Consider the following 72,089-nt stretch of genomic DNA (forward strand, 5'->3'; position numbering starts at 1 on the left):
CTTTTGGGCTTCTTGTTTTCTCCTCCTGGATTTCTGGGGTGTTGTGATGGTTTTATTCCTTCTCTGGTTCAATGTTTATGTTGGTTGGGCTTTATGTGATGTGGATGTTCCTTTACATCTTGGTTTAGATTTCTTGATGTCCTTTTCTACTTCTTGATGGAGGTTTGTTGACCCTTGATGGTGGAATGGACTGCTGGTCTGGTATTTTTCTGTATACGACTGAGTTTTTTTCACAGTTATGGGGTTTTGCGTGCAGGATCAATCTTGGTAGTTGTATCTGGTTTTTCTTTTTTCATTTAATTACTTTCTACTGTTGCCATTATTCAGAGATCTCTTGTTTAGATATTATCATGGTTATTTTAGACTTGAGCCATGATTTCTCGGGTTATAGTGATGATGGTCTGTCCCATTGTTGCTCTCCTACCTTCAGTATTTGGAGTGCTGGAGGTAACCGTGGGGTTAAGGCTGGGTGTTATGATGGTGCTACTGCTAGTTTGGTTGTTATTGTTGTATCCTGCTGTTGGTGTGGATGTTGATTGTAGGCACTGGTTGTGTGTCACTTGTTTGATGTTTTCTAGTCGGCTTATCTGGTTTTAGGGGTCTGGTGTGGATTCTTTTGTTAGGATTATGGTGAATCTGTACTAATTTTTGGGAGTATTATGGTTTGCTTGATGAGTTTTGCCAAGATGGTTTTGGGTGATCCTGAAGGTAGAATTGAGTGGCTCGTGGATTTTCTGAATGATGCTTATTATATTTTGTGTATTCGGAGCTCTTTAACACTTAATTCCAGGATTGGCTTTATTTGGAGCAGTTTTTGCTTCTACTTATGTCTCCCTTCCTGTCATTTATATTACTGTTACTGTTTAACTTATCTTTTTTGTTGGTGTAGCATTCCTTTTTGTTTCCCTCTGCAGGTGAAGATTCTGTTGGCTGCCTTCAAGATTTTTTGTAGAATGATTGGGCATTATCCCATTTATATTATCTTTCTTTTTTGGATACTTTTCTATAGCATCGTCAGAATGTTACTAGGGAGATCTGTATTTTTTTTAGCGGAGAAAATCGACTCGTAGAGTTTATTTTAATTTGTTTTGTAGCTCGTAAGAGCATTACTGAACTAATGATCTCCAGTAAGGACTCTCTAATTGCTTTTTCGATATTAATGCTTAGGCCCCTTTGTGGGTTTTAATATATATATATATATATATATATATATATATATGTGTGTGGTTATATCATATCAATATTAATATCAATATGATTGTAGTTTTATCTATCAATTAATTAAATGCACTTGCATTTAAATATCTTAATTATGAAAAGCAAGACAGTATATATAGCTTTAATGTGATTTTTTAATCCTTTCATGTATTATCTATCATATATATTCATCTGTTAATCTTATTTAGTCTTTCATTTATTTATATTAATCTTTATTTTCATAGGTGTCATTCTATTTCATTTAAGATTCATCACCCTCTGCCCTTCTGAGCAATTCAATTATTCGTTTATATGCTATAACTATGATTACACCATCAATATTTTATTTAAAGGAAAACCCGTCAGCCAAGACTCCTATATAAGATATTATGTTTTAAAAGTCAATACATATTAGTTATAGTGTTAATAGATAGCTTTCCCTTTTTTTTCAACAAAAATAACATTTCATTTCATGAAAAAGGGGGCTAATACACGCTCAAAAAAGAAATTGCAAAAACAGTAGGAAAAGAACAACCTTGAGGGCTCAGTAGAAGGCCGAGACTACCAGCTCTCCAGAAGACAAGCTTGAACTGTCCAATTGGCGAAACATAAACCAAGGTTGCCACGAACCTAGCTGGAGGAAAGTGAGCCCCAGCCACATCATAGCCCAGCGATAAAAGAACTAGAATGAAAATTAGAACATAGATCACCAACGAGCACAAGATGACCAAAATTCTAGCCAACCAAAATGCCATCCAACAAGAAATCATCACCGACCATGCCGGCCTCTACCACGATGCTTACACGAGAAGAAACTGAAACAAGGGGTTTTTCTCGCAATAAGGCAAACCATTGCACGAATCCTCATCACCAGAGGATTCTAAAGACTCAGAATCAGAATAAGTCGATTCTTTTAACCAATCCAACTGCACACGAACGTCCATTCCCGAATTATCATCCAAACGATACATTAAACTAGGAGGATCAATTAGCTTAACAGGAACATCAACACAAGTATTGTTAACTAAACCGTCAACCAAAACTGGATGAGCACAGGAATTAGCAGGAAACACACTAACTCCCGCATCCAATTCATCAGATGGAGGAGGTAGAACAATAGCTTCAACAGTGCAATCTAAAGCAACAGGCTTAACAGAATTTTTACCCAAAGCACCCGGGGCAGACATCACCGACACCAAACGTTCAGCATCACCAATCAAATCAGCACTCATACAAGTTCTAGGTGAAACAACATAAGAATCAACATTACTCAAATTGGTTTGAAGAGGAAGAAAGGGTGAACATCTGGATTCAACACAGCACCCGAAACAGCAGCTATCACATTATTTTCTACCTCATTCTCCACATTAGCAATAGCTAAAGTATCCAAACCACCCAAAACAGTAAGACTGGGTTCGACAGAAACATCCTCAGAGACAACACCAAGAGCAATGGGATTAGAATCCATATCCACCGACACAAGAGCCACTAACTCACACCCTTCCATACTTAACGATTCATTCACTGCATTGGAAACAGGAACAGAAGTAGTAGGGGGAGAGATAACAAGAGAGGAAGAAGAGCACACACCCTTAAGATGACCAAGGCGCTTACACGACACACAGAAATCAGGAAACGCTTCAAATTGCACCTGTTGTATGTACCCCGAATTCTCAGGCCTAAGCTAGATATGAGAAGGAAAGTTTTTAGTGATATCTAACTCCACCATAACACGAGCAACAGACGGTCGAGACCCTATAGAAGTGGCGGAATCCACTTTTAGCGGCCTCCCGAACAAAGAGCCCACAACGTGAAGGATCTGAGGGGTGAACAAATGTGGTCTAACCTTTGGGAGAGAAATCCAAATCGGGATAACAAGGAAATCAAAACCCACATCTAGTAAATGAGACCATTTTGAAAGCTTCATGAAACAATTAAAAACTAAATATGAACGGTGACAAAAAACTCTACTATAATCCAGCTCATTAGACAGTTTAATCAAGACATGCATCTGATCCAGAACAGTTACAGAAAACTCTGAGTTAAGCTTAAGAGAAAAGAAAAATTTACGAATCGAGTCGAGAGATGGTCGCTTAGTCGGAAAAGAACCAAGTAAAGCAAATTGAAAGGGCTTGGCAAGAGCATCAATTTCATCTTCCGAAATCCACAGAGCAGGTAACCCACGGACGATGGTGGGACGGAGATCTGGGAAACTAGCATTAGACGATACACCAGATAAAGTTTCCGCAAAAGACCATGATTTGAAAGCATCAACCAAAACCCAGGGTCAGCCACCCGGCCAACCACCATGCCGGCAACAGCCGGATGAAAAACCCCATGGTACAGCCAAAACCGAAAAAAGAAGCAACAAAACTAGAAAAGAAGAGAGAGACTTCCCGACAACCAAGCGGAGATCCACCCAATCGCACGGAGGGGGACCTAGGGCAAAAGCCCTAGCAGAGCGAAAAGACGAGAGCGAGAGGTCGTAGAGCTTACTGTTAATAGATAGCTTTCCTTACCTACACACAAATGTTACCTTTTTACTAACATGCAAATGCCACATTTTTTATGTAATGTAAGTCAATATTATATATGAAATATAATAATTCATAAAACTAGAGAAAAATCCACCAAATTTATCGACAATACATTTACTCAAAAAAATTAGTGCTTTCAATTTAACCTGTGAAAATTCAATAAATTCTTGTTGACAAAATGCTCATATTGATGATATTTATTATATACCAAAAGATATGCTATGAAAGTTTTCAATAGATATTGCAATTTTTATAGGTTTTGATCAAATTAAAATATATAAAATATAAAATACACAAAATTATTGAAATTAGAGATTTGTTCCTTACAATGATACTGAGCAACTTTAGCAATTAAACAGACTAGCAAAATCAGCTATAAGACCTCAAAATCCTAACTTCCCTTTTCCTCTTCCTCTCTTTTCCCTTTAAATTTTGTTTTTGTTTCTCAGGCATGTGCAAAATGAAGAAAGAAATTGTGATATAAAAGTTGTGTAGTGCCTTTAGATATTTTATATATAAAATAAGAAAAATATAATAATATAATTTATTCAATTTTAAATATTAAATTCATATAGTTATATATATTTGGGGATTAAAAAATTATTAAAAAATATTCTAAAATAGCCATAATTTTTAGAAATTTTGGTTGTATTGGTTTGTAAAACATACATCTGTCAGTCTTAAAATATTCACTTGTATTGAATTGTATTAATTTCTTAACAATTTGCTCCAATGACTAAAAATTATGAATAAATTATTATAAGTAAAACACTATAATATCTATGCTATGACAAATATGATATGTAACTTGAACTTATAATAATTCCTAAGAAGTTATTTATCTGGGTCAAAATATGAGTTGTTACAAATGATATCCTAATTATCCTTATTTGACCATCATCACTTGACTATTATCTCATTATCACTATCATCCAAATATAATATCTTAAATATTATTGTGCAACTACTTTTGTCCACCTTCAATACATAGTAATCTCATTAAAACTATTGTATGACTAAGATATCTTGACCAAGATTTTAAAATTGGACTAGACCACCTTGTTCAATCTGTTAAATCGAGAGTCGGCCAAGCGATCTATGTAATTCTATCCTATAATTAAAACCATATGATTATGCACTCAAAAAAGGAAAAAAAATATGTTAAATCATGTTAAGTTAATATTATGTAGTGTTTTTTTGTTAATTCTAGTAATGATGTGAGTTTTAGTTCATGTTGTGTATGAATGCCGAAAAAAGAGAGCAAAATTACAAAGTTTAGAATAAGCATCGTAGTTTCTTCAGCACCCTAACATTTGATTAGAACATTGCTACACTAGAGCCTTAGAAAGCTTTTATTTAATTCAACACCTCTACGGAGAAAAAGCCAATGCCATATAATGTAAAAGCGTTAACATTACATTGCTAAAATCTAAAAAATTATTAATCATTCAATTTTGATTGGCCAACATCGAGAGCACCATGGTGTGGATGATGTAAGTTAATGCTACAGCTCTCATTTTTAGCAATACCGCATGGGATAGTTAAGGAAAAGAAGCATCATGCATGCTGACTTAGCAAAAAGTCACACTGATTCAGTCAACAACCACACTGAGTTAGTCCAGCACCACAACGGAGTACATTTACTAGTGTTGAGGCTCTAATTCATATTGTAATGCTTCAAAGTTGTCTTGTCGAGAGTCATGGTGCCTGAGTCTTTTTATGTATTAAGTATTAATAATTTTATATCTTTTTTTAAGAGAGGTCATTTAGAGCTTATTTAGAGAATTCTGTAAGAGACCTGTGAATAGTGAGATACATCATTTAGAGTTACTGGTCAACATTGTAGTGAGCAACAATCAAACGGAGAGGAAAGGAGAGTGAAGAGTGAAGTTGTAAGGGGAGATTCACTTTGTGAAGGATCCATCTACAGGATTTATTTGGGAATCTTCATTTTCGGTGATATTTCTTTCATCTTCTCTATTTATACTTTCTTTCTTGAGCAAGTAATAAAATCAATGTTGTTCCATTTTAATTCCATGGCTGGCCAAACTCTTAGTTTTAGACTGATATCATGAAAACCTTTATAATTCCTAATGTAGACTCTTGTGTTTAAAAGTATGAATGGTTATTTTTACTATCTTACACTCTTCATTTAATTTATACATATAGTGGCCATGTATAAAATTTAACATCTAGTGTGATGTATTGCTATGATAGAGGAATGTTGAAATAATTATGAGATTTGAAGTACAATTCTTGCATTTCTAGACATAGGATATTTAGTATTCTATGGTCTATGAAAATAGATTAATTATAGTAAATCCATAATTTTTGTTAACATCATTACAAGCTCAAAAGAGATCTAAAGTTGCATATACTTTAATTTACAACTAGTGTAAATGAGTTTGAACAGGAAAAACGAAAGATATTTAATATCATTAGTCCAAAAACTTCAATTATTGATATCTTCACTATTTTTAACATTTCCCATTATACATAGATATTATCCCTAATTTCATTTGTTAGGATAAATACCATAGCTTGAGTAGATAGTACTAGAAATATTTATGCATATCACATAATTTTCTCAAGGGATCGATACTCTTTCATTCACTTTATTACTTAATTGACACTTACACTTGCTTTTTCATTGGGGTTATATCCAAACAATCATAAAATCAAACACAGCATATTCCCTATCAAGTTTTTGGACCGTTGCCAAGGAAATTTTATTTTGCTTTTACAAATATTCCATATTATCGCAAAAGCTGCATATTTAATTCTACTTGTTTCTTGGTTTCTTGTAATTGTTAGTGAACGGTGAAAGGGTTATTATTTGCAAAATTATATTCTTTATATTTTTCTTATAATTTAATTTCTATCATTATTGGTGTATGTATAGTAGAGCTAGTAAGGAGCTTTATTATTTGATTTAAAAAACTAAAAGACTTTATAAAAATTAGAAAATCTAAAAGAATTTAGCACTAGGAATGGCTGAACTAAATCAAGATCAAGACCTTCCTAGACCTCTTAGAGATTATGAAAATCCCTTAATGGATGTAATTCATCAAAGTATCTAAAGACATGTTATTCTAGCCAATAATTTTAAGGGGAAACCTATCGTTATCCAAATGGTATAGAATTCTCAGTTTTTTAGAACCTCTATTGAGGATCCCAATCTATATTTAGCTAATTTCTTAGAAATCTATATAATATTCAAGTATAATGAAGTCAATGATGACATCATTAGACTTTATTTTTTATTTATATAAGGGACAAAGCTAAATTATAGTTAAATTTCTTACCCCAAGGTTTCATAACCATTTGGAATGAGTTAGCACATATGTCCTAGGAAAATATTTTGCACCATCTAAAATTATTAAGCTTAAGAATGATATAACATCAATTTACTAATTTAATGGAGAGTCAAATTATGAGAGTTGAGAAAGATTTTTAAGGATATACTTAGAAAATGTCCTCATCATGTTTTATCTGATTGATTGGTGATTCAAACTTTTTATAATGGGCTTATAGAATCCATTAGGTCAATAGTTAATGCAAAAGACAGAGATTCTTTGATGTTAGAGACTTTTGATGAGGTTTATGCCTTGATAGATGAGATGGTAATAAATAATTTCTAGTGGCCTTCTGATATGATGAATCTTAAGAGAGTAGCCAATGTTTATGAGTTAAAAGATTTATCAATTTTGACTACATAGGTATTTACTATGTCTAAGAAATTAGAAAACTTTGAAGTTAGTTAAATTTCAAGATCACCTATGGATTTGGAGGAGAATGTTGTGAATTCTATTGGCTAGGCTGTACTAAAGTGATTGAGAATGTGAATTTGATTGGAAGACCTAACACCCTACTCTAATACAACCTAATGCAACCTAGTAAGTTCAACAATAATTTCTATATATATTTATTATATATCAATCACCTTTAAACTAATTAATATTTAGCTTTTTATAGATGAATAGTGGAAGATGTTTGGCTCAAGTGCACCAAATTTTTAGAAATTGGCTATTAGGATTCTTAGTTAAGCTTCTTCATCTTTAGGATGTGAAAGAAACTGAAGTGTATTTGTGCAAATTCACACATAAAGATGAAATCATCTCTAGCATCAAAGGCTCCATAATCTTATATTTGTTTAGTACAACCTCAATTTGAGGCCTCGTTATGATCCTTAATTATATTTAAATATTTTTTTTGAAGGAAGAAGCGTAATATATTTATCGTGATTCATATTAACTTCATAGTTTCCAAAATAAAAAAAGAAGCTATGATCCTTTGGACTAATAAGTATTGAAATGGTTGATTTTTGGATTTTTTATGATGAACTAGTTTTAGAGCTTATTTTGGAGGATTTATAGACAAAAAATTTTTGTAGAAGATGCCACTCCTACTGGCGAAGAACTGAATATTAGTTGTACTAGAAAAACTTAAAGTAAGTAGTCAATTTGACTAAAATATATAATTTGGATGAAAGACTAATAAAGATATAATATTTTATTTTTGTTTTACAGATGATGATGTATTAAATAATATTAGAGATGCCTATGAAATACTTTGAAGTGATGATATCGATGTATTTGGGGGTGGAGGGGAGAGCGGGAAGGTTTTGATTAAGGAGGACTAGATGCTTAACTATTGATTATGCAAATCTATGAGATAACTTCTAGATTTATTTAGGCATTGTTAATTCTTTTTTATGTCTAAAATTTGAATGTGTGTTCTCGTTGTCTTCAAAAATTTTATTGTGTATAGAGTCTTTATAATTTTGTTATTTTTTTTAAATTGTTAATGTTAATCCTTTAATTCAACTTATGTTGTTTACTTATTTGTGTTTCATGACATTTAGTTGATATTAATTTCTAATTATTCATCATTTTAAGAATGCCACCCATTGAAGGAAGAGACTACAACATTTGATGGAAAAGTTATATTTAATATTATGAAGAAAAAGTCCGTTACTTAAACCCTTCATATAATTAACTGTGTATATTTTATGAATCATAATTTTGTCTTCTGTTTAATTTTTAGTCATATATTTAGAATGATAGCATCATTATTATATTAATTTTTTATTTTTTATTTAAATAAAAACAGTGTTTATTACATCATCTAGTTTAACGGTGGTTCCACCCAATTAAGTTGAACCATTAAACCATGAACCTCTTTGTCTTATAGTTTGTTGTTCGATCGGGTTTTCACAACCTTGCTTTTGATTATCATAACTTAGCTATTATTACAAAATTAAACATTATCAACCATCTATAATCCCTTAATAGTAATCACATAGTTATTATTATTAGGGCTGTCAAAATCTGGTCACGAATTTGGTTCTAGTCTAACCCGGAATTGACACGACATAAGTTAACTACACCCTAACCTAACTTGTTTTTACAAAAGTGTCACTTTTTCAGACCTGAACTCAACCTGCCTCTGACCCGGGTCAATCCGACACGACCCGCCAGCTGGGGTCAATGATAGTAGAGTGTAGTTGGCAGATAATAGCACATGGACGGTAGAAGACGGAGGGCGGAGGGTAGACGACTGAGGGAGGACGACTGAGGGATGACTGAGGAGGCTAGAGAGCAGACGGTATAGCAACACATGGACAACAAATAGAGGAGGGCAGATGATAGGAGGCGGTACGTGAATGGAGGAGTGATGCCACAAAACAACATGACGTGATGTGATGCAATGAGCTAACACGACACAACATGACCCATTTTTTCGGGTCAGTCTGGGTTAAGTCTGGGTGGCCGAGTTAAACCAAACATGGCTTATTTTTTCTGTGAACCCAAACCCGACCCATTTTGAAATTAAGTCGGGTCAAACCCAAAATTTTCAGGCTGAGTTTGAGTCGGGTTTTTATGACGTGTTAAATATTGACACCCTTAGTTATTATCTCTCGAGCATCACCATCAGATTATGATCTCCTCCTAATCATTGCCAGGCAATAGTATCTCAAACACCATTTACCCACTATGTTTTTTGAACACTTTCATCTAACTGCATATTGCCCACTACCAGCACTTACTTCGGTCTACTAAATGTTGCTACTTATCCATTAATTCTGACTTCAGTGTAATCTACAAACCATCTTTATAAGACTACCATCGGTGAACCACACTTCCCTAATTGCTACTATGCAACTATAATTTCCTGACCACCATCGCTTAGCTAGTCTCTAGATTGCTACCTCCTAATTAAGATCACCCAACAACACTAATACCCATTGATTTCTATGGGAAAGTAAATTATTAATTTGAAAACTTCAATTTTTTATTGTACCAAAGGGAATAATTTATAATCTTAGATGTTAGAAATGATATTCTCTAATGGATTTAAAGATTAAAATTTTTTAAAATAATATTTACATTTTTAGATATTTTTTTCCTAATGTGGGTAAGATAGGATTTAGTTTATTTTTTGGGTTTATGTTCTTAGTCAAGGCAATCTATCATGACCAATTATATACCAAAAAAAGTGCTCTCCCAAGAAAGCTCTTGATAAAAAAAGATATAAATATTTTTATAATTTTAAAGATTAGAAAACAACCACTTTTGAAATTTTGTAAGGAATTATTTCAAATAAGGAATTTTTGTAGTAAGCTAGAGAAAGAAGATTATGGCATATTAGATTTTGAGAAGCTCAAAAGTACTCCAAACAATCCTATATTTGGCTTTACAGTTTTGAAGTTTTAAGTTTTTATTTTATTATAAATTGAGGCTTACATTTTATTAACACAGGCTTAAAAAAAAAAGACAAAGAGATTAGAACTAATCATCTAAGAAACTATTAGCCTCATATCCTACAACAAAGTCAAAAATCACTACAAAGGCAGTAGCTCAAGAATAATCGAATATACTTAACTTTTAACACCACTGAAGGATAATTAAGTTGAACTATACTTAACTTATAGATCTTGAAAAGGATTTCTAGTTAAACCCTTGTAATCACTTTAAAATATCAGTTCTATCTTTAAATGTTTCCAAATATTGCCGCCTTTACCATCGCTCTACTACGCCTTCCAACACAAAGATAGTTAGGGATACTCATATGTCATGAGGACATTTCATCCCATTCAAGATCTTTTCAATCATAATTATCCAATCCTTTGTAGTTATCGCATCTACTCCTTTAAATAAAGGTGGCTTTAAACTTTGAAAGAACTTTAAATTCTTGTCTACTTCTACACTAACATATGCGCATGCACCTATGTACTATTACTAAGAGCTATAAGGATGTCTAGAATAGCTGCTGGTGGAACACTAGGTGCTATGGGTTCTACAAAAGACTACCTCATTTCCATCATTTGTATCATCATGATCATCATTTGAATTTGCATCATAGTCCCATACATCACACTTGTAGGATCAAGCACCACTTGTACATTATCTATTCTTAGCGTAATACCCTCAACTAGTACAATATTTTTAGGACTCTTAAATGTTTTTTTCATGTTGAGTTGATTGACCATTAGTTCCCTCAGGTATCCTTTATATTATAAATGTAGTATATTATCTACCTTTATATAATCATGCACACATTTCAAAATGTTGATTTTAAATGCTAAATGCAGGTGAGATCTAGAGTTAGTCTCATTACTAACTTAAGGACATTGCTCCCACCTAAGCTCTATAATACTCATCACTGATGAATTGTTTGTAGAGGGATGTTAAGGATAGATCTAATGACCTAGTTGGGTAGGGAAGAAATAGAGAAGCATTAAAGTTTTGTTTGAGATAGATATTTTATTATTTTTTACATCAATTTATTAGTTAAAATTTTTTTAAAGCAATAAAAAAGTAATGATCAAAAGTCGTTCCAAACGAAACCTAAACATATAGATTGGCTCATGCCAATTTGGACTTTTTTGTACTCTAAGTTAAAAGATGTGCTATAGTTGAGTCTAATGATATTGACTTAATGCGAATGTTGAGAACTCATGAATCTTGTATGTAACTATTATCTATAATTTATGAGCTTATTAGTAAGGCTTTGTTTGTGACAACTTTCTTATTATTTTTAAACAGTTTTCTAGTGCAGAAATTTTTGAACTAAATACTTTTTTTCTAAAAATTTGATGTAGAAAGTCTAAAGACCTGTTTGGGGTGCTTACAACTTTTTAAAAAGATAACTCTAATCTACTAAGGAGAAAACAACTTTTTTAAAAGATGTACGTAGCAAGCAATTTTTTAGCATAAAAATTTAGTAAAAGTTGATAAAATAATGATCAAATAAAAATTATAATTGTTTCTAAAAAATAAAATAATAAAAAAAGGTCTAAAATGAAGTCTAAGTTAACAAACAAATTGATATATCCAATGCTTTAAAAATCGGATCGGACCGGCCGATTCGACCGGTTCAACCATGAACAGGTCATAAGACCTGTACGGTTCAGCCTTAAAACCGCTTCTGCATCGAACCGGACTGAACTGGTCAGAACCACCGAACCAATCCGATTTTTTTTTTGAACTGGCCGGTTCAAATCCCACAAATTTTAAGTAGTTTTTTAAATAAAAAATTAATATATATTTAAAACATTTGAATAAAGTTATAAAACATTTTTTGTTATAAACATTTTTGTCGTCAAACCATCATGAAACTATTAGTCCATAAATCAATGTAAATAAATAAATATATCAGAAATAAATAACTGGTGTTCACATGTGATTGGTGGCAGGTCCTATGCTTTGTATAGATGCCTATATAAGGACACTTGTTGTACTGAGATGAGATGGATAAAAAAACATTTTCTTTCTTCTGTTTCGTTCTTCCTGTTCTCCCTGTTTAGTTCTTTCTGCTCCTCCGATCATCTAGTTCTTCATGGTATCAGAGCGAGAAAGTTAATCTCTCGTGATGGCCAGATCCTCCACATCTCAGCTCGAGGATCTTCCTGCGTCCACGAATGACGAAGATCCTCACATCTCCACTACTCTCAAGTTCGTAGTATGAAATCTCAAAAATATTATGCCGACGCAGCTCGCCTCTGATAACTACGCTCTATGGAGATCCCAAATCAGCAAAATCTTCAAAGCCAACGGGTTTAGTAAGTTTCTTGATCCAAAGAACCTCCCGCCTCAAGAAACGGAAGATCAACCCGAAGGATTCTCCAATGGCAACTCCACCGTAAATCAGTGGACCGTCACCGACAAAAATCTTGCTGCAGCGCTTTGTTCTACTATATTAGCATCAATCCTTCCATACGTGATAAATCTTGAGACTACAGCTGAAATCTGGACTAGTCTAGAAGCAAGATTCCAGGCGACAAATCGGTCGAAGGTCATACAACTAAAAAACGAATTACACAATGTTTCTATAAAGAACCAAACAATGACGGAGTACCTGTCGGAGATCAAGAAAATTGTCGATCAGATCGCTGCGTCAGGGTCGTCCGTAGACAGCGAGGATGTCATTTTATACATCCTCAAGGGCCTTCCTAATTCTTACCAGTCATTTAAGACTGCAATTCGCACCATGATTCATCCAATAAGCCTGGAAAATCTTTATCCGCTCCTTTTAAGCGAAGAAATCCATGTCGCCACCGATGCCGCGAAGGATCTTGCTTCCGCCGACTCAAAATTCGCACTCTATTCCTCTCGGGGACGTGGACGTCACAACAATGGTCGCAACTCAACATACCCACTCAGCAACTCTTCACGGTCCTCTGAAACCTCCGCTGTCAGCTGCCAGATATGATTAAAGAAGGGTCACTCGGCGCAAAATTGTTGGCACCGATCAAACCTTCAATACGTGCCCAAGAAAGCTCTTCTTGCTGCTAATGACCAATCCTCCTCAAATTGGTTCTTAGATTCCGGTGCTACTGCTCATCTGACCAACTCCATGGACAACTTGTCTATTGCAAGCCGGTACACCGGATCTGATACTGTCACCATTGGCGATGGGCGTTCGGTTAACATAAGTCACTCCGGTGATGGATTGTTACCGACCCCATCTCATAAGTTTCTTCTCTCTCAAATTCTTCACTCACCCTCTTTTAAATTCAATCTTTTATCTATCTCTCAGCTTACTAAAAACAACCATATTTCCATTACATTTGATCAATTCGGTTTTGTGTTTAAGGACCTGAAGACTCAACAGGTTCTGCTTCGCGGGCCCTGTAGCAACGGACTCTACCCTCTACCCAACAACCCAGTGGTCTCCTCTGTTCAGGCGCAGGCGCTCTCAGCCACAACGAATAAGCCCGTGCCGTGGCATCAACGGCTTGGTCATCCAAATGGCCATACTATGAATTTCATTTCTTTAGCTAATCCGCATTTACATATTGTTAAACAGTTATCTCCATGCTCTATTTGTAATGAATCAAAGGCACATAAAGTGGTATTTTCCGATTCTGTTAATCATTACAAATCTATTCTTGAATTGATTCATACAGATGTGTGGGGACCTGCTCCTGTTCAATCTAACCAAGGATATCGCTATTATGTTCTGTTCATTGACGACGCCTCCCGCTTCACATGGATTTTCCCTATGCATTGCAAATCCGACGTAACTAGTATATTTATCTCGTTCAAAAATAAAATTGAAAACTATACTTCCAAGAAAATCAAAACTCTGCAATCTGATGGTGGTACTGAATTTGTCAACAATATTTTTCGCAATTTTCTTCAGGCTCACGGTATTACCCATAGAATTTCGTGTCCCTATACTCCTGAGCAAAACGGGGTCGCTGAACGCAAGCACCGACACATCATTGAAACCACACAAACTCTTCTATCTACGGCTTCCATGCCTTATACCTACTGGCCTGATGCGGTTCTAACCTCGGTCTATCTAATAAACAGAATGCCCTCACCAACAATTAAAAACTTTACACCTTTCGAAATCTTGCACAATATTTCTCCTGATTATAGTCATTTGCGGGTATTCGGTTGCGAAGTCTTTCCTCTTATCCCATCTCAACATCGCCATAAACTTCAACCCAAATCCAAATCAATGGTCTTCCTCGGCTATTCTGACACTTACAAGGGCTACAAGTGTCTTGATCGTGCCACAAACAAAATCATTATCTCGTGTCACACTGTGTTTCATGAAAACTCTTTTCCTTTCTCTACTGTTCAGTCCACCTTGACCAAAAATGTTGAACCGCCTTTATCTGAACTTCTCTTAATTCCAACCTCCCTGCCAGCATCTTGTTCTCTTCCTAGTTCGGATGCTAAGACCTCAGCTAATTTATCCAATACTTCTCTGCCTACTCCTGATACTACCCTCATTACTCACAATTTTGCTTCCACCGATTCACTTCCTACTTCTACTGATCTTCAATATGTTCCTCATCTTGCTCCCAACACTCATCACATGCTTACTAGGAATAAGACTGGCTCTCTTAAACCTCTGCAACGTCTAAATCTTTCTCACATTCATCTTTACAGTAATAATCTAATTGCTCCGCAAAATTACATTGAGGCAAGTAAATTACCTGAATGGCGCAAGGCCATGGCTGATGAGTTTTTTGCCTTACAGCGTCAAGGAACCTGGAGCTTGGTTCCTGCACCACCTACTGCATCTATACTCAGATGCAAATGGACATATCGGATTAAACAGCACGCTGACGGCTCGATTGCCAAATATAAGGCCCGGTTGGTTGCTCTCGACAATCATCAGGAGTTTGGGCTTGACTACACCGAGACATTTAGTCCCGTAGACAAGCTTCCCACTATTCGTATTCTTCTTGCTCTTGCCATTCATCACAACTGGCCTGTTCAGCAACTTGACGTCGCCAACGCTTTCTTACACGGTGATCTTACGGATACAGTCTTCATGTCGCAGCCCAAAGAATTTGAGGACACATCCCATCCGAACTTCGTATGTCGACTTCATAAAGCTCTTTATGGCCTAAAACAGGCCCTTCGACAATGGTATAACACTTTCAGTAACTATCTCATCTCTCTCGGCTTCTCGCACAGTAATGTTGACCCATCACTCTTACTTTACAAATCCAATCATATTCAAATTTTTCTTCTAATATATGTCGACGATATACTTGTAACTGGTAATGATGTGCAGGCTATTTCTTCCATAATCCAGCAGCTCAGCACGCGGTTTGATTTAAAAAAGCTCGGTGAAGTCCACAATTTTCTTGGAATTCAAATCGATCACTCCGAACAGCGCTACTTCTTATCCCAGCCACTATACGCCCACTCAATACTCCAACAGGCTGCCATGACAGGATGCAATGCTATTTCGAATCCAACCACTGCTAAAATTCCTACAGAATTGCCGAATGATCCTATTCTATCGGATCCAACAAACTACCGAAGAATTACCGGCTCATTACAGTATCTGACGTTAACTAGACCTGATATTGCTTTCAGTATCAACCAACTTTCACAGCATATGCACAATCCATTGCCTCAACATGTTTATCTCTTAAAAAGACTACTTCGTTACATAAAAGGTACAATAGACTATGGTATTCCTATAAATAAATCTGATCTTGTTCTTACTTCTTTTTCAGATGCTGATTGGGCTGGGGATCCGAACTCGAGGAAATCCACTTCTGGGTATTGCTCGTTTCTTGGCAGCACACTCATTTCGTGGACAGTTAAAAAGAAACACACCGTTGCTCGATCGTCTACTGAATCTGAGTATCGTTCCCTTGCCGCTCTCACTTCCGATGTCATATGGCTACACCGGCTTCTAGCAGAATTTGGTATATTGCATGATCAACCCACAAACATGTATTGTGACAATATGTCCGCCATAGCTCTTGCCAAAAACCCAGTGTTTCATGCACGGACAAAGCATATTGAGATAGATCAAAAATTTGTCCGTGATCACATCCATCAGAACAATGTTCGTCTCCTTCCTATCAGTACGGTTGATCAAATAGCTGATATCTTCACCAAATACTTATCCACACCTCGTTTCAAACTCTTGCGCGACAAATTGACAGTTACACAGAGACCCATCAATTTGAGGGGGGATATTAGTCCATAAATCAATGTAAATAAATAAATATATCAGTAATTAATAACAGGTGTTCACATGTGATTGGTGGCAGGTCCTATGCTTTGTATAGATGCCTATATAAGGACACTTGTTGTACTGAGATGAGATGGATAAAAAAACATTTTTTTTCTTCTGTTTCGTTCTTCCTGTTCTCCCTGTTTAGTTCTTTCTGCTCCTCCGATCATCTAGTTCTTCAGAAACATCTTCACATGACCACTCCAATGTGAGCTCTTCATGCAATGAAACTCAAAAGATTATATAAACAATAGCAAGAAAGTGTTTCTAGGGGATGTGGGACTAAAGAAAAGAGTTGAGGAGTGTATGAATTCATAGCATATATAATGGGTACAAAACCTATTTTTAAACAGATTTTTTAATTAATTATTTTTTATGTGAATGATAATTATTTATTAGTTAATAAAAAAATTAATTTATTAATACAATATTTTTTTAGTTTAATTTTTTGTCTCATACTTTGAATGATAACATTATTATTATGTTAATTTTATTAAATTTAAATAATGTTTAGTATTTATTATATCATCTGGTTCGATCCCGATTAGAACGGTCAAATCGTGAACCTCTCCTGTCCGATTCGAGTTTGACAACCTTGGATATATCTATTTTTTTGCGTAAATTTATAAATTTCAAAATAATGAAATTATCGACATAGATACGAAGTTGCAGTCCAAATGACCCTCCGGTCACGGTAACGATCTCCAGCTGGATGGTCCGCATGTACTCACCAACTAACGTGTCCCATTACTCGCCAAATTATTGACAGGGAAAAAAAATGATGTTTATCAACGTAGAATTACCAACTCGCACTCGGAATGCAATGTGAAGAGAATTTGTTGTTATCGACATCGGTCACGACTCGAATATCCAGCTGGACGGTCCAGATGTAATTGCAAGCTGACGTGTAGATGATATTTATCAAAGCCGTGGCCCCACCAACGGAATCATGAATCCTTTCTTTCTTATTCCCTTCGAATCTGCACCCTTAATTATTCAGCGGGGCCATTCTTGGTTATGACGAATGCCAAATATACCCTTTTGAAAGTATAACGACATCAATATGACGATATATATATACACCTAGCTTTCTTAGGGCATCTCGAACTCCAAACGATTGAATAACGTCGCTCGCGAGCTCCAGCCGAATGGTAAATTTTTTACTATTTAGTTGCGGGTGATTAGTGGGATGTCAATATTCACGTTACACTATTCATCTTCGCCATTTTTCTATCCCTACCAAATATGTCGAAGAAACGCGTGAAAGAAGAGAACGATCGTTTCCTTGACAAAATGGGGCAAAATGAAGTTCTATTGGAGATGAATCCCGACATTTTTTAGTTTCACGACATTTTGGAGTGAAAAATGAGATTTTCAGTTGGAGAGGCCCTTACCATTCAATTATATATCAACACTGAATTGAATTTTTTTTTATTTAGTAATTTAGGTTAATTTAGGGGTGCAACCGAGTTAAGCCGGCTCGAGCTCGACTCGGTAATAGGCTCGACGAGTCGAGCTTATCGAGCTCGCGAGTCGAGCTCGAACACGATTTCGACCTCGACTGTTAATCGAGCTCGAGCTCGTCGAGCAGCTCGCGAATGAAATGGCAAGCGGGAAATCGCAAGCGAGCGGGAAAAGGAAATGGACAGCGGGAAACTTTCTTCCTTCGGTGCTCTTCTTCACCCCTTTGACGACATTCCCTTCCTTCGACGCGCTTCTTCACCCCTTCGACGACATTCCCTTCATGTCGGATAGGAAGTTACGACATTTTGGGCAGAACCGTGGAAGCAACGAAGGGAGCTGGTTGAGTGAGAGGGCAACTTTCTCCTTATCGGGCGATTCTCTGGCTCCTTCTTGATTGTTCGACCTTGCCCCTTCGACGACCTTACCTTCGTGTCGGATAGGGAGTTATGACATTCGGATCGGAAGCAATAACGGGAGCTCGTGTGCAATGAAGATAAATTTCTCCATTCTGAGCACTTCTTCGGCACCTTCGACGAATTTCCATTCCTGTGGGATCGGAAGTTAAGGCATTTCGATCAGAAACAACACGGGGGCTCGCTTGTTGTGGGCGAGACGACGCAAGTTGTGAGTCGCGACTGAGCTCGACGAGCTGCTCAACTCGAAACTAGTCGAGCTCGAGCTCGGGCTCTGGCAGTCGAGCTCGACTCGAACACCCCCTGGCTCGAGCTCGACTCGACTCGTTCGCACCCTTTGGTTAATTAAGACATTCACACACACACATCACATACATAACGACTTGAACCTAAGAAATCTTAGTTGGTAGTTTAAGTTATCAACCAACATATCAAGATGAGTTGTGTCACTGAATTAAAAATTTACCTAGCTCATCTTAATGTGTTGGGTAGGAGTTTTAGGTTTCGTTTGGGACGACTTTATTAGTGCTTCTTAAAATAATTTCTAATACATAAATTTTAATTTATATAATAAAAATTTTATTTTAGAGGCAATAAAAAAGTTTTGAATTCAAAGCAAATATTACGTGTGAATTTATCTTAATTGACTTAAACGACTCCACAAAAATAGAAATTTATTATACTTCATTATTTTTTAAAATATATTTAAAATTTTAACAAACGAATTCTGCCTTCAAAAATAAAAGCCCAAAATATTTGCGAGTAGACGGGCAGTTTAGTCTGTCAACGAGGATAAGCGAAGACAAGCAACAGAGTCGTTAAGCCAAAGCATCTGATGAACGGCTCTGATTTCATCACTAACCTTCTCATTCTATAGGAGGGTGTTTCGATGTCCATAAAAAGAAGCATTCGCAGCACCAACTGATCGGATCCAAAACAGAAAGCCTTTTCTTTTTCGGAGAAATCACTTCTAAGTTACTGGCGTAAAAGCAATTCCCAACCACTCGCGTGCTGGACTCATCCGCTTAATGAGAATCATTAAACCCAAACCGCTCTTGTAGAAATTTGGGAGATTTCAGTGTTGAATTTATTTCTTCTTGTCGGCGATTTTGTGTTGATGAGGGGCAGAGAGGAATTGAAGCAGCAGCCAAGCTGGGAAAGCCCGGTGAGCTGCTTGGGATCTTTAATTGCATAAATGAGGTCGCCGCAGCGATCGCGGCGGCAGCATCATCGTCGACGGCCGGGATGAGCGATTCGCCTCATCGAGTCGATACTACTCCCAGGCTCGCCCAATGGAGGATCGAATCCCTCTCTGCTTTCGCTTATCGCAAGTCGGATCCCTTCAAGATGGGCCTCTGGAACTGGTTCTCTCTCTCTCTCTCTCTCTCTCTCTTTAAATTTAGACTATGGGTTTCTCTATGCTGAATCCCCTTTGTTAATTGTTCTCTGTTCGAGTTTTTTGGATTATTTTGGAAAATTGCGGAGTAAAGCTATAGATAGATAGACTTTTCATTGGTACGAGTTCGAGGAATCGACCTCTACTCAATATCTGCTCTAATGCGATTCTTCTCGAGTCAAATTAAGTCTGTTTGCAGGCTTTATTCATCTAGTGTCGATCATTAAATTCAATTCAAGCGAAAATTGATATAATGATTTTTTTTATCTCCTAAGATTTTTTTTTTTTGGTGATATCAATGCATACATTTGTATATACAACTTAAAAAAAAAAAATTGTCCTTTTCTCAGATTGAGTTACTGCTGTTTATCTTGTCTGTGAGCAAACGCATTAATGATTAAATCTATGCCCGGCCTTTTTAAATGATGGTCTCTTCTTACCCCAAATATTCTGTAAAGCTCTGCAATCTCTTCTTTGTTGCATTCTTGTGAATCATTTACTTTTGTTGCCCTCTTTGGATTGTGCATTAAGTGGTGAATTATTCTGCTTAATGCTTTTCTATGTTCTGAATTTTGATTAGGTATTTGACACTGGAAAGAAATAAGCAATTATTTGTGAAGCTATGCCCGGAAGCGTCAAATGTGACAAAGGAGCAACCTCCAATTGCTTCCTTCATCATCAAAATTGTCTCATCCTCATCTTCTAATCGCAAAACCATTGTTCATCCAGGTCCACTCTTCTCCATTTTCTTGGTTTTTTTTCTTCCTACTTTCACTTGTTTTTCCATTATTCATGGTGATGGATGCTAAGTTTGTATATGGTGGATGATGAGGTGGGAACATGTATTGGAAACTTCCAATGTAAAGTCGAAGTATTTTTTTAAGTTTGCAGGAATTAGTGACAGACAGCTAAAGAGTAACGACTACTTTGTCTGGGCAGTCGATACCTTTGCAGGAAAGTTCATCATTGACGTCGAGTTCCTTGATCTCAAGATTGTTCCTCAATCTGTAAGTAATTTCTCTCTTTGATTAGGTTTTTCTCCTTCAAATTCATTATCAATCATCAACTATTCCTAACTAAAAATAAACATCTCTGGCGACATTTTTGTAAACTTGAACTTACAACCATCGTTGCTAGGGAGAAATCAAAATTGAGTGTTCTTCACTCTAAAAATCCCTCACCATTAGGATATGTCTTTCTTGGATGCTAATCCTCTATAGTTACAATACTAATTGCTCGACCGTACAACATTCTGACCTGCCAAACTAAACTGATTTTGCAAAATTTGTTGATAATCACGAAGCTTTTAACTAAGTTGTTTTGGTATGCTTAAAATATTTTAAGATAACGTTAAAAATTAAGATTTTAGTACTAATTATTTAGAGTAATTCATACCTAAATATAAATTATGACACCATAACAGATTCCACAGATAGGCTTTAAGTCATAATACAGTTAAAACAGTTTTCTCAACTTATTTCAGCTTACATCGGCTAATTTGTCTCACTAATCAAATGACTTAAACTCATCTTAAAGCTTAATTTAGCTTAGCTTATCATAAACCCCAATCAAATGCTCTAAAATTGTATGCTATTGTTGTTTTTTGAACTCCAAGCTTCTTATGATTAACAATGAGTACTTGACAGGGTGGGGAGCCCTTATCCATCTGGACTGGTTGCCACACAGAAAAACATTCTCCCCTCACATCCCTCAACTCCCTCAGCAGGATGTTAACTGATAGCATCCACACTGATATCACCATCAATGCAAGCAATGGCAGCATCGGCGCCCACAGAGCTGTTCTGTCCACAAAGTCCCCTGTCTTTCAGAGCATGTTCTCCCACAACCTTCAAGAGAAGAAGCTCTCTACCGTCAACATCTCCGACATGTCATTCGAGGCATGCCAAGCCTTCCTCAACTATATATATGGAAACTTCCGTGTCGACGAGTTTCTAACTCACCGTGTAGCCCTTCTCAGAGCCGCCGATAAGTACGATATGTCGGACCTCAGAGAGGCTTGCCATGAGAGTCTCTCCGAAGATATTGATTCGAAGAATGTGCTTGAGAGACTCCAGATGGCGCATCTATACCAACTTCCAAAACTGAAGTGTAGTTGCTTGAGGTATTTGGTTCACTTTGGCAAGATTTATGAGATCAATCAGGATTTCAATTTGTTTCTCCTTAGTGCAGATAGGGAGCTTATAGCTGAAGTCTTTCAGGAAATTCTTGCTTCCTGCAAGGGGTTCTGGTGAGAGCTTCTATGATTAGTTGAAGTGGTAGTGTGTTTATTATATGTACATATAGATTTGTTGGTGGGAGTGGACAATACATTTCCAGTGCAGAGGGGTGAATTCTTTGTTTCAACATGTAAAATTTACGAACTGACTGAATTAAACCACTGCTCCATTGTAAAATATATTTTGGAAGGATTTAATATTTTCTTTGTTCAATTTGATTTGATTTTTTTATTTAGCAAATCTTAATTTGGTTCATGGTACAGTTTTAAACAAGGGAGAGATGTTTCTAGTAGTATTGAAGGATTAATAGCGAATAATCAAAGGCTTCTTGCCGTGGGAATTGGAAAATATGTGAATAATAAGTCTACATATTTGCATGTAAGAGAGATGGATCATCAAGAAATCTTAGCTGAAAAATATTTCAGCAACTGGGTTGGACCAATTGTTTGTTACGTATCATATGTATTATAATTTGAATCTTAGTTGGGCAATTTTCTTAACACACTAGAGACGCTCACTGTGTATTGTCATTCAACACATAATTTAAGTAAAAAATTGTATTAGTTAACTTATCTAATAATCACATGGCCTGCATCATCTGTCTCCAGAGTAAAATTTTGGTAGAAACATCCTGAGCTAATTATTCCTTTAAGCATAGGAGTGTTAATATATGATACGACCTAAAAATTTGGTTTATATCTGACCCAAAATTTTCAGATTCAATCAGATTGTTTAACAAACAGGTCGGATTTAGATTAACCCACAAATAGGTAGAATTGTCTTGCCCTCGCCTTCGCCCTCGCCGGTTAGCTCGTACTCTCTCGCCCACTCGCACTCTTCCATCTCGCTCAACTGGGTTAGGAGATCTAGTCATGTTCGAGTCGGGTTCGTGTTGGACATGTTAAGAGCGGGTCAAGTTCGGGTTTGCTCCGAACCCGAACTGAAAAACCGATTTTTACACCCCTATTCAGGCATGAAAGAAGTACAAATACATCTTGATATTTTTATCTATACTCAATTAATGTTTTGGGATTAAGCATTTCATAATCAACATAGCACATACTATGATTATTACATCATAAAGTTCTCAGTTTAAATTTAAATACATTTAATGATAACTATCAAATCATGTATATTATTACTTTTAAATGAGAATATAACATAATCAATTGTTAGTTATATATATAATCATTTTAATAAATATTTAAAAAAGTTACTTGTTTTTATCCTATAGCAATGATCATTAGTGATATTAAATATAAATAGTGAAAACAGAAATGAATTTGTTGAAGTTTAAGAAGCTATAAGTGTAGTTATTTTAACCGCTATAATATAAAAGCAATAGTTAAAAACATTGCTATATGTCTTTGTTATCCTTAATTGCCTCCCATCCCCTTCCAACATTTGGCTAAAGCCACAGTCCAAACTGTCCTAGATCATGGCCCACATATCATGTACCAACTTCCCACCACCACCTAGAGGCTGATAGAATTAAAGAAACGGAATACAAAAAGAAACATTAAAGAAGAACAGGGAAGTACTTATAGCAGCAGGATTCACTATTTCATTGAAATTCAATCAGTAACTTTGTTGCAAGTCATATACATATATATAGAAGTGCGGAGTGTGTGCGTACAGTTTGTTAGAGGAATATTCTTGACGTTTTGCTGCTGTGGTGATTGTCTGGATGAGGTGGAATGACAGGCGGTTGGAATGGTCCTGTCATGTGCATATAGTTGGCACGGTGTGCTAACAGCCCCCCACAAATTAATCATCCAGATAATTGATGGTTAATTTGAGATGAAGATCTTGAAAGCATGTGGTTGATAGGGGATTTGTAAGCATGTCGGCAAGATTATCAGCGGAATGAATGTGGGAGACAATGATGACCTTCTTGTTGATGTGTTTGTTGATAATGTGGTAGTCGATATTGATGTGTTTGGGCTGTGAGTGGAAAACCAGATTGTTGGCAAGAGCTATAGCCGAGGTGTTGTCACAATAGATGATGGTGGGAGAGGGTTGATGGAGGTTGAAGTCAGCCACGAGATGGTGAAGCCATAGAACATTAGAGGTGGCTGAGGAAAGGGATCTATATCCTGCTTCAGTCGAGGGCTTTTCTACTATTGGTTGTTTCTTGAAGAACCAGGAGATGAGATTGTTGTCGAGAAATGTACAAAAAACAAGAGATTAATTTATGGTCGGTTGATTCAGATGCCCAATTGGCATCGGTATATGTACGTAGTTGAAGGTCACGTGTAGTAAGAGGAAGCCCATAGTGAGATGTTCCTTGGACGTACCAGAGCAAGTGTTTCAAAGCTTGATAGTCTTTATTCCTTGGCTGATGCATCCTTTGACATATGACGTTTGTTGCGAATGTTATATCCGGTCTTATAACAATGAGATAATTAAGTGAGTTGGCTAGATAGTGGTAGAGGTGTGGATCACTGTAAAGTTGATCGACGACCAGTTCGAACGATTATTTTAGCGACATAGGAGTGGCAACTTGCATACACATGGTGAATCTAACAATGTCTAGGATCTCCCAGGCATAATGTTGTTGGTGGAGAAAGAAGCAAGTGGCTGTTTGAACAACTTAAATTCCAAGAATTAGTGAAACCTCACCTAGCTGTTTGATGGAGAATGCAGATTGCAATTGGGACAACAATTTTTTAATTGTGGTTTGATCATTTCCGATAAGAAGTATGTCGTCGACATAAATGAGTAAGTAGAGTTGTGTGGTGAAACTGGAATATAATAAGAGAGATGGATCAGCCTTGTTGAAGGTGAATCCAAATTGAAGTAGAGAGGAGGTAGGTTTATGAAACCATTGTCGAGGTACTTTCTTGAGGCCATAGAGGGATTTGTGGAGCTTGTAAACGTGATTGGGGTATTGGTTGTCAATAAAGCTGGGTGGTTGAGCCATGGAAACCTCTTCTTGAAGGTCGCCGTGTAAGAAGGCATTATATACATCCATTTGACATACAGAACAACGACATTGAAGGGATAAGGTCAGAAGTATAGGAATAATAGGCATCTTAGCGACTGGGATGGAAGTTTCAATATAGTTAATGCCAAATTCTTGGGTGAAGCCTTAAGTAACAAGGAGAGCCTTGTAACAATCAACTTGACCGTTAGGGTGAAATTTGGTTTTAAATGTCCAACAACAACCGAGAATTGGTTTGTCAGGGGGTGGGAGTGTGAGGGACTGCGTTCCTTGCTTTTGAAGTGCTAAGAAATGATGTTGATTTCAGCCTTGTTATACTTTCATCCCCCACCAGCTTTCATTTTGATAAGCAAAATAATACTCATATATAAGGTGAATAATCATATTATATAAAGAAAAAGATCCTATTAGTCATCTCCTTTACAAAGAAATGTATGAATATGAAGAACCAAGTGATACAATATATAAGGAAATAAAATCATCAACATTTCTGCCAACTTCTAGGCTCATCTACTCCTTGAATGACATTTGATAGCTCTAAGAGAGAACTATCAATCCTTCCATCATTTGTTAGATCATCATTTTCTACTTTAGGATCCACCTCCTGCTAAAATTGGAAATAACTTATAAAAGTACGTAACAGGAGGATTACATATGTAGACAAAACATTTACATACTGAGTAGTGATATTGCATTTATGAACCTCTTTGATAGAAAAGAATGCATAAACATGTGTATACTGAGACACATGTACGATTGAGATTTATTGTGGGAAGAATCAAGCCACATTTTAATATTAATATGTCTACTTTTTGTCCAATCTTTAAAATTTTCATTTTTTGTGAAGTGCATGATTTTTCATGTGATCTTATATGATTCTGGCATGTTAGAAGAGGAAATTAAACATGATATACTATTTATGAGCCTTTTGACCTTTGGACAAGCTATATATTAGTGTCTCGAAGAGATAATTTATCTTCTTAAATAAATTATTCTATCAGATCAACAACTTCATACATATAAAATGTTATTCCTCCAAAATGGAGTTCATTTACTTTTAATCTCATCATCATATAACATGTAGATTTCAATGTCAAAAGAACATTCCAAGAAAATGTTGTGAGTTAATAAAATTTTATTATGGGTAAGATAATCTTTTGTGAATGAATTAAAATAAATTCAACATCTCTTTTATACTTTTTAATTTAATATATCAAAGTCAGGCTATAATGTCATATTTATAAAGAAATACCAGCTTTATTTGCAAATATGGATTGATTGTTTTTATGATATTAGTTCTACAAAGAAAATATATTTGTTTTTTAGTATTGAATTGTAAAATTATATTAATCTATTTTGTCTACTATAATTTTAAGAAAATTATCACACTTTTATTAATATAATTAATAATTAAAATTTATTAATCATGATATAAATAATAATTTTATCTTTTCAGAATATAAATTTTTATTTTTAACAGTTTATTTACGTGCATTTAATACCCTTGCAATAAAACTAGTATATATAAGAAATTTCTAAATTAGTTAGAAATATAAATTAATTTTAGACTTTCTTAAAACCAAAAATCAATTTGAATTTTTTAAGAAAACTTAAAATCATCTTGCATTTTTAAAAAAACTCAAACCTAGTAATTCGTCCGGTCGGAACTAAAATCGCGCCAAAAATGAGAAATACCGAGCAATACCAAACAATAACGAGGATTACCATCATGTGAAGACCCAATACCGAGTTATACCGAGCAATACCGAGTTATACAAAAAAATACCGAGTTTTTTCTAGGAAAAACTCGGTATTTTTTGTATAACTCAGTATTGCTCGGTATAGCTCGGTATGACTCGGTATTGGCCTTCACAGAGCGGTATTCCTCGTTATTATCAAATAATAACTAGCAATACCGAGCAAATACCGAATTTTTTGGCGGGATTTTAGTGCCGACCGGACGTTCCTCTACGTCCGATCGGAGGACCTAATAATTGTTCCGAGAACAGAGTGAGAGCCATACTTTTTATTTATCATGATTCATCCCAAGACTATTTATAGCTGCAAAACAAAAAATTTTCACGTGTCAAAACTCATTTGTACAGGTACTTATTTGATAATTACATAATCATCTAAGTTTTCCGTTTTTCATATAATATACTGGATTTATAATTATTTAATGATAAATACATACTCATAAATCTAGCATCTTAGACCTTTTATCATCATTAACACATAAAAGGATGTAAAAAAATAAAAAGCATTAAAAGAAACATTAAATTACTTGTAATTTAATCAGATGTCTTCTAACCATTACAAGAAAATTACAAATTAATCAATAGGTATTTTCAAATTGGGTTAATTAAAATTGGCATGCCTCTTGGGAACTCCACGTATGGATATGCCATTGGAATGTCTTCACCATCTGCTCTCCATCTACATTAAAAGAAGATTTAGGATAAATATAAGACACTAATTAAGGGGCCGTTCAGGATTTATTTTCAAATTTTGGATCTGTTTGGAACGGCTGTAATATTTTATAAAGTTGATTATGAATTTGTCGGAAAATCAATTCTTAAAATGCTGCAGCTATCCCACTACTAACATGAATAATATAACAACAATTTTATAAATTGAGTGAAATTTAGCAACATTTTACAAGTTTAAATGTAGAAATACCTGTAGTTTAGAACAAAATGGTGGAGAAAAATAGCAGCCTCCACTTTGGCAAGCTCAAATCCAGGGCAAAGTCTTGCTCCGCCACCAAATGGAGTAAAACTCTTGCTTATTATCTGTGTTTGGCCCTACAGAATTTTTGTTTTTTTTCAAATGAAATAAAGCTATCTTTTCCTTCTATTAATTTCCGAAACATGGTGAGAGCAACATATATAATGAATTCATGCATGATTTATAAGCTTTTAGAGTTTATTTGGGGAGACTACAACATTTTATAAAGTTTATTGTGAAGTTATTGTGTGGAAAGTAAATTAACTATTCTAGTTGCAAAATATAGCTTTCCACCACAAAATTTTTAAAACATAGTAGCTAAATGAAATTGTAACTGCTTTCCGAAAAAGATGGTCCAACTTTACTGAAGCTTATGTCCAAATATGGCTTTGGTTTTACTTCTGGCTTAAAGAAATCTTTAGGTTAAACAACATTTTCTTGTAGCTCTCAGATATCACTAAGAAGAAAGGTAGAAGCACAATGATCAATATTCCTTCATATGTTTTTGATATGCACCCTAATGCTTCTGATTGCAAATCCATAGTGCACTATTGAGAGTCCATAAATCAAAACAATCCTGATTCAATAAATTCTTATGTAATATGAAAATCTAGGAAAATAACTAAATACTGAAATAAAATAAGAAGATTTAAAAATTTATGCATTCTGATTTCAACTAAGATTTTATTTGGGACATTTTTTTTATTATTTTTAAAGCAGTTTTTTAGTACAAAAATTTCTTAAACGTAAAATTTTTATACTAGGAAGTTATTTTAGAAAGCAATAAGAAGAAGGCCCCGAACGTAGTATAATCTCAGCTCATGATAGAGTTCGACTGTTTAGAATTTCATCTTTGGTCAACCTAGTTTGTATAGAGTTGAGCTCCCTCAAGGGTCTATGGCCAACAAGTTGCTATATCTTTGAAATAGGTGGAGTTATGAGGAGTTCAGCTCATAGAGGACATTAAGGAATGTGACACTAAAAGAGTCAACCATGAGGGATTTGTTTTTCCCATCGGAACTCACCACCCTTTGAAATATTATAATTAAATTAAAATGCCACTCATATATTTTACAATGGACCATATTTAATATTATTGTAGACATAAAACTCTAAGTTGAATGGAACCTATAATGCTTTAAGAGCTCATTTAATTGTGTAAAGAAGTCATAAGAGTTGATTGCTTTAGCACTTCACTTGACCATACTTAGTCTGCTAAACTTGTGAAAACAACAACTTATATAGGTCATTGGATTCCACCTAAATCATCAATTTTGATACTACATATCAAGATGCATAAATCTTAGAAGAGTATCAAAATAAGACCAAATAAACTAATGGTCAAACCCATTTGAAGATGAAAATCTTAAGCATATGAGACATGGCTAACTACTGACTACTTCTATACACCACAAGAAATATATGCATTGCTGATGAAATTTTCGGTGAAAAATTTTTGGCAGAATTTTCAATTGTTATTAAGTATTATGGCGGAATTCCCGACGAACTTTTTTGGCAGAAATGTTATATAATTTGGACAGATTCAAAATTTCTGATAGACTTATTTTGGTTAAAATGTTATTTAATTCAGATGAAAAAATCAATCATAAATACTGCCAATAAAATACCTATATTCATCCTGAGACCGCCTCCCTCTCCCATATCATATTTTTTCCCCCAAATTCTCTCTCCCTCTCCGTCCCCAGCGTGGTTCAACATCATTTCTAGACTATGTTGTTATATATGCCTTGTATCATGTCTCTCTTGAATTTTTTGGATTTTTTTATATATATCTGGTTCATAATTTTTTTCTCATTTGTTCTACTTGCAGATATGTTTTAAGGAAAAATTGACTTGCTAGGCAAACTGAGCGATAGAACAGCTCGCCAAGAAGTAGGTGAAAGGGATGAGCACAAAATGATTATGCTCAGATACTGTCAAGGAACTTCTAATGCTTTTGTATAAATATATGATTAATCTCAATCTAACGATATGTGGCTTCCTAGTCAATCAAAATTTGGCTCTGTTAAGTGGATAAGGCTTTTTGATTGACTATTAATTACCTAAAATTTATAAACAATATATAAAGGAATATTTCAATTCCTATCTTACTCTATAAAAGTGGAAACCTAAAATTCTTATAATTCCATATTGGGATTAATACCAGGGATGAATTGCCAAGAGAACAATATGTTAACCTCCCAAGATTGTTATATTTAATGCATTGATCCATATGCACAATATTTACTTCTCAAACGAGGACAAAGCATATTATTATGGTGCTTGATCGAAGGTTTAATGGAGGTAATAGATATCTCTAAGATTAATCACACACTCCTTCAATTTCATACTTCTTGGATGATTGATGACTTCGAGATGCAAGTGAGAAGGAAGAATTGTTTGAGAGTTAGTTTTTGTTTTGCAAGATTATTTTGGGTTTCTTCTTCATGAATTTTTCTTGGGAATTGGAAAATGGCTCCTTAGTGTTATTGATTGGTACACTTTTAATATAAACTCTATGTGTTTAGTGGATTCATTACTTTGTCCTCTCCTACAGATATAATCGTGGTTGAAGCCAAACAATATAAATAATAGTTTTTGTGTTGTATTTTCTCTATAATTTTTTTAATTTCATCAATAACATTTGTTGCGGGCTAGAATATACGCGGCTATAGAGTTATTATTTTGCGTCTTAGCGTTGTACGGATAGCTAGCTCACACACAGAGAACACAATATTTTTTATGTGGAAAACCCTTAAAAAAGGGGAAAAACCATGGGGTCTAGCCCAGTTGAAAATGATTCCACTATAATTTGAGTCGGTTACAAAGGGTTGACCTGTGAGAGCTCGTTCCTTTGATTTGTCTTCCAAGATTTGAGTTTTTCTCCCAGGATCGTCCGGGACGATCAGTGCAGTGAAACAGCTGATTTTTCTGGAATGGGATCGTCCAGGCCGATTTTGGATCGTCCTGGGACGATCAGATGAGACAAAAATCCCAAGAGAAAAACTGAAATTATCGGCCTGAGGAATCGTCCTGAACGATTGGATTTTGTTCACATCAGCCAGGACAATGTGGCGATCGGCCGGGCCGATCAGGCTTATGTTATAAGGAAATCAGCTCGTTTTGAGGAGAGAGAAAATCATTTTATAAAAACAAAAATATCTGAGGAGTGAGAAAGAGAAGAAAAGCAAAGGAAAAGTTCATTTTCGGAGGCCGCGGAGCGCTTTTCGTCCGTCGCCGCTGTTGAGCAATTTGTTTATCTCGCTGTAAGGACTCCGAATCCTATTTCTGTTTTCAGAGATATTGAGTTTTGATCGTATTGTGCATTGTTTTGTGTTTTTGTGATCGAAAAACGCGCACCGTTTTGTATTGCACAACTTTCACCGCACAACTTTTAATATATTAGATACGAATATTCTACGCGATTTGATTATTTTCTGGAACGATTTCACCGGTTATTTAGGGTTCTACGCGATTTTGATCGAATAGAAAAATATCAGGATGTTTATTGATGTTGAGTTAGTAGAGTAATAGTCTTATATTATTGTCGTGAACATTCTATTGTAATTTGGTGAATTGTGATTTTGTAGGATTTTTGTGTAAATTCCGTATACTGCCGTTATGCAGCTGGATTTTCGTACGATTTCCAATTTTCCCGAAATTGATAATTTGAATGCATATGAATGTGACTATATGATTATTGATACTGAAAGACAAGTGGAACCTGGTTGAATGTTGGTTGGAGATTGACTTGACCTGTACAGGATGGTGGGCTGACGGGCTTTCCTTTAAACCATTGATCATTGATATAACGATTGGGAGTCATAAGGAGTTTAATATGCCGACGGGCGGCCGACGGGCACAGAGTGACGACTCTTATTGAAACCAACGTATGGATATCTACAACAGCAATATGGATTCTACAACAGCACTATGGATTTCTACAACAGCAAAATAGCCAGTGTTTGTACTTGTTTAGTAAGACCATTGTATGAAATTGCATGTGTACGATATTGTATTGTATGGATTTCCTGATAGGCATGACCTATTGATTTCTGATTGATTTATTAATATTGACGAATTTATTGTATTGAATTGAAGTTGTACTGATTGGATTTATCGACGGATTTATGGATTTCTGTTATTGCACGATTTCATTGATATTGTATATTATTGATTCATGGATATCGACACCGTTATGGATATGGATATTGTATTGATTCATGGATACCGACACCGTTATGGATATGGATATTGTATTGATTCATGGATACAGATACCGAGATTATTGATTTATCGATATTATGGATTCATTGATTCACGGACATGATTGATACTACTGATACGAATACCGATACTATAGATCCACTGATACATTGATTCATAATACCGATCATTGATTGATTGATTGATTTGGTTGATTGTTTATTGATTTATTGATTTGATTGTTGTATATGATTTTATTGCATTGATTGATTTCAATTGTATTTGCCGATCGTATTGATTTATTTCAACTGCTTTTACGATGTATTGATTTGATCGATTTATGGGATTCTAAGCCGATTGTTATTATTGACCGGAAGTAATTGCTTTACTGAATTGATTGATGCGGTTTCACTGTTGTAGCATCGTTCGTGGTTGTCATTGGATTGTTCTCTTTGTGGATATGGATACATACGTTGCCGTACTGACAAGGAGAAAATGATATTGAATAATTGATCGATTTGCAAGTGTATGTTTTGATACAATTCCATTCTATTGATTTGATTGATATTATAGACTGATACGATAAGTAAGATGGCTAGACGACTGTATTGATGTAACCGATGTTATCGATTGCTATGATAGAGATTGTAGAGATTTGATGCATGCATTGATTTTTTTTAGCTTTATGGATTTCCTACTGTTTACTGATTTTATTGATTTCTGTTCCGTATTGATTTTCGTATCTGCATTGACTCATTGATCATGTACGATTGATTGATTTGACTTGATTTAATTGACCTGCATATTGTTTCCAGTGTCGTGCTTCGATTTCAGTTATAGGCTTTGGTGACCTGCTGGGCTATTTAAGCTCATTATATGTGGTTAATATTTCAGGTACAGAGCCTCCCGCGTGAAGCTTTTTGGTCGCTAGCGTAGTCTTGTTTTTGTAGCCTATGACAGGCTTTTGTTTTGTAGCCGTATGGCTATTATACATATTTTTTTGGACGTTCCTTTAGACTGTATATATGTTGAAATGTGGATTATAGTAGTTGTTGTATTTCTTTTCTGTAATGCAATTATCTCTGGATGACTGTATTGATCTGAACGAGAAAAAGTATTTCCGAGACGCTCAGTTCGACTATAAGTTTGCTGAAATCGGAGTTCAGATGGTCTCTGAATTAATTTTTGAAGTTTCCAACTTGATTCTGCATCGAGATTCGTGCCCGATCAAGATAATTTTTTGACGATGTATCAACATTATTTTTATTCTCATTGATGGTACCGCTAATCATATATTGACATCTCATTACAACATCAACCACAAACTTTTCAATGTTCGTCAATTAGAAACATTCATAATTAACAAGGACATATGATCCGTGTGACATTACCATATAACATGGACAAGCAAATCAGCTTGGTTGATAGGGTAACTATCATAAACAGTCTTATTCTTAAAATAATCTACACTATTTATAGTGATAGATAAATGCATCTTTCACAACTTGAGAAGGCTAGCTTGGTACTACTACAATATGTTAAGTGTTTGTCTCATAATATCTATGGAATGATTTAGCAATATAATATTATGATAAAATAATATGTGGAGAATCAACCAGCTTTATGAAATGATAACCACTGTTTAACTAAAAGACATAAAGCTAGTGTGATTATGATCAGAGAATCTTTGTTTAAAGCAAAACCAGTAACTTAAAAGTATTTTATTAATATGTGCAAATCACAGCTTCCTCACCTCCCATCTCCATGGATTAAACATTTGGGCATCAGCATGAGAAGATGGATCCAAATGTACTGCACTAAAAATTGGTAGGACCTGCCAACCTGAAGGGATGACGTACTCTGCCACAAGAACATTATCTTTTAGTTATGAATAATCATTAAAACATGCAATTAGTTTAGTAGATAAGAATCAATCATGACAATTCAAAGAACATGGATGAAAGGTGACTTCATAAATCATAAGGAAAATTACATTTTTGTACATCAAAGCTAAGTCATAAATTAAGACTTCGTTTGGAAAGACTTTCTCATTGCTTCTTAAAACAATTTTTATGAGTACTAAAAAGTTGCTTTAAGAAGCAATAAGAAAAAGTCATCCCAAACGAAGCCTAAGGGGATTAAGTTACCTTTAAATCTGACATTACTTAAAGCCTTCCTATGAACAAACTTGACTATGTTTCCGCATCTAAGTGCCTCATGGATTACCTAAAGAAGGAAGTTATTAATTTATGGTGACTCAAGTGAAAGGACAAAGAGCTTGCTTTAGAAGCGATTAAAAGTAAATATGCTATACTAATATAACTTGACACAGAAAATTCAGACTCACACATTGAGTAAACTCCATCTTCTTAAATTCTTCTAAGCTCATATCTTGGCCAGCTTCTTGTAGATTAGCACGGATATATTGATGCTCTAACTATTAATTGAATGAAATAAGTAAGATCATTATAATTAATCAAACTTAATAAGAGCTAAATAACATGAAATATTAAGATACATACCTTTACTTGATTTAAAGCAGGTGGACATTGACCAAGGAAATAGACAGCCATTGCTATCAAGAGAGAAGTGGTCTCATAGCCACCAAGCAAGGAATCAAGAACAAAGCTTACCTTCTCCTCATCGGATAAGCTATTAGTGGAGAGGAGCACATCAAGAAAGTCCCCAATCTTGTTGGAATCAAATCCATTTTTTCTTCTTTCTTTAATGATTGCTTGGACTGTTAAGGAAATCCTTGCTCTAGCCTGTTAAGAAAGAAAAAGGTGATGGAATAATAATGCTTTTATAGATAAAGTGGATTTACATACATAACACATAAAAAATATCTTATTTAGATATTTAACACCCAAAATTTTATATTCACTTAATAAAACTCAATTGTTTAATTAACACCAAAAATTACACATTTCTCATCCTCCCCGTTAACTTTCTATCATGGAAAACTTCCCTTCAAACTATTTTAACAAAAAATAATTTTTTTACTAGGTAGTTGTTTTAAGAAGCATTAAGAAAGTCGTCCCAAACAAAGCCTTTGAGTAGAGAGAAATTATTGGGTGCGGAATCCGAATGCATTTAGAGACGAATACAAATGCGCCACGTCACCAGATACACTGGGCCCGGTGACGTGTCATGCCCGGATTCGCCTCCGAACAAGTTCGGATTCCGCACACAATAATTAATTTCTCTCTTACTTTTGTAAATAAAAAATTTTTGGTGTTGCATATATAAATAAATCAGGTTTATCTGTTATGTATGTAAATCCACAAAAAAATAATTAATTAAATAATATGGTAAAGTGGTACTTGAACTGCTCTTGCATATGAGGTTCCTGGGATGTATAGAGGAAAGGAGATGAGGCCTTTCATGAAAGTTAAGAAATCTTCAAGGATTTTTGCTGACTCTGCCTCTTGCATTGAAAGTCCTAGCACCTGCTTTACTATAACGCTGAAAGCGAACTACACAAAAGCTCAACAATTTGCAAGGGAGAGAATTATTAGTTATCACATCTATTTGAAGAAATATGTTCTTTTCGAGAAATTATTAGGTGATTTTAGCTCGTGATTTTTTTGTGCAGAGGGTCAACCTTTTATGTCAGTATAACTCTGTATATTCAGAATCACAACTTGGGTGGTAGAAGTAAAAATAATGTGCTATTTATTGAGTATTCCTTCAAATTAACAAAAAAGAGGAATTACTTTCATTCAACTTCTCGTCAACCAAATGAATGGGTGAAATTCGTTTGAACTTCTTTACCCTTTACTGTTTCATTTACTTCTTATTTCCACTCTTTCAATTCCTTTGAACTAAGGAATCATAAGCTATGCTCACCTGATAATTTCTCGTACCTTTTAAACTTATATATCATTCAAACCTTTCTGACTTCTTCACAGAAAACGATCCTCTCTTTGTGTTTCCACGAATCCATGAGCTGAAGTGCAATTCTCTCTATGTCAGTGACGTAGCTAGTCCTTGACCTGGTGATGTTGGCAAGTGCAAGAGCCTGGTTTCTAAGCCTCCTATGGGTCTCTCCTACCACAACAATCATGGAGGACTTTCCTAATATGCCATGAATAGGCTTTGGATAACAGCACTGGAAGAGCTTCTCTTCATTCTGAAGTATAAAGTGGTTCAGCTCCAGGTCACATGACACAATGGTTGGTGAGAAGAAAAGATGTGATTTGAATACTTTTCCATACCTGATCAACAGTGAAAAATCAAACACATTCATTTGAATTAATCATTCAAAAGAAAGATTACAGCAAGGAGAAATCTGTGTCTGTACTTTTCATTTGTTTGTACTTGTGCTTTTAAGATTGTCAGAAAGCCACTAAAAAGCGCAGAACATTACCAAAATAAAAATTACCTGATTCAAGAAATAAAAAGGGTGAGGTAATTACTTTGAAATATGCTCTTCCAAGAAGTCACCGAGAGTTCTTGAAGCATGCGGGGAGAGAAATCTTAAGGTTTCACCAACCAAAGGCCAGCCAAAACTCCCTCTTGGAAGAACTTCAAGATTCAATAACAATGGAAGAAAATGATTTACAAACAAACACAGGGCAAGAACCGTTAGTCCCAAACTCAGAAGAAAAATAATTTCTCTAAACATCATTATGAGCTGCTACTTGTTGTAGAGAAGAGTAAGCCTGCTTCAATTTATTGGTAGCATGAGTAAAAGGCAAGCAGCCTTTTGGCAGATAAATGAAGGAAGGGGTGAAGCATATTTATAGCTTTTTCAGAAGCCTAAAAGATAGACTACAGAATAGCATAGCCTCTAGTTTCTCGAGCAGAGTGTAATTTAATAGCTAAACGGAAAATATAGTATAAACGGCCTAAAGAGATTGATGGTGTCTTCCACCATGATTTTTTTTTAATTGGCAGCTGAACTGTAAAATAAATTTTACATTCATGTGTTAGACCTCATTTTTCATGAAGTTCATCAGCGAAAATAAAATTCAAAATTCAAACCAAAAATCAAGGCCAAAAGTATAAGTCACATAATCATTTTTTTAGTAAAAAATTTTTAAAAAAAATTAATCATTTTTTTAGTGATTTTTCAATCAACTCAAAATCTAACCAAATGAGCTCTAGTTCATGATCTATTTGTTGGATATTGATTCTATATGTTTCTATGATCAACTCTCCAAATTTGAGGCCAATATGAGCTCTTTAACCTCTAAAGCTGAATTAATTTTCAAAAGCTGCAAAATCATCAAATATTTATAGCCCTTGTCATTGGACTTAGCAAGATCGCCCAGAGAAATTTCCTTCTCAATGCTAGTAAGATCACTTTTCTACCTTACCTGCCAGCGATCGCTGCTATTTCTTTCATAAAAAGCTAAGAAATGCTAAAGAATTTCACCGGAAGTAGAAGGAAGCATTTTTTCCTGGGCCTTTTCATTCTTCCCCATTCCGTAATAGAAGATATCAATTTTGAAGGGTATTTGATACCCAATAACGCGCAGATCAATTTCAGTGTTGTGGACATGGATGGCTTAGGATGAGAAGATTTGGGAAGAAGCCGCAGAATGCAAATAAGAGTAAGGGAACTGCTCCGACACCTGATGAAAATTTATGTTTGAAGTTTGGTCACAGAAGAAAATAAAAGTTTGATGTTCCCGATCACGAGCAGCCGGACGCGAGCAGCGAGCAGAAGGAATGTATTCCCGATCACGAGCAGAGGTTTTCGTGAGCAGATGGAATCCCGATCGACTGTGTTCGCGAGCAGAGGTATTTGCGAACGGGAAAATTCCACGGGAAGAATACGCCGTGAGGGAAGACGTAACGGAGTGGTAGAAGTGAGGTAAAAATTAAGTTTTATGTGGTATAAGAGTAATATTAAATTTTAAGGTGTTAGATATGTAAATGGTTATAAATATAGTGGTATGTATGTAAATTTCCCTTTTTTTTAATTGGCAGCTGAACTGTAAAATAAATTTTACATTCATGTGTTGACCTCATTTTTCATGAAGTTCATCAGCCAAAATAAAATTCAAAATTCAAACCAAAAATCAAGGCCAAAAGTATAAGTCACATAATCATTTTTTTAGTAAAAAATTTTTAAAAAAAATTAATCATTTTTTTAGTGATTTTTCAATCAACTCAAAATCTAACCAAATGAGCTCTAGTTCATGATCTATTTGTTGGATATTGATTCTATATGTTTCTATGATCAACTCTCCAAATTTGAGGCCAATATGAGCTCTTTAACCTCTAAAGCTGAATTAATTTTCAAAAGCTGCAAAATCATCAAATATTTATAGCCCTTGTCATTGGACTTAGCATATTGTGAAATTTGATCTTGGGACCATCCGCAAAACCTTTGAACATGTTCATAACAATCCTTATGACAAGTTAAACACTAAACTGAAACTTTTGATGGACCATAGTTGATCATGGGCCAACTAAACCCTAAAATTTTTAAGGGAAAATCAATCTTTACCTTAAACTTCAACATGACTCATTCAAAACCAACCCTTGAAACCTCTTCCAATAAATTCTAAATTTCATTTGGAGTGTATTGAATCAAAAGCCATGTCTTGATTTGACCTGGTTGACCACATCAATCATGGTTGACCAAAATGCCCCTTCAGAGCCCAAACACATATTTTAAATCAAATAATCTCACCATTGCATGAGACTACCTCCATTGGGTCCAAAATGTCATTTTAAATTTGTCGGACCAAACCCCAACCCATGGTTTGACCTGGTTGACCAAATAAATCATACACTTAACCAAATTCAAATTCAATGTTAATATGATTAAAAGATCTTCCGATATGAACTGTAGAAATTCCTTTTGTATGCTTACGATGACTCATAGGATGGCCAACTTCGTATACTGTCAATCGTCTAGCACTATGGATATCGTATAGTACAAAAATAATGGATTTCATTTAGTATGATCTTTGGGATGACCAGTTTTGTACACTATTAGTTATATTATATGAATTGTATTGAGGTGATTAATTAAGAAAATAATTAATTATGACATACAATACAAATCAAATTATACCATAAAATTAGCATATAATTAGTATCTTCTTCAACCTGTAGCTGATAGGATTTTCATAGAGCATAATAGATTGTACAGTATGAATTAATGTCATACAGTATGAGACAAAGTTGTATAGTATGAAACCAAAATCGTACAATATGATTTACTTAAAAATACTCTCTCAAAACATTTTTCTCTCTCCCCCTGTGTGTGTGCAAGATTACTTAGAAAATATAAACCTTTATAAGACTTTGACTCAAAAATGAAAAAATATATCAATGAATATTATAAACTCTTTACAGCATGACCTATTCTACCCAATCTTGAGCACTGTGTCTTCATTGGATGGTGTATGGTGTTCCTGAAGTGTTAGTACGCACACACAAAAAAAATATACTCTACAAATATTAGGAGACATAAATTTGTAAGGTTAAGTTGCAATAGGGATAAGTTCACTGTAGAATTCAGGATTTAGTTTGTATCTCCTTCAACCAGACAATAGATGTCAGATACTTTTATTAAGTTGGAGCAGCGAAGCATGATCTGATAAGAGGTTGAGTTTACTTCCCTTACTAGGTATGCTGCTCACTTGATTCATATTATTTTAAAAAAATTCTATAGGGTTTAAATTGGGAGTTTATGGGGTGGGATAAAAATGGTGAATCTAAGAGTTTTTAGAGTTGGTAGGCTGGGATAGAAGAATAGAGATCGATTTGCCAGTACCAACATCTAGACTTGATGAGAGCTCTAAGAATGATGTTAATAGGAGAAATATAGATGAAGTAAGTAGAAATAAAAATAGAGATAATACTAGTGAGAAGAAAAACAAATATAATTATTCGAGGAGATATTGATTTATAATATCTATAGAAAGCTATAGTGAGTGCATTCATTGTGGTAAAAAAAAGGGTCAATGATTCATGTTAATTGGATGGTGTTTTGGCTATAGACAATAAGGAAATAAGGTAACAAATTAGCCTTAGAGAGGATTTATAGAAAGAATTAATTTGATGTAGGAGAGTCCAAACAGACTAAAAGTTAGAGGTTTATTGCTGTAGTGTAAAGAGAATTTAGTGAAAGATCAATAAATATGGTAGATGATAAAGCTATTAGTGTTAGTCAAAGAGAGACTATCATACCACGATTGACTGCAACTATTATAATGATGCCACACATGTACAACTTACAGTATTTTAAAGATTGACAGGAGTCTGAGAGTTATATTTGTAAGAAATTTTTTTGAATGATTAAATATTATATTTCATGCATAAGTGAATGATGAAAATACGAGATGCTCCAAGAGGGGGAGGGTGAATTAGAAATTTTTGAAATAAATAACTAATCTCAAACAAGAGTTCTAATTTTTTTTTTTAAAATCTTTTAAAAAAACCTAACTTGAAATGGAAGTTAATGATTAAAACATGATTGCAACATAAGTGATAAAATTTGAAATCACACAACAAAGATCTAGAATAAAATTTTCACCTGGCAGTTATAACAATTGTAAGATACAAAAAGTAAGTAAAGTGTACTAAACAGAAAAAGCAAACTAGAAGATTTATAGTGGTTCGGTCACTTGACCTATGTCCACTCTCGAAGTCCTCCACTCCAGTAATTTCACAACTCAAAAGTAATTCTCCTTCTTCCTCCACAGTAAGGCGAAGAAGCCTATACATAATCTCACTTTCACCTTCCCCGGTGTGGCGGAGTATCAATCGCTATGTCACCCTCCCAGTGACGGGAGCAAACCTTATCATTTTTTTCCCTTCTAGAGAAGGCAGAGTACCTTTGAGGATACAGACCTTGAAGGCTCTCCCCCTTAGAGAGATCCCATAAGATTTTCTTGGGCAACATGAGGAGTAAGCGTGCAGCAGGATTGGAGCAACCATGTGATCCCCTCACACTTTTTCTCCCTCACAAACTCACCTTCTCATTCCTCTCAAAAACCCAAAAATCTCATCAAGTAGCTCCCTCTCAAGAGTTCCCCTTCTTATCACATTCCTCTCTCTCGCTTTTTAAAAGACAAAAGTATCACATATATATCAGGCCCCAAGAAAACCTAAGTTTTTCAATTTAGTCATTTATGTTCGTACAGTATGATCCAATATCGTACAATACGATTAGTTCAAAAAAGATTTCATCATGGTACGAATGAGTACGAACAGGCAATATTTCTAAACTATATAATACAGTACGATATAATTATAGTCCAGTACGATATGATATATTTCTTTTGTTTGTACAGGACGAATGCTGGGACTAACAAAATTCATCTCTATTCATCATTTGGTACAATCGAATTTGTATAGTATGATCTGTTAAAATTTTCAGGTCATTCGATACGATTTATATATCATCTAGTACGATTAGTTCAAAAATCAAGGGATCATTCAGTATGATCTTCGGGATGACCAAAAATAGTCTCGGTTCATCATAAGGTACGAACCAAGACATATAATATGATCACCAATCAGTAATTAAGCCTTGATTTAATTGAATAGTCATGGGGGTTAATTTAAGCAAGTACTCAAATATTCGTACGATACGATTTGATCGTACAATACGACCAGTTCAAAATTCAAGATTTAAAAGCTTACTTAAATTAATCTAGCAGCTAGGATTTCAAACTAAAAATAAATCATACAGTATGTTGACCATCGTACAATATGATTAGTTCACAGAGAATAGTTGTTGAGCCACAGTAGTTTGTAAAGTATGATTAAAAATTATGCAGTATGATCTACAGAGAATAAAAAAAATTTCCTTAAAAAAAAACTCTCCCCATGTGTGTGTGTATGGTTGCTTAGTTTGTATACATCTTTTTGTGGCCAGACTCAAGAAACAAAAAATAAAAAATAAAATAAAAAATACAAAGTTACAGACTTCACATCCTATTCTACCAATCTTGAGTCTTCCATTATTTTAAGTAATATGTGATCTCTTTGAAATGTTATACTCACAGACAATTACAAAATTCAAAATATTCATTAAATTGTGAGATAATTTAATCGACATTATTTATCTTCATCAAAATCTGAGGCTAAGGGTCATGGACTGTAACAAATGACATATAATATGATTTAATGAGCATTTGATTTGATTTGATTTTTTATTGTATATCTTTATTTTATATCAATTTTTTTGCCCAAATCCTTAAGGTAAATATTGCAAATGACATTTTTCTTAGATGAGTAAATCGTAACATGTACTAATTTCTTAAAAATATTGGCCAGATTGCTTTGCCACTTTTGTAGAAATTTCTTAATTCATTTTAGGTGATTCTAATCCTATCTTTATTTTTAAATATTTTGATTTTAATCATTTTATTCTCCCTAAAACCAAGTTTATTTTATTTTCATTAAATTTATTGAATTATTATCACACAAATTTTAATATTTTATCACACTAATTATCCAGGGCATTTTCTATAACATTTATTGAATTTCTTTGGGTAAATAGAAGTTATTGTACTTAGTAATATTTCTACTTATTAAATAACTTATATTTTTACTATAAGCATAGAATTAATACAAGCATTAAAATTTAATAAAAGTATGTGGTTGAGTAAAGTTAGGGCTATTATTATTATAGTCTTGTGATAATAATATAAGTGAGGATAAGTAAAAGCTAGTTTTGTTGCAACTCGAGCTTATAAGTTTATATTTTTGATGATAACAAATTTTATGGCTCATTTTCTATTATCTACTTGTATTTGCAATATGTGTTTGTTTGTGTGTATACTAATATTTCAGGAATACCATACAATATCAAATAAAGAATCATAGCTCAAGATTAGGTTGAATAATGTTATGTTGTAAAAGGGTTTGTAATATTCATTCATGTAATTTTTTATTTCTTGAGTCAAGTCTTGTAAGGGTGTATGCTTGCTTGGTGACCATGCACACACACACTCAAGGGAGTGAGATCTAGTCAAATCCAGAAGATCAAGTTTTGAACTAATCGTACTGAACGATTTTGGATCGTCCAGGATGATCCTTTATGATCTTGAAAAAGAGCCGCCAATGACAATTTAGGCAAGGATTTAAGTTTAAATTTTTATTCAAATCATCTCGGACGATCAATACAAATCATACCTAAATTGATCCTGTGATTAGGGGACTAATTATGGTTAAATTTTCCAATCCGATCGTCCTAGACAATCTATATTCGTACATGACGATGTTTACCGACATACTTGATTTTCCTAAATCGTCCAAGCCGAAATACCATAATTTTTCTTCTAATAATCCTGGACGATCCACAACATCATCCTAGATGATTTGTACATTTTTTATACTAATCATCCTTGATTATCCTAATATCATCCAGGACTATCTGGTTAAATTCTGCACATCGTACTAGACAATCTGCGATCGTCTAGGATGATTCTGGGTGCCAAAATTTAGTTTTTAGGGTTTTCTAAAGCCCTCTTTTTAAGCACATCGTACGGGATGATCCTGCGATCATCCTGGACGTTGTTTGGCACCAAATTTGATTTTTTAGGGTTTTCGGAAGCTCTCTTTTTATGCAAATTGTACGGGGATGATCCAGCGATCGTCCTGGACGATAATGTCGTCTATTTTGCAAATCTATTTAAAGACCTCTTGCTTTTCTCATGAAGAGTGTCTTTTGGAAGCCATTATAGCTTCGTTCTTTTGGAGGGAACTTGAAGAGAGAGCTTGAAAGGGAGAGAAGAAAGGGTAGAGTTTGAGAGAGGGAGAAGATTTTTGGAGGGGATTTCAAAGAAGTGTGGAGGAGATTCCACACGGTTTCTCTGGTGAGCTTGCACCTTAGTACCATCGGATTCAAGGCTTGTCTTGAGGGATGTTCTGGGAAGAAGAAGATATCTTTGGTGTCAAAGGATCCGGCTACTCCGCCACACCGAGGAAGGTGAAAGTGATTTTGTAAGGGCTTCTCTGCTTAGCTGTGGGGGCTAAAGGAGAGACACTGAGTTTAGTGCAATACTCGGAGGGTGCTTATGAGGAGTGGACGTAGGTCAAGATTTGATCGAATCACTATAAATCTAGTGTGTTCTTCCCTTTATTATTTCCACATTTAATTTTTACATTGTGTTTTTTTTTTTGTGGTGAATTTTAGTTTGACTTTTTTATTGCGAAAGAATTTTTAAAATACCAAGTCTGCTCCTAGGTAAGCTACTGGCTTTGGAAAAGAAAGATTTTCCTTATTATTCCCATTTTCTTCTTTCTTTATTCTCACCTCTCTCTTAATTAATCTTGGGCTAGTTTATAAGGGCCTAACATCCCTATCGAACTTTCAAGTAGTATTAGAGCAGGATTCATAAAAATAAGTTTTTAAAAATTTTTGAATTTTAATCTATGACTAATTTTTATAATCATAATATTGTAGAAGGTTATTCAATCACAAGACCACCTTGATTTGAAAATACTACTTTTGATTTTTAGAAAATTCGTATGTCTACTTTTTTATAATCAATTGATTTTCGAATGTGGTAAATGATTTTAACTGGTTATTCTATACCATCTTGTATTTTAGATGAAATTAAAACTGATATTCCTTTTAATTAATAGAGTAGATAAGAGAAAATCAATGCTCAATTGAATGCAAAATCTTTAAACTATTTTTTCTGCGCTTTAAATTCTGTAGATTTTATGTTTATTTCCACATGCACTACTAGCAAGAAAATTTGGGATAAATTTCACACTGTATACGAAGGCACTAATAAAATCAAGCAATCCAAATTAAATATTTTAATGCATGATTGTGAATTATTTTGCATGAAATATTATGAGTCAATCTTAGACATATATACTAGGTTTATTTAAATTATGACATCATTACATACTTTAGGTAAAGAATTTTTAAACTTTGAAAAAGTCAATAAAATTCTATATTGTTTACTTGAAAATTTTGATGCCAAAATTATTGTTATTTATAAATCAAAAAATTTTGAATGAATATTTGATTGGCTCACCCATTGCCTACGAGCAAAGTTTGGGTCAAAAACTTTGGATGTAGGTGAGATGATAGTGCTAAATACTGAAGACTTGAAAAAAAGTGGCTTAGTTGGTGACGAAAGTGATGACTTATCATGCAAATTAAAAAGCCCACCAAAGCATAAGCATCAACAAAAGTGGAACAAAGGTAAAAATAGTAAGAATGTTAAGATTTCTTCTGACGTTGTTTACTTTGGATGTAGGAAGCCTGGACACGTAAAAAATCAGTGCCCTAATTTGAGAACTCTTCTTATAAAAAAAAGGGCAAAGCTAAGCAAATTGTAAAAATAAAAAATAATAAAAAGCAAAAAAACTCCTAGGCAGACATAACTTCTAAATCATCAGACCAGCAACAAGATGATGTTTAAACCACTATTTGTGTGTTTATTTTTATGCGTATGCATGTTTTATTCATTTTTGTATTTTTTCTTTGGATTTATGTTTCTTTCTTTTTTTCTTTTCTTCTCTTTTTCATTAATTTTTTTTAATTTGTCTTCACTTTTTTGGTGAAGTTCTTTTTGATCAACACGCACGTTCACCTTTTTAAAAATGAAAATCATACATGCTATTTTTCTTGAATTCTTATGTAAGTTGTAGTTGACTTCTCTAAAAACAGTCAAGGAGAAGAAACTCGTGATTTTGTCTCTCTATCTCTTTTCTTAAAAAAGTTATTTTACTTTTGATTCAAAATCTTTATCATATTAAAAATTAGATTTTAAAACTGATATTTTTCATCTCCCTATATTTTGTTTATCGCATAGAGATTCTTTGCAGGTTGTTGAATCTACTTCATAATATTTTTAATCAAGTAGTTTATTTTATCAATAGAATGGATTTACTTTTGTTTTTAAAAAAATTTCAGAAAGCTAGCATATTTAATTAAAAAAATGATCAATGATGCCAAATTAAAAAAGTGACAAATGATGCCAAATCAAAAGATGCACAATGACGCCAAATTGAGAAATATATACAAAGTATATCAAAAAGTAAAAGATGTGCAAAGTGTGTAAAAACCGAGAAGAGGCATAAAATGAGCCCACAAAGAGTATGCTTACCTTTTTTGTATTACTTAAAGCTTAAGAAAATCCTTGATATTTTCGATACTTGATCTTGAAAATCATGATTCTTGATTCACCAATTTTTGTATTAATCTTTTATTAGATATATTTTATGAAAGGAGTACTCAAAATTAATGTTTCTTCTTCTAATTTATTCCTTGATTTAGATATTGGATTAAAAAGTTTTTGAGCCTTTAAAAGAACTTGAGCTTGAATTAACAATTTTTGAATTTCTAACCTTTTCTGGATTATATGTTGTCAATCTATTCCTTACTAAGTTTTTTAATAAAATAAAGAGGTAATTTTCTCATTTTAAGAATATTTAATTTTTTTTTTCACTAGATCAGGGATCATTTTGGTTTTTATTTATTTTTATTATTCTGATTATTTTGTGCCCCTCCTCTTTTTGATAATATCAAATGGGAGAACGTATTATTGTATTTATATCTATTTTTATTTTTAAAAATATAAAAATAAAAATAATAAAAAATTTTGTCTTCACCTATTTTCAAATTTTTTTTCTAGGGAGAGATTAGAAGAAAATATTTTCAATTTTGTAAATTCAACTAGTATTATTTGCCATCATAAAAAAAGGGGAGATTGTTGCAACTCGAGCTTATGAGTTTATGTTTTTGATGATAACAAATATTATGGCTCACTTTCTATTATCTACTTATATTTGCAATATATGTTTGTTTGTGTGTATACTAACATTTCAGGAATATCATGCAACATCAAACAAAGAATCATAGCTCAATATTAGGTTGAATAATATTATGTTGTAAAAGGATTTGTAATATTCATTGATGTTATTTTTAATTACTCGAGTCTAGTATTGTAAGGGTGTATGCTTGCTTGGTGATCATGTGCACACACACTCAAGGGAGTGAGATCTAGTCAAATCCAGAAGATTAAGTTTTGAACTAATCGTATTAGACGATATTGGATCGTCCAAGATGATACTTAATGATCTTGGGAAAGAGCCGCCAATGACAATTTAGGCAAGAATTTAAGTTTAAATTTTTATTCAAATCGTCCCGAACGATCAATATAAATCATGCCTAAATTGATCATATAATTAGGGGACTAATTATGGTTAAATTTTTCAATCCGATCGTCCTAGACCATATGTATATCGTATAGGACGATGTTTGCCGACATATTTGATTTTCCTAAATCGTCCAAGCCGAAATATCATAATTTTTCTTCTAATCATCCTGGACGATCCATAACATCATCATGGATGATTTGTACATTTTTTGTACTAATCGTCCAGGACTAATCTAATATCGTCTAGGACTATCAGGTCAAAGTATGCACATCGTACTGGATGATCTGCAATCGTCCATGATGATTCTGGGTATCGAAATTGAGTTTTTATTATTTTCTGAAGCCCTCTTTTTAAGCACATCATACGGGATGATCCCGCGATCGTCCTGGACAATGTTTGGCGCCAAAATTGAGCTTTAGGGTTTTCGAAAGCTCTCTTTTTATGCATATCATACGGGACGATCCGGCGATCGTCCTGGACGATAATGTCGATTTTGCAAATCTATTTAAAGACCTATTTCTTTCTCATGAAGAGTGTCTTTTGGCAGTTATTGTAGCTTCGTTCTTTTGGAGGGAACTTGAACAGAGAGCTTGAAAGGGAGAGAGAGGAAAGAGTGGAGTTTGAGAGAGGGAGAAGATTCACTACAGGAAAACCTGTTATTACCGGCGGACTTAATCCGCCGGAAACAATGTAAAATCCGACGGAACCGGTAGTTTCCGGCGCATGTTCCGGCGCAAATATCTCCGCCGGTTTTTGGTGCGTCGATAATTTGTTTCCGACGTATAAGTTGCGCCGGCAATTGGCGCCGGTAAATTTCCGGCGTCTGTTCCGCCGGAAAAAATGTCGTAAACGTTATGTCGCATCATTCCGTCGGAACCTGCGCCGACAATGCCGGCGCAAAAAAATCCGCCGGAAATTCCGACGGTAATCACGTGTTTTCCCGTAGTGATTCTTGGAGGGGTTTTTAAGGGAGTGTGGAGGGAGATTTCACATGGTTGCTCCGGTGAGCTTGCACCTTAGTACCATCGGATTCAAGGCTTATCTTGAGGAAAGTTCTGGGAAGAAGAAGATCTCTTTGGTGTCAAAGGACCCGGCTACTCCACCGCACCGGAGAAGGTGGAATTGATTTTGTAAGGGCTTCTCCACCTAGCTGTGGGGGTTAAAGGAGAGACATTGAGTTTAATGCAATACTCAGAGAGTGCCTTTGAGGAGTGGACATAGGTCAAGGTTTGACCGAACCACTATAAATCTGGTGTGTTCTTTCTTTTATAATTTCTATATTTAATTTTTGCATTGTTTTTTGTTTGTGGTGGATTTTGTTTTGGCTTTTTTTATTCCCAAAATTTTTTTAAAATACCAATTCATCTCTCTCTTAATTAGTCTTGGGCTAGTTCATAAGGGTCTAAAATCCCTAATAAACTTTTAAGTATCACTAACATTGGCTGGTGACTAATTAGCCTACATAGAATGGCGGGTCAATGAATTTTCTTTTAAATATTATAGTTTGGTGTTATCGTTTTATAATTTATGTGATATTAGTTGGGAGTCATAAGGAATTATTACTGTACCAATCAGGAAAGAGTCAGACCCTATTTACTGAGCCAACAAGATATTGATATGAATTATTTCTTACTAGAAAATCACCCCTTGAACCAAAACTTCTTACTTATTTAGTGTGACTACTAAAATGCAAGTTATTAATTCATTATTATTATTACTGCATGATTTTACTTCTATACTATTAATTTTTTTATTAATTTATTAACAATGTAAAAATTTATTATTATTGTATTGCTTTACTCCTATGCCACCAATTTTACTAATGATGTTATAATGATATTATTATCAATAAGGATATCGATATTATTTGATATTACTGATCATTGTACTGATATTGAGTATGAGATATATTCTGTATGTAATTTATTAAACATGTGATAGAGTGAATAACACGTGTAGACTAATATAGGATTTTATTGTATTGATACAATTCTAATAGTTTTCATTGAGGCTTTATTTTATTGATTATATAGTTTTTTTTTTACAAATTGATGGTGCTAATTTATCGATCGTTTTATTAATGTGACACATATAGTGGTTTACTAGTTTTCCCAATTTGCTATTTTATGGTCTATAAAATTTACTATTGTCTACTATATGTTAGTTTTGTTATTTTTACATAGATTTATGATCATATAAATGTTACTACTATGATTTAACTTCTGAAATGCAAATTGCTCCTTTATTGTTCTTTGAGTTTAGTTTTAAAATTTTGTTACTTGTTAGGCTCTTAAGCTCATTATATATAGTTAAATAATTTTAGGTCAGGACAAGGGAGAAGGAGTGTTAGACTAATTAGGATCCTTCAAGTTTAGGTTCTTGATATTTTTATTAATCTTTTGTTCTCAGGATAGAGTAATTGTGATTTGATTATATAGATCCTGAGAATGTACATAATTTTTCAAAAATTAATATAAATATATATTGATATTTTGATCAATAATTTTATTTTCACTAGTATTTATATTGATTAAAAAAATTAGATAGCTTTAATTTATATATATTAGAAGTTAAAAGATTAATTCTTCTAAATTAAATTTTAGGGCATCACATCACGTCTCTTTAATCTCTTGGGCTTCTTCTTTCTCTCCTTTCCATGTCAACATGTATTCATGGTGAGCTCTTATGGGTGAGTGGATGAATAAGACTCAATCACTCTACTATACTCCTCTACATTGACAAGGCTATTAGCGAGCTTAAGTAATTCATCAAAAATCTAAGCTATGTGCATAAAAGAATGCATTTTTTTGTACTTGCGTCAGGGCAGCATGGGCAACTCTAGGATCTAAGTCATTTACATCTAATATCTTTCTCTAGAACTTTACTATAAAACTCATTATAGACTTTCCTGATTTTTACCTCATATTGACAAGAGCTTATGTGCTCTTATGGGGTTTTTGGGAACTTGGAAATTGGATCATGCATATCCTTTTAAACTTCATAAAGGAGGAGATAAATTTTATAAATAGATGAGTGAACCACATAACAGAGTAATACTCTACACTTTTGGAGAATAATCAACATTTTAGAGTGTTGTTGTTGTTCAGTAGCAACATCTATTGATTCAATAGTAGCCATATGATCCATTAGGCTACTCCTCCTATAGGATTCTAGATGAAGCATTTTGAATTTTATAGATTGCCACATCTCCTCTATCTCTCTTATGAGGGCATTCCATAGCGCAAGCTTGATCCTTATTATGCACTTAGGTTGTGAGTTATATTCGTCATCACTCATCAAAATGCAACTGAAATCTAGATTGAGCATCCAGGTTAGCGCTATGTTATCAAGCCACCAATGATAAATTTCCAACTTGAAAGTTCCTTTAAGGACGCTCTCCCTTTGTACCATTGTTGCCCCACCAAGGCCCCTTGGGATCACCTTTATCAATATCTCCATCACCATGATATCACAATAAGTATTTTAGCTTGAATTTTCATTAAAGACACTCCACCCCCATGCAATAATGAGTGACTTCGGTAGGTTCTTCTCTTTCATGCGTTGGTAGGGGTCTCGATCTGAGTGATCTGTCTGAACCTTGTCTTTCCTATAGGAGGCTACTCACCTCTAACTATTTTATCAAGTTCGATTTTGATGACCCTCAAACGATTTTCATTGCCAAGGTCCACAAGGTTCAAGTTCATGACTTGTTAGCTTCTTATTAAATACCTAGAAAAGCATATGTAAGTATACAATTAAGTGAAAATTTCATTTCAAATACATCATTAAAATAAATCTTTGGGATTTTTTATAAGGACTATATATGATAAAAATTTGTGTCATTTATTTATAATTTTAATATAAAGTTATTTTATAATCTCTTAAAAGATATAAAAAAGTCGTTAAATTCATGTTAATGTGATAAACAAGAAATGATTTGTCGCATTCGTAAGAGTATATCATCATCAACTTCCTTTAAATAAATAAAAAAATGTTCCCCTTTATAATAATTTTTAAAGATAGAGAGAAAGTGAGGGAGAGGGGGAGAGTGATGGAGGGAGAAACAATGTGGAGGGATAGAGAGAGCGATGGTGAGAGAGAGAGAGGGGGAGGTGATATCCAAAAATGGTAATTTTCAAGAAATTTAAATGGACGAAGATCCAATATTAAAATAATCTTACCGCTTAAAATAAAAGCTTTATTTATCTTTTCTTAACCTATAGCACAAGTTGAATGCAAAATTCACTGTTCCAAATCTATGATGATGAAAGAACTTGTTAATAATTGATTAAGACTCCCCATCAAACGAACTTTCTGATGTGAAGGAGCAGTTAATACTTGATTAAGACTCCCAAATAAGACTCATCTGATTTTATTTTTTAGTAAAGAGGAGAAAATAAATTACTTTACGTTCCTCCACAGGGTCGTCTCTAAATATCTTCACGTTATTCGAAAAGGCACGAGGTGCTGTCAGGCTTGACCGTTTCTTCTAAGTAGACAGAGCAGCATTAATGGCTGCACGAGTGAGGCATTAACTATCATAGACTGGTACGTCATTAGTATGATTTTTCCAATGCGAAGAAAGACAGCGACAGATGCTGTAAAATTGCTTTGGATATGGATTTTCAAGGCCAAATCTCTGCAACATGGAAACATTTATGGTTTTTTTTTCACCGTTATGTAATTTAATTTTTATTTGAATTTCATTTTGATCGGTTCATTGGGAGTTTTAATTATCAATGAAGGGATTTTATTTTTATATTTAACATGTTTATTTTGTATATAAATTTATCTTAATTAATTTAAATATTTTTTATAAATTAGTAATTAATATAATAACACATCCCAACATAAATTTATGAAGGGAACAATATTTCTGAAAATCTTGAATGGAGGACTTAGGGTGCTGATGCAAGATCTATTATAAATTAGTTTGTATTTCTCTTCTCTTTAAATTTATCATATTACTATTTAGTTTTACATGCTCTTAACTTCATCTGGTGTGATGAAAGTTAGAACAATGATTTATCTCTCATGTGGTGAATTGCTTGGAATGACAGACTTATTTTACTCTTGATCATATAAGCATGTTTTGGTAATAACTACTTGAGTAGAGTTAAATGGATTTTTTGTTGTTTAGATTGTTTCCTTAGAAATATCTTATCTTACTAAAAGCTCCTATTTTTGTTGGAAAAGGAAAATATTAACACACCAATTCATCCCAACTTTTAGATGTGTCATAAACTTTAGTTTGTATTAAAGATAAGTTCTTTTATGAAAGGTTTACTACCTAAAGTAGATCCTCATGACATAACCCGACAATAGAAGCACCATGAAAATGTATTTTATTACCTGATCATTACTATTGGACAATATTCATTTTAATTTTTAGAGAGTTCCAATCTCTACATTTATGCAATCAATTGATTATTGCATGTGAAACCTAGTCCACATAAGTTACATGTCTCCTCACAAAATTAAAAATAAGATACACATTCTCATTCACTTTGATAGATGGGGAAAAAGAGGACTTGCTCGACTAAACTCTGAATGTTTGAACCTTTTTTTCTTTACTTTGAAATAAGTGATAGTATTCACATCTTTGATTGTACTTTAAGAAAGGAAATTTTAGATAGGTTTTCTTTTACTTATGAGGGGCCTCATGAAGCTAAAAAATCTCACATCAATATTCTCATATATGATTATGAAATATTTGGAATACAACTAAAATAAAACTATTTTTACTATAGGCTTAAATTCTCCAAAATTGTTACATAATCATATGCTCTTAGTAAGCAAACTTTGAATGTGATAATAAAAATAAAATTACCACATGGGCTTCTTGAGTCTAGGGATGCCAAAGTAACTATAATATCTAAATAAACAAAATTATCTATATGTTTTATTAATAAATTGTTTGGGTTTCTTACAACATATGAGTGAAAAACATGCCAAAGAAATGTAGATACAATTAAAAATAATAATAAGCCAAAGAAATGCAAATAGTGCCAATCAATGATGATGTAGGCCTAGTGATAAGGAAGTTCAACTCCTTCCTAACGGAATAAAAGTAAATTCAATGATAGAAAGAAGGGTAAGGAAAATAATAAATCAAGCTTAAATCTAACTATGTTATGACTTATTTTAAGTGTAAGAATCAAAACATATCAAGTTGTTGCATCCAACTCTAAAATACTTAGCTCAGAAAGAAAAATTAAAAGATAAAGGATATTCTATTAAATTTAAAAAAGACATAAAAAGCCTTCAAGAAATATTTTAAAAATCATTCAACTCGTACTAAACTTGGGGAAGAAACTATGTTTGACGGCATAAGGTGGGTTAGGTGAATCAAACATAGAGAAGGTAGATTTCCATAATTGGACTAGTAGAGGCATATAATACTTCGATAGTCGTTGTCCAAGCTATATGGCTAGAAAAAAAATAAACTTTTAACACTTGAATTTATAAGCCAAGTTTCCTACATCATAATAGATGTTTAAAAATTGGCTAGTTTATGAAACTAGAATTAGGATAGAAACTTAGAATATATGTTCTCTTACAAATAAATTAATTATAATAAAAGATATTATGATTCATAGAAAGATAACTATATGTTCAAGAAATTAAATGGGTTGAAAATAAAGCTATGGGGATTAATAGTTTAGAATTTAAATTATGATATTTATGTAGTAGTCTTATTAATAATGGTGTAGGTGCAATAACAACTAAACATTTGATGGATAATGATGTAAAAATTAATAGAATTGGAGATAAAACTGTAGCTTTAAATATTATTGTTGATACTAAGATTATTAATATTATAAGTTCTTATGCATCTTCAGTAAGTTTGGGTATGTGCTCAAAATTAATGTTTTGGAATGTCTTAAATAAATTAATGCAAATTATACCTATTGCAGAAAATATTTTTATTGGAGGAGATTTAAATGGATATGTTGGTAGATTGGTAGAAGATTTTAAAAATTTTTATGGTGGCTATAGATTTGGATAGACTAATGAAGCCTATAGGACTAAATTAGATTTTTCGCCAACTTATGATTTAAGAAATGTTAATATGATATTTAAGAAAAAAAGGAGCATCTCATAATTTATAAGAATGGATATAGTAAAACTCAAATTGATAATTTTTTTAATAAGAAATATAGATAATCTAGATTGCTTATATTATAAAGTCATTCCAAGTGAAAGTTTATGTACCCAACATTACGTAATAGTTTTGGATTTCAAGAAAGGGGTGGAATTTGAAATATAGTAAAATATAATCATACGATTAAACAAGGACATTTAAAGAATGTAAATAAAAATATTTTTAAGAGTAATGCTCAAGATCTCAAGATTTGGATTGTTTATAACGAAGCTAATGTTATGTAGGAAGAAATGGCTAGTGATATTAAGAATATTGCAAAGTATATGTTTGAAGAATTTAAATAATATATCATAAAATAAAAATAGTTGGTGGTAGAATCAAAATATAAAAGAAAATAAAAATAAAAAAGCTTTATTATAAAAATTGGTTAAAATGTAAAAGCTCAAAAAATTTGGAAAGATATAAAAGGGTTCATAGAGAGTCTATTAAAGCAATATGCTATGTAAAAATTTTAGCTTTTAGTAATTTATATAATTGATTATATAATAAAGATGGAAAAATATATATGTATAAATTACTAAAAAAATAGATATGAGAAGTAATGATCTAGTTCAAGTGAAGTGCATTAAGGATGAAGATATAAAAAAAATGTTTTTCTTAGAAGAGGAAATTTAAAATAGGTGAATGAGATAATTAAAAAAGCCTTTTAATAAATATTGTCGGAATATATTTGACTTTAATGACCTTACCACACTAAATGAAAATAAATTTTTTTTAGTTTTATCGTTGTATTAGTAAAACTAAGTTGGAGTGCCTTTAAAAAAATGAAGTGTTAAAAACCAGTGGGATCGAATGATATAATAATAGAGGTGGAGAAATGCTTAGTAAATAAAGGAATTTCATGGCATACTAAACATTTTAATATTATTTTGAAGGCTAGAAAGATGCATATAAGTGGAGGTGTGTGTTGGTTCCTTTTTCTAAGAATAAAGGTGATGCACAAGAGGGTACAAATTATAGTGAAATTAATCTAATTTGTCATTTATTAAAATTATGGGAGAACATAATTAAGCATAGGTTATAACATGTTACTAATATTTGTCAAAATTAATTTGGATTCATGCTAGGTAGGTCTAATATAGAAGTTACACATTTATTGAGAGGTTTGATGAAGAAGTCTATAGAGCGTAAGGAGCTTCAACATATGATATTTATTGATTTAGAAGGGTTATAATAAAAGATATTATGATTCATAGAAAGATAACTATATGTTCAAGAAATTAAATGGGTTGAAAAAAAAGCTATGGGGATTAATAGTTTAGAATTTAAATTATGATATTTAAGTAGTAGTCTTATTAATAATGGTGTAGGTGCAATAACAACTAAACATTTGATGGATAATGATGTAAAAGCTAATAGAATTGGAGATAAAACTGTAGCTTTAAATATTATTGTTGATACTAAGATTATTAATATTATAAGCTCTTATGCATCTTCAGTAAGTTTGGGTATGTGCTCAAAATTAATGTTTTGGAATGTCTTAAATAAATTAATGCAAATTATACCTATTGTAGAAAATATTTTTATTGGAGGAGATTTAAATAGATATGTTGGTAGATTGGTAGAAGATTTTAAAATTTTTTATGGTGGCTATAGATTTGGATAGACTAATGAAGCCTATAGGACTAAATTAGATTTTTCACCAACTTATGATTTAAGAAATGTTAATATGATATTTAAGAAAAAAAAGGAGCATCTCATAATTTATAAGAATGGATATAGTAAAACTCAAATTGATAATTTTTTTATAAGAAATATAGATAATCTAGATTGCTAATATTATAAAGTCATTCCAAGTGAAAGTTTATGTACCCAACATTACGTAATAGTTTTGGATTTCAAGAAAGGGGTGGAATTTGAAATATAGTAAAATAAAATCATAGGATTAAAGAAGGACATTTAAAGAATGTAAATAAAAATATTTTTAAGAGTAATGCTCAAGCTCTCAAGATTTGGATTGTTTATAACGAAGCTAATGTTATGTAGGAAGAAATAGCTAGTGATATTAAGAATATTGCAAAGTATATGCTTGGAGAATTAAAGAGTATATCCTAAAATAAAAATAGTTGGTGGTGGAATCAAAATGTAAAAAAAATTAAAATAAAAAATAAAAAAGCTTTATTATAAAAATTGGTTAAAATGTAAAAGCTCAAAAAATTTGGAAATATATAAAAGGGTTCATAGAGAGTCTATTAAAGAAATATGCTATGTAAAAATTTTAGCTTTTAGTAATTTATATAATTGATTTTATAATAAAGATGGACAAATATATATGTATAAATTACTAAGAAAATAGATATGAGAAGTAATGATCTAGTTCAAGTGAAGTGCATTAAGGATGAAGATATAAAAAAATGCTTTTCTTAGAAGAGGAAATTTAAAATAGGTGAATGAGATAATTCAAAAAGCCTTTTAATAAATATTGTCGGAATATATTTGACTTTAATGACCTTACCACACTAAATGAGAATAAAGTTTTTAAGTTTTATCGTTGTATTAGTAAAACTAAGTTGGAGTGCCTTTACAAAAATGAAGTGTTAAAAACCAGTGGGATCGAATGATATAATAATAGAGGTGGAGAAATGCTTAGTAAATAAAGGAATTTCATGGCATACTAAACATTTTAATATTATTTTGAAGGCTAGAAAGATGCATATAAGTGGAGGTGTGTGTTGGTTCCTTTTTCTAAGAATAAAGGTGATGCACAAGAGGGTACAAATTATAGTGAAATTAATCTAATTTGTCATTTATTAAAATTATGGGAGAACATAATTAAGCATAGGTTATAACATGTTACTAATATTTGTCAAAATTAATTTGGATTCATGCTAGGTAGGTCTAATATAGAAGTTACACATTTATTGAGAGGTTTGATGAAGAAGTCTATAGAGCGTAAGGAGTTTCAACATATGATATTTATTGATTTAGAAGGGTTTTATAACTAGTTGTGAAAAGGTATATAAAATTTGAATAAATTTAAGGCTAAAACATTTAGTCTATAAATGGGCAAACTTTCTCAAAGAAAAAGGGAGTAGGAATCTAATGATGGTATTTTTTTATATTTTAGGTCAATGGTGAAGGAGATTTTATGTTTTTAAACTATTATCGCAATAAATAATTATCTCACTATAATGAAATTTAGCTTGGATATCATAGGGTTGTTAAGGAGTTGAGGCTTTGGAAGATTATGATAGATGTGGGATAATGTTTAGGCAAGTTTTAAGTTGTTTATGGTTAAGGGAAGCACATAATTTTGTTATATTACGGAGAGGAAAATCATATGGGGAAAGAGGTAGTGTAAAGGAGGGAAAGAATAACTACAGACTCACCAAAGTCTTAGAGGAATAGCTAAAAAGCTCTAGTTGACGGTATAGAAACTACTTAGTCTTTTAGAATAAAATTAAAAAAATTGAAAATTTTTTCAACAAATTTAGAAGTATAAAGGAAATTCTGATTTTGAGCCTTTTTCAAGCCTAAATAATTTGGAAAAGTCTTAGGAGGCAATTAAATTCTATTATATAAATTTAGTAATAGTCCTAATTGAAGGAGAAATAAAATAAGATAAAAAAATAACAATTTTTGAATTTCAAAAACATAAAAGTTTGAATATAACAAATAAGGCAAGTAGAGTTATCAAGAAAATAAGCAATTTATGAAGATTCCATCTTTCTTGATTGGTATATCCCACCTACACATCAAGGGGGACCTTAAATTAAGCTTTTTCATTATTCTCTTTTAATTTTATGGAGATTAGAGGTCATCCATGCTCTTGCATGGAGGTTTTTGCATGATGAATTACCCAAACTATGAAGTAGTGCCTTGATTTTGTGACCTTAGCATTTATCCTTATGCTATAGAGTTATGTTATAGTCCATTTACTTTTAAATAATATATAGGAAAGGCTTACATAAATCTTCTTTAGTAATCAAAGTTTTTGCAAAAGAGGGGTATTCTTTTTCTCTTTTACCAAAAACCTAGGTGATGTGTCAATTGGTGGAGAAAGTTCTCGTGAAATAATGACATCAACACGCAAGAGTTATATATCATGAATAACCTATAAATTTAGACTTTTATCTCTTAAGGTAGGGTTTTCTTACAAAACCTATGGATTAATAGTTCGCAAATAAATCTATATAATCTCAATATTAAAAATAGGACATGTGTAAATGTTAAAAGGCAAGTCAAAGAGTTAAGTTTTGATCAAGGTTTTTTAAAATTTTTGAAAGGGACAAAAGCAAGAGCTAGAAGCTTACTTTATTTAATAGGATGATTCTTAGGGTTAATTGAAATGAAGGCATGATTATCTTTGTTATATTTCTTAGAAGAGAATTTAGAATTCGCCACATTTGCATATTTATTATTACTTATTAGATTTCTAACTTGTTCATTTAAATAATGAAAAGTTTTATGTAAAGATGAATGTATTTTCTAAAAATAAATAATGGGAAGTATTTGAAAAATTAATTATTTTTTTGGGTATTATAATCATAAACAACTTGAAGAGGTATTTCTTATGTTATTCTAAAAGTAGTAATGCTATGTGTAAACTTAAAAGTCTATAGATGCAAGCTAAAAGTGCCATTATTCCTGCGTACTAAATACCTTAACAAGTTGCCTAAGGATGTATTAACAACATTCATCTAACCATCTTTTGGAAGATAAAATTTAGATGAAAATTATTATTATGCTTCAATTTTTTTTCATTGTATTTTGTTTTTAATATGAAATAAGTATAACATCAATGTCTAAAATTATCATTGACGGCTACCCATATAGTCTAATAATTTCTTTAAAAAAAAGTTTGCCTATGTAGGAGGTGTCATTAGATCTTAACTAGGACAAAAATTTTACCATTTTAGTGTACCTTTCAAAAAACAAAAATACTATCATGTCCATAATGAGCTCTTGGTAATCTCAAGATAAAATCCATGGAGAGATCCTGCCAAGGTCAATAGAGAACTAGGAAGCATTGTGCCTTTTTAGCTTCTTAACTCAGTTTATTTTTTTGGAAAAGTTTGCAAGGGAGATTATAGGAAATTGTACATTCATAACCTCATTTTAGGAAGGGCCAAAAAGGTATTCATTGTATAAGCTTAACTGATTTATAACTTTTAAGGTTTACAGCTTTACACCCAAAATGAAGCTTAGTGATTATGACATCTCAAAGAGAAGATCTTGGGATACAATGTCTATTTTCCCAATATAAATAGACATAAAGAATATTAATGAGACCATCTAGAGTAGGAGGTTTATCCACGTGATCATAAAAAAAGGTAAAATTCATGGTAGCAATATAGTCATCTTTTATTCTTGAGAAGCTAGTGATTTGTGAGTCTCGAAAATGCTCGTTTACAGGTGAGATTTCAAATGGATATTTTTTTGCCGATTCAAGCGGGGGTTAAACTAGTAAATATTTGTCTGAAAACAAATAATGGATTTTTCCACGGATATACAGCCAAACATTTACCAGCAAAAAAAATTGTCATATTTTTTGGAGTGTTTAAAGCTAGCATTTAATTCTGGCAAAATTTACGCCAGAAAATACCGATAAAATTTTTGGCAAAATTTTTTCTAGCTTACTTAAACCAAACGAAACAAAATCGATGGAATATCCATTGGAAGTGTTTCCGTCGAAATATCCTCCAAAAAATTCAGGAAATAGCCCTATTTACCTTCATGCAGCAATGCTCTTCTAATTTAATTCTACTTTTCTCTCGCACTCATCTCAAGCACCTCCATCACCTCCGTCGCCTCTGGCAACTCTGTCTCCTCCATTCGCCTTGTTGTCCGACGTGCCTTCGTTGCCGATATGCCTCCATCTCTAATGTGCCTTCACATGTGCCTCCTCTGTTGGCATTCTCTATTGACACCGCCATCAATCCTCAGCTATAACTCATACATTAGGTTTTCTTTGTTCATTGATGTTCTTGGTAGACATTTGCAAGTCATTGTGATGATATTCTTATTCTTGATAAGACTAGAGAGGGAGTTCAAGCATTAGGTTTTCTTTTTTCTCAATAGAAATTGGGAGATCAAGTCAATAATAAGAGTACATATTTTAGATATCTTAGATCTATTATTGAAAATACTGAGGAACTAGATGATGATATTATTAGTAGAATTCATGTTGGATGGTTGAAGTCGAGGAATACATCGTGCCTATTGTGTGATTGTTCTTTTCATTATAAACTTCCAAAGATATAAGAGAATCAGAGAACTAATTATATAGCCAGTTATCTAAAATATCAAGTTCAAGCCAAGTCAATCCAACTCAAATCAAGTTAGCTCGGCTAAATCTAAATCAACTTAGTCTCTGCACAAGAAGAACTCGTCAAGCCAAAAAATAAACTCTTTTCAAATAAGCAAGTTTAATTAAATCAAGTCAGCCCTAGTGAATCGTCAAGTGGACAAGAGTGGACAACATCCTTCAATCCCATGGGATTTAATTACTAGAAAGTAAGCTAACAACTTCTCAAAGGTTTGCAAGCAAAATCTTTTAGCAAATTCTTTTGTCAAACAGGTAGAGAATTGGCATACTAATGTCCTAAAATTGCCAACTAGTATGCTTATGTGAAATTAAGGCACACACTGGTTTTTTCTTATTCTTTATAGTCATGTATGTAGCCAATTTTATAGCACCAACTAATAAAAACTCATAAATGGGACAACGGTGCCAAATGGCTATAAAAATCTCATTATAAAAAATGCATGATCATATTTTTTAATTATTTATACTAGAAGAGTTAATATCATGGATTGTTGTCTATCAAAATAATAAAGCACCTCTACATTTAAACTTTATTGTACTACAGGAAAAGTGACGATATTCAATGGATTTTTTAAAAAAAAATTGACTGTTTTCTAATAGAAATAAAGCTTTTTAGTGAATTTTTGACAAAAAAGTTTCACTGGTAAAACACGCATAGGAAATTATATTATGTTGGGTGCACTTCCAATGGAAATTCGATAGATTTATGATAGCTTTATGACAGATTTATCCGTTACAGTTCATTGAAAGAATGGCAGACTTTCCAAAAATTTCATCAAAACTTTTCATCCCAAATCTATCTACTCTCCACAAAAATATATGTCGGTACCCCTGTATTGAAGATTACCATCAGATATGCCATAAACATATAGCAATTACAAAAAGCAAATTCCAGCCCTTCATCATTTCAATGGAATAATTTATAATTTATAATTTATTAAAATTTATGCAAACATATTATAACAAAGTCTTATAATTCTAAAATAACACTCTAATCTAATAATATAAAGAAAAAACCATTGATAATATAAATGTAATGAACATTCAAATTACATCAGTTAAATTCCTAATATCTAAACATCATTATCAATTTAAACATAAAGTTGATAAGATTTTTCAATAAATGTAAAGCATTTAATCTAATAATTTTTAGTGTCTTCACTCTCCTCAGATTGAGGCTCAGGTTGTTGATCATTCTTCTTTAAATTTTCTTTTATATATGATTGCAACTCTGTGTGTATTTCAGACTATTATGTTAGCATTTTAGTTTTTTACATCAGTATAGTAGCATGTATTTATCTCATCTTCTCAATCTCTTTGATGAGAATAGCCTTCCTTTAGCTTATGATCTCAATTCTGCTATCATCATATGATGTTGAGTTGGATAGGTTTGCCTCATATTAAACATTAGTTACTAATAAGATATTAAAAAAAATAGTTCAACTTTTTTCCATATTAAAAAGGGATTTTACAAAATCTGACATTTCAAATCACAATAAATTAAAAATGATAAAAAGGTAGAAGTTTTACTTCTCAAATCTTGAAGTAATGAAAGAAAACAAGCAATAAACCACCTGGGACGGTGACAAGCAATGAAGTGGCTGAAAGTTTCGGTATGAAAGAAAATAATGTGAAATGAGAGGGGGAGGAGTGCTCAAAACAAAAAAGGGATCTCACTGGTGAAAAGAGCCACCTTAAATTAACTAAACTTAACGTTGCAAAATTCTGCCAAAAAACTCAGTGTTAACTAATTACCATTGAAATTTTTGGCAGAATTTTTCAGCCAAAGTTCCCACAATAAAAGAAGAATTTCATTTAGTGTTGGTTATTACCTAACATTGTAAATGGTATAAAAGTTCTATGAGATTTTCGAAGGTAGTACAAATTGAATCCATCAATCATTTGTTACTTTTCCCACTAAATGTGCAACCAACATGGCTTTCTCCTATCTATTTTACATTAAAATTGACAAAAATATTAATGTATCATTCACTTGCATAAGAGAAAGATCAAGGTTTAAATCGAAGCAACATCACTATTTAGCTCAAATATTGGTTGAAAAGTTTTTAAATGTTTAGATGTTGATTCAAATCAAGATTGAATGAGGTTTCATCGGCAGCCAAAAGAGGTTCAAACAAGCTTCAAATCATATTTGAATATTGTGAGTGAAGTTCTAATACTATCTAAAACATGCTTTGAACAAGATTTGAACATTTTTTCGACCATGATTGAACTAATTCATATGAATTTGTTTAACATCGTATTGTTCCACAAGTTGTTCCAATTACAACAAAAACATCAATCCTTTATCCCACCATGTGGGATCAGTTAGATGATCCATTTTCTCCCTTGTCATATTAAGAGTCAAACTATCATTTAAATCTAATAAAGAAAGGTCATTCTAATATTTTCTAACCAAGTATTATAGCTCTCCTATCTTAATAAGTAGTTACTATCAAACAAAAATAATAATTTAGATCAAAACCCTCTTTCTCATAACCAATATAAATGATATGCATAACTAATGATTATGTTCAATAATATGCCCATAATATTTTCAAAAGTTAAAAACACAAACCATAATTGTGATGTCACCTTACTTAATCCCTTTCAATTACACCATCGCTATCTTGTTACTATAATGTTGGATGAAATCTCAAACATAGATTAATAAAGAAATTAATAATAATTATAAGAGGAAATGTAAGGATATGTATGAAAGAGCTATGAATTTTTATTATATATGATCTGAGTTGGGTATATAGTTCAAAGGAATATAGAAATTTTTAAAAATATTTTCATCCGAAATAATTTTTAAAAATATGTATTATGCCAAATAATTATATAAAGGGATATTTCTTCAAATTTACATGAGGAATATAAAAAATAGGTTAGTCTAGGGTTCTCTTCTCCCCCTTTGCCTCCTCATGCTGATCTCTCTCGTCGTTCTACTCCTTCGGCATTGCCGGAGGATTTTTTCTCTTCCGCTTCAATGGACACCTCTCTTCACCCTTCAGATTTTCCTCCACTTTGTTCGTCCCTTGGCAGGATGGTGAGCTCTCTATCGAGAAATTGGAATCAGGTGTTTCCTACTAAAGTCAACTCTCCAAAAGCCCTAAACTTCTCTCATCATCCATCGGAACCAGATTTCATTCCCTTCTCGTGTAAAAAGCTGAGCAAGGGAGGAGAAGAATGGAACTTATGCCTGGTTGGGTACTCGATCGGGCACAAACCTTTCTACGAGGCTCTGCTGGGAGCCATAAAAAATATCTGGAGCTTGAAAGGTTCGGTACAACATCTATCATTAAATGATGGTTTTTTTCTTCTTCACTTCTTTTGTCATGAGGATTTTGACATGGTGTAGTCGAGAGGTGTTTGGTTCCTGCTGGGGAAACCTTTTGTGCTCCAGAAATGGCACCTGAAGTTTAAGCCTAAGAGGGAGGATTTTACCTCTGTTCCCATTTGGGTGAAAATCCATGATCTCCCCCTTGCATGTTAGAATTCCGAGGGTATTTCACGTATAGCTAGCAAGATTGGAGTCCCGGTTGCTGCAGACAAACTTACAGAGCAAAAGACTAGGCTCACATATGACAGAATTTGTGTTCTTGTTGACAATCATGCCACTTATCCGGAGGAGATTCTTGTTTCTTTGGACGGAGACGTGGTAAGCTTGAAAGTGCAATATGAATGGTGTCCCTATCCATGTGAGCACTGTAAGTCTTTAATGCATTTTTCATCTTCTTCTCCGTCAAAACCTCAATTTGACTCTAATGATCAGGTTAAGGCAAAGGCTGATAATCGAGGCAGGAGCTTCTGTAGAAAGCCTCGAAACAAAATAAATTCTAGAACTCATAATTTTTCTAGGCCTCCGGCTGCTACAGTTGTGCAATCCGAACCACAAAATAATAATTTTGACACCACTCTTCAAACCACTGCTACCACCATAAATTTTATTGGGAAACCCCTACATTATCAGCCACATTCACCCTCACCTCAAAATCCCTCTTCAAAAACTAGTGTTATTGTAAGAGATATCCAATTGAGTGATTTACAAATTACTGATGATGTGATAGTTATAGGCATTCCTAATCTAAACTCACCTAATGAGGTTATTTCTTCCTCCTCTATCACTTAGCACACTCAATCTTTATCTTTGCATAAAGATATTATCTCTCCAAATAAGTTTGATGCTTTAACTATAGAGGAAGAACAAGGTCATCAAAATGATGTCTTAGGGGGCACTGAGGGGAAGCAGGGCACAACTCCTTGCAATCAACATATGACTTTGGAAAAATTTAAACATCAACAACCCAGTGTTACCCCTAAAAAACCTGCAAGGGAGAAGCAAACCAAAAACCCCAGGCTCATCTGAACATTTAATGTTTTTTCCACCCATGGCGGCGTGGAATATCAGGGGATTTAATCACCCTGATAAAGTTTTGTGCTGTAAGCGTCTTATTGAGTCTTTCAAGTTAGACTTGGTGTGCATTTTGGAGAACAAGATCAATGCTTAATCTTTATAAGATCATTTTTTTGATTCCTCGCACTCTCTTTTTGTGAATGAAGCTAGCTGTCACAATTTTGCTTTTACATCTTCGGGGCAGATTTGGATTAAGTGGAATGCATCTAAACTCAATTTCAAGCCAACTTTTATCTATTCTGAGTTAATTTCTGGGACTATTTCGGTTGCTAATCACCCTCTTCTTCAGCTTTCTACTATATATGCTTCTAATAGTTCTCTAGATCGCAAGGAGTTGTGGGATTCTATTGTTCAGACGGCTCCTACTAGTGAATTCCCTTGGGCCCTCATTGGGGACTTCAACTGCTATCGGTTTGCTTCTGAAAAATTTGGGGGTACCTCTATTACTCATTTTGATTTTTTAGATTTTAACAATATGATTTTCAGCAATAGTCTGGAGGATTTACACTCAGTTGGCTTTAAATATACATGGTATAATCAACGTATCGATAATCCTATTCACTTAAAACTTGATAGAGTTCTTGTGAATGAGGGTTGGTTGAATGCGTTCACTGAATCGTATTGCTCTTTTCAAAGCCCTTCGTGTTCTGATCACTGCCCTATTATTTTACACTCGGGAATGACTTTCTAGGTGCATCATAGGTTTCTTTTTAAAAATTATTGGACCAAATTTGACATTTATTGGGCTCATCTTCTTGAGGTTTTTTCTAAACCTAGAACTAGTAATCCTATTTCTCACTTATGTAATTCTTTGAAACAGTTAAAATGTGATATTAAAGAAGAACTTTGGTCTTCATCTACTTGCATAAGTAGGCATTTGGATGCTTTGCATAAAAAATAAGAGATATTGCTGGAGAAGTTACAAGAGGATCCTATTAATTATGAGAGCAAAGGTTAATTGGATTAGACATGGGGGGGGGGAGATCTAAAGTTCCTATATGCTAAAATTAGGTCTATAAGGGGCTGTTCTAAATCGGTTGTTAACTTGCTTTCTAGCAATCCCTCTTCTACCAAATCTAATGTGGTTTCTTCCATTTCAAGATCTTTACAACCCCATTACTCCTCCCAACTTGGCGCTGGAGAGTTTTCCCACTGGATTTATGTTACATGATAGCTATGCAAATCTTTTCACCTCTTATGTGCTGGATGATGAAATTAAAAAGGTAGTTTTTATGGGATTTTCTAATTCTGCACTATGCCCGGATGGGTATAATTTTTAATTTTACAAATCTTCTTGGAACATAATCGGTCCTTGTGTCTGTAGGGCTATCAGATCCTTTTCCCAAAAAGGTTACTTGCCCAATGGTGTAAAAGCTACGGCTCTCGCTATTATTCCTAAGCACAAAAATGCTACTGCTATTTCTGATCATAGAATTATAGCCTTGTGTAATACTCTCTACAAACTAATCACTAAGGTGATTGCTGAAAGGTTAAAGACGGTTATGAATTTGATTGTCAAGGACAACCAAGAGGAAGTCTAGAGTTTCCACAGATAATATTTTACTGGCTAGTGATATTCTCTCCTCTGCTGGAAAGAGAAGGGGAGGTAATATTTTTTATGCTAAACTTGATGTCAAGAAAGCTTTTGACTCTGTGTCTCGGGATTTCTTGTTAGCTAGGATTTTACAAAAAGGATTTCCCAATCTTTTTGTTAACTGGATCAAAGCCTGTATAACTTATGTTAATTTTTCTATTGTGCATAATGGTTCCCTCGAGGGCTATTTTTCTACGTCTGCTGGGCTAAACAAGGTTACCCACTCAGCCCCTATCTCTTCTGTCTGGTGATGGATGCTTTCTCTAACCTCCTTGAGGTAAGAGGCTTTAGAGGTATTTCTTTAGACAACTATTCTCTTACTCATTTGCTTCATGCAGATGATGTGTTAATTTTTGGTGAGGCCACCTTAGAGAACTGTAACATGTTGGATATCACTTCAAGGGATTTTACTAATGCCACGGGGCTTCATATTAACTATGATAAAAGTGCTATTATGTTTCCTAAGAATCAGAGAAACACTGAGGAAATCTGTCAAGCTCTCTCTTTTCACAATATTATTACCAAAATTACTTATCTTGGCATCCCTCTATCTTTCTATAAACTTAAAATTGAAGACTATCTGCCTCTTATGGATAGTGTCAACAAGAAGATGAACGATTGGAATGCTAACTTGTTGTCTTTTGCAGGTAGATTACAATACATCAAACTCACAATTCAAAACACCATTTCTTACTGGATTCGGGGGTCAATTTTGCCTAAAACTGTTCACAAATTTGTCAAAAAAACTAGCTCAAGGTTTTTGTTTTTTGGGGATTCTTAGATTTCTAAAAAGTTGCACATGGTGTCTTGGGATAAAATCTGTGTGACTAAGAACAAAGGTGGGTTGGGCATTCCCTCTATTAATGCTTTGCAATATGCTTATAATTGTTCAGTTATATTTAGAATATACAACTGTCCTTCCCCTCTTTCTACTTGGCTCCTTAAAAAATACAGATCTCTTTGGAGATCCCCCCCCCGGCCTCTGCTTTTAAACTCTGGAAATACATATGCAAAACTGTTGTTGAAGTTAAAACCTGCTTTCAGTTTAAAATCACTCAAAATGCCCCCATCTCGTTGAAATGGGATCACTGGTGTTACAATGTTACTATTAGCGAATATTTAGGGGGTTCTTCTCTTGAGAACCTTCCAGATTTCTTTTTGATGGACCTTATATCTAGCTCTCACTGGGTTTTTCCTAAGAATTTTCCTATGTATTTGAGAAATTTAATTGGGAATTTTAAAAATATTGGGGATGTTGGCCCCTGTTTGCTTTGGAAAAACTGGAATAACAATAAGTTTAATAATTTTATAGAGGAGTTTTATTATGATACTCTGAGCTGCTCATGGCATAAAATGGTATGGCCTAAAAGAAATATTATTAATCACTCGGTTTTTGTTTGGCTGGCATTAGTCGGAGGCTTAAAGACTACGGATGCTATTCAAATAAGAAACATATTGGTTATGGATACATGGAGCTTATGTCATTCGTATAAAGAATCTGTATCTCTTATGTTTTTTGAATGTCCTTATTCCTTCTCTATTATTTGCGCTCTAATGCCTGGAATGCAAAGTTTCCTTCTTAGTCCCACGATCTTGTAGGTGTTTGAATGGTTAAAAAGAGAATATAAAGGTAATGTTGAGATTAAAAACTTTTAAAAAGTGTTGATTTGTTGTGTCATTTATCACATATGGATAGAGAGAAATGGTAGAAGATTTGGGAATACCTCAAACTGCTTTACTGCCTTGTTGTTCAACATTAAAAGAAACATGTTTGATAAGGTTTCAAAATGGAAGAACTCTCTGGATTTTCTAGGGAAATTATAGAGATGCTATTTGATCTTTTTGTTGGCATATCTGTGTCCAGGATACCTCTTATACTGATTTTGTTGTCTCATGATTCTTTGTTAGCTGTATTAGATTCACTGAGTTTTTCTCTGGCTCGTATTATTTCTGTTGTTATTATCATGGATGGAAGATGTATTGCATTCTATTTTCTTGAGAGCTTGGTGCAGGCTCTCTTCCTGCTGGATCTGGCCTTTTTCCTGGATGGTCTTTGGGGAAACCAGGAATGTTGGTCCGATCGCCTGGGGTTTTTTGAGGATGATGATGATTGCTACAGCTAATCGCTACCCTTGGAGGGTCTGCGGGGCAACCAGGGGTCCATTGAGCATCGATGAAAGCTTATCTATATTCTGCTCGGACTGCAGCCTAAGTTTTTCAAGATATGAATCTTCTACCACATTTTGGTCTTTTATATTCTTTTTTGGATGAATTGGGTGGTATAGATTTTGGGATTTTACCTTTCCTCATAAGCTAATTTTCTTTTTTAGCTTCTTATGGGTAGTGTTCTCAATTTTACTTGTAATGTTTATGTTTTATAGAAATATATGGGATTTGGCCCCAAATTTTCCCAAAAAAAATAATTTTTGCTGTTAGTAAAGCTCGTCGTTCACTAAAAGTTCATTATTTTTAGTTTTTTTAGCTAAATACATATTGATCCTTGTACGACTGTTTTTGGCTTATTATTTGTCATACATATACAAATAGAGCCTTGTAAAATTTTTTTTAGCACGCTATTTGTCATATGTATATACAAGTAGAGCCTTGTATAATGAAGAAGTGATATGATTATCATATTCAATTCATTATTCATTTTGAGTCATGCTGGCTCAAATTCAACGAGCAGAATATAACCAAAATTTTTTTTAACATTTTAAGCACATGCTAATTTTAAGAAAAAAAAATTTGAATGAATAGAACATGAACTAATATTAACCTCACTCAAGCCTGGTTTACTATATCCCTTAATGAAATAATTTTTTTTTTAAATTTTAAAGTGGAAATAGAACCTCATTACACTTATCTTTTGGAAAGACTCCACTCCCTTCTATTAATGTTAGATTTTCTTTCAATTAACATTAATCTCCCAACCTTTTCTCTCTTTTGAATTTCCTCCCTGTGCTTTTTCAAGTTTTAATGGATAAAACCATATTAAAGGAAATTTTCATAAGTTTCTCTCTTCAAATATACCATCATCAGAGATAAAGGAAGCTTTCTCCTACAACAACAACAAAACATCAACCCTTTATCCCACTACATGAGATCGGCTACATGAATCTCTTCTCTTTATTATGTCCTGTTAAGAGTCAAATTCTCATTTAAAGCTAGTAAAAAAATATCATTCCTAATACTTTTTAACTAAGTCATTTTAAGTCTACCTCTACCTTTCTTAATATTGGCCTAATCTAATACATCAAATCTCCTAATAGGGTCAATAGAAAGCCAACGTTTTATTAGACCAAAAGATCTAAGGTAACACTCTCAGGGAGCTATCTCCTATATCTTATCTAAATTGACTTTAGGGCATTTTCTGAATAATTTTGATTGTGTATCTTGCATAACCTTTTTTGCAAGGGAAGAGTAAAAAATTTTGTTTATCAAGTTTTAATTATATTTATTTGGTGACTTCTACCCTCTCAGCCATGTAGTGTAAGCAATAAAGCACTATGGTGGATACCGCAGTAAGAGCAAGACTCTAGCCACCTCACTTATGTTAAACTTTCTTCTCAAACATGGCTGGAGAACCTAGCCCCCAGCCTTCCCCCTCTTCTGCCTTCTTCCATAATTCATTATCCTTCTTGACCAATCTTTTCATCTATTGACATTTCCTACTGGGTGTTCCCCTATTACTTAATAACCAAAACCCTAGAATGAACCCTTCTTGTGATGTTGTCCTCAATTGGAAAATTTAACTTAAAGACCATAACCCATCATCTATTAAGTTCCCCTAAACTTAATTCCACATCAAGATAAGTTGATTTATTTTTTGGAGGTTGATGTTCTAAGGGAGCTAAGAATGGAACATTTTGTTAGTCGGTTAGTCCATTGAAAAGAAGCCTTAATTTGAGGCTTTTCTTTTCACCATAAAAAAGGGCCATGAAAGGTGCCTTCTCTATGCTCTCTCTTTATGATTGCTTATCTTACTAAGGTTTTTATCCTTAGTGATTACAATATTACTTAGATTGGGGGACCTATTAAGTGTAAATTATATACAATTCATCATGTTAAAATTATATGAAATGGTACTATTTTAGTTGTATTTATGCAAGAAATATCATGAGAAGAAAATATTTTACAAGTGGTTAATGAGTGCCACAATGCCCACAGATTTTGTACCATAGCATTTTAATGTATAATGCCCGAGCGCTTTATTTAGACATTACAATGCCAACCTCTCAAGAATTAAAGGAAAAATAAGCACCTCGATGGATCCAAGGTTAGTATCACAGTGCTCCATAACACCACAGCATCAGAAATCTACAATGCAGCACTTGAGTCTCAAGAATTTGAATGCTAGAGCACCAATCATCATAACACCGCAATGCCAGATTGAACTTTTAAGTATTGTGGTGCTCAACCTTTATAGCATTGCAGTGGAACCATTATCAAAATGAGGAACCATGATGACTCAGCCAAAGGATGTATTAATTTAACCATTAGCCATGCTAAGTCAGCATAGAGTCATAATGGAGAAAGTTTTATAGCACTAACATGTTGTTCATTGTACAATGCTGCAACACCAGTACTCTGATAATTTTAGTTCTTGTGGCCATTTTGTACTTGTTATAAATAGTCTTTTTATTTTATTTAATTAGAAATGAGTTAGTGTTGACAGAGTTCTATCATCCTTAGTGAATTCATGTACTATTGGGTGTCTTTCTATGATTCTATTTTAGAGTAAAACCTAAGGAAGGCTAGGGAAGAACAATATACTTATATTTGGAGACTTTAGCCTATATTATGTAAGATTTTTTTTTTTTTTTGGAGGAAGAATGAGTGTGAATAATATCTATCAATCCTTCCTAATGACATTTCTCTTATATTTTTATCTTATATGAATGAAATGAACATGAGTTTGCTTTTTAATGTTATCCATATCTGCTATATTTTTTTAGTTTTGGGAAGATGATATAATGGCATAGAAAGTACTAATTTTGACTCTTATGCCATAAAATGGTTTACATATGTTTTTAGTATTTCCCTTTCTTAATTTATTATATACAATGGTCATGTGTGTAGTTAATATCTAGTGTAATATATTTACTTGATGAAGGAATATTAAAAAAAAGGAGTATTGAAATAGAATATTGGTATATATATCTAGACATAGAATGTTTCACTTTCCAGGTTCTATGGTGACATATAATTATAGGAAGGTCATAAATCTCTCTCTTTTAACCACATAAAAGCTTAATAGGGGTCTAGGGGTGCGTATGCTATGATCCACATCTAAAAATTAAGTGTCTCATTAAGAAAACTATGATATTTTACATTCATTAGTCCAAAATATATTTTTAACATTATATTCTTTTTATCTTTTAATTCTCCATCAATTTTCAAAAACTCTAAAGCAGTTATTT

General features: G+C 33.4%; 2 protein-coding genes across 2 annotated transcripts; one reads left to right on the forward strand and one right to left on the reverse strand.

Annotated features, from left to right (window-relative positions):
• Positions 1-19,382: 19,382 nt before the first annotated feature.
• Positions 19,383-22,462, forward strand: LOC110112978 (BTB/POZ domain-containing protein At1g55760). The gene is made up of 4 exons (XM_020845387.2): positions 19,383-19,977; positions 20,590-20,738; positions 20,901-21,016; positions 21,656-22,462. Exons 1-4 carry the CDS (start codon positions 19,859-19,861, stop codon positions 22,259-22,261), a joined length of 990 nt encoding a protein of 329 aa, XP_020701046.1. The 5' UTR covers positions 19,383-19,858; the 3' UTR covers positions 22,262-22,462.
• Positions 22,463-27,449: 4,987 nt separating this feature from the next.
• On the reverse strand, positions 27,450-36,924 carry LOC110112973 (cytochrome P450 724B1). Its single transcript, XM_020845382.2, has 9 exons — positions 36,542-36,924; positions 36,016-36,340; positions 35,447-35,599; positions 34,646-34,888; positions 34,471-34,560; positions 34,271-34,349; positions 33,877-33,983; positions 27,870-27,994; positions 27,450-27,626 (listed from the first exon to the last, which is right to left on the reverse strand). The coding sequence occupies exons 1-9, from the start codon at positions 36,751-36,753 to the stop codon at positions 27,539-27,541; spliced, it is 1,422 nt and encodes a 473-aa protein (XP_020701041.1). The 5' UTR covers positions 36,754-36,924; the 3' UTR covers positions 27,450-27,538.
• Positions 36,925-72,089: the final 35,165 nt, after the last annotated feature.

The sequence above is a fragment of the Dendrobium catenatum genome, unplaced genomic scaffold (assembly GCF_001605985.2).
Source record: "Dendrobium catenatum unplaced genomic scaffold, ASM160598v2 fragScaff_scaffold_1557, whole genome shotgun sequence".
Lineage (NCBI taxonomy): Eukaryota > Viridiplantae > Streptophyta > Magnoliopsida > Asparagales > Orchidaceae > Dendrobium > Dendrobium catenatum.

Coding starts and splice junctions, on each gene's coding strand:
- LOC110112973 (XM_020845382.2), bottom strand. CDS start 36,753: ATGATGTTTAGAGAAATTATTTTTCTTCTGAGTTTGGGACTAACGGTT. Junction 35,600..36,015: donor TCTGTGAAGAAGTCAGAAAG/GTTTGAATGATA, acceptor GCTTTTGTGTAG/TTCGCTTTCAGCGTTATAGT. Junction 33,984..34,270: donor AAGTAATGTCAGATTTAAAG/GTAACTTAATCC, acceptor TTCTTGTGGCAG/AGTACGTCATCCCTTCAGGT.
- LOC110112978 (XM_020845387.2), top strand. CDS start 19,859: ATGAGCGATTCGCCTCATCGAGTCGATACTACTCCCAGGCTCGCCCAA. Junction 19,978..20,589: donor AAGATGGGCCTCTGGAACTG/GTTCTCTCTCTC, acceptor AATTTTGATTAG/GTATTTGACACTGGAAAGAA. Junction 20,739..20,900: donor CAAAACCATTGTTCATCCAG/GTCCACTCTTCT, acceptor TTAAGTTTGCAG/GAATTAGTGACAGACAGCTA.